Raw genomic sequence first — 72,089 nt, 5'->3', positions numbered from 1 at the left:
CTCTAAACTTACACCCAACTGGCTATTTGAAAACGACGCTTTCGTGTGCATCACCAAATAAAATACATACAGTTCAATGACGAGAAATGGGGTACTAAACAACAAACATGGAAGGAAGGACAAAGGGTCCTAGTTAAAAAAAAAACGACAACAACCAGAACAAGTATAACAAATACTATGTTCCTGGAAGAATAAAAGAGATGGAAGAAATGTGGTCATCATGGAAGATGTTCGCATGTGGAGCATGGACAGATTGATGCCACAAGAGAAGGTTAAGGGTAACCAAAGCATTGTCAACACCAAAGAGGCTTGTACCACCTCTGATGTCAAACTCCGCAGAATGAAAACTATGGTGCCCAACTGGCATGGGGATTTAGTGATGAACTAATTTTCTCCTTTTCAGTTTGCTAATAGATAATCATTTTCTCACTTATGTAATATTACCTTTTCAACTTGCTTTTACAGCATTGTTCCTTTGTACCCTACTATGGGGTTCCATATTGTTTCTGTTTTTCCGGTGAGTTGCCCTGCCTTACCTTCTCTTTGCCTTTCTTTCTCTCTCCTGTTCCTATTTCCTTTTTTCTTCTTTCCCCTTTCCATTTCCCCTTTTCCTGTCCTTCTCCCTCTCTTTCCTCTTCCCTCTTCTCTCCTTTTCTTTCCCTTTGTTGAAGGGAGATGTGTTATATCCTTCGTACTCTTCATGTGTTTCTCCCTCTTCTTATCCTTCTCCCTGTCCTCTCTCCTTATGTATATTCCACCGCCGTGGAATTTGGTATCTCTGGAATGTGCAGGGCACTTCGGTTAGAAAGGTGGGTGCGAAGAGTATTGTGGTGTTACTGGCGAACTGGGAAACACTGTACTGAATAAACTTCACTTACCTTCTCCTCCTGGAGTCTGCGTGGATTATTCTCTTCAGATTATTCAAGGGAGAGGTGCTATTCCTATTACACCTTGGTATCTAAGATCTTCATGACTCACTTTTTTTGTGTCACGTTTTATTGGGTGCTGTCTCTATGGAGATGGAGTATTTTCTACTGGTATTTCATGGTGAGGTGACTCAGCATCCCACCCTACATGATTGCAGTATAGTGCAGAAGATAGTGATACCATCCACTCCTGTGTGTATGAATACATTAAAGATTCTGGAACGAGGTCGGAGAATGGAGGTAAAATTACAGTTTCTCCTTTTGGGCATTCCATAACAAACTTAGGTGGCTAATCTGTATCTGTACTCAGGTGGCTATGCTATATCCAAAGGACAGGTTCTTCCAAAAGAGACCTTTAACTTTCCTGGGTCTGTCCCCTTCCATATGGAGTATTATTTAGTATGACTGGTGGGGGGCACTCGCCCTAATATCAGGTGTCTCCAACATGATATCTTCATTCTACACTGCTGTCACCCGAAATTACATCAGTTTTTGGTGGGCTATTGTTACTTCTGCTATGCTGTCTAGCATCGTCAGGGACATTCCACGCTCAGCAGCCTGGGCATTTCTTTATTTAAGGCCAGCTACTTTCTTCTTTTTAAATTGAGTTTTTGATTTTGGTTTATCTTCTTTTTTGATATTATTGTCCGAAGTACGTTGTGTATCTGTGTACTTTGTTCATTCTTCTGATCTGTTTTCAGACCGTCCTTCTCTCTTGTTTTTTTTTTTTATGAACCCTGAAAGGAAATAGAGGAACGTGTATCAGTATCCTTATACCTATCAGGTTTTAAAATATTATCATGATTTCTAAGGTTACACCTCCTTTTGAAGGGCTCCTTTTGAGGAGACCCACCCCTAGATTATGATCTAATCTTTCTATTTTTCTCTTGTATAGTGTCCCATTTCTTTTGAGAAGAATCAGGTGCTTGCTTGGAGTTATCCATTTCAGGACTACCCATTACTAATTTGGCATATGTATCTTCGAGAATTGTAGGTAATTCCTGCTCCTATTAAGCAGGAGTGCGTTCCCTTAGGCATTAGCGTATAGCCTTTCCTGCCTCACCTTTTATGTTTGCTAACTTAATTATTGATTCCTGGGAAAATTGCCTAATCATTTCATCCCCAAGTTTAGAGCAGGTTCTGCTCCATATTCATTTTGCATTTTTCTTAATACTTCTGATATCACAGCTATTGAAGGGATACTATGAGTTCCGGTGTAATTGGCAATGAAAACTGTATCCCAAAAGGTACAATCCTCTATGGGGGGAGCCATCCCCATTGGCAAGCAAACTGTAATTATTCTGTGGTTTTCTTGTGGGCCTGTGTGTGGAACCCTTGCCTCTGATTGTGCAATTTTTGGTGCTATCCAGAATGGCATTTGCTCAAGTTTAGTGGCCATTCTTCCTATAACTACGTTCAGCGTTTGTGAGATGATCTTAGTTGCAGTCCCTTGTAGGTGTCCTGCTGGCGTAACCCTTGTCGGTTGAAGTGTGAGTATTCTCCTAATGAACTGTGTCATGTGTCTTTAAAGTTTTATTATTTCTTTGTGAAGTGGGAGTAAGTCTGCTATTGGCAATGAATTAACGTCAGGATGCGGTGTGTAAGCTGCTAGAGTCGCTCCGACTCTGCTGAGCAGATAGACTCTTACTTTTTCTGTGGTGTGTAGGAGGGTACCTTTAAACCAGATTATATGCTCCTGGTAACTGTGAGTAACTTCAATGTCCTCATACAGACAGTATTCTTCTGGTGTTTCATCCAGAGTGTAAGAATAAAATGTTTTTGTGCGTGCGTCTGCAGGTGGGAATTTGACCCATGAATATAATACCTCATCCTGAATGACTCGTGTGCCTCATTCACAAATGTTACGGTCCCGGCCAATGCTGGGACTCCATAGTCTGATAGTTCTAAAGTAAGTGCATTTCTGACACTTTCTGATATCTTTATTGCACCTTTGTTCTCCATATCTCCCGCTCCATTTGCATGCAATGCTGGTGCAGCGTTCTCTTCGATAGATATTGCTGCAAGAGTTCCAAGGAAAGTGAGATAAAGGTTTATGCAAAATAGGGAACAATAATCCTTCAAGCTTGAATAGACATACAGCCAAAACATAGCATATGCATACTCAGCTGAGGCGGATTTTTCCCTTCCCACTCCAGATGTCTCTGGGTAGATGTGAGTAGGGGTCTCTGGGAAAAGCACAACTAAACTACTAAGATTTGACCATTAAATAAGAACCAAACCCATGTTGGTGGCACCATGTTGTGTATTTGCTATAAATGTTTACAGGATCTGTGCATTTAGACAACATAACCTGTAGGATTGGTTTCCAGACTGATTCCAAACACCCCCCACAGGATTTGTTTGACTGTAGACCAGCTGGCTCTCAGTGACTCTATGAACCCCTCTTACCAAGGAGAAAACAGTTTCTGGCAACTATCGAACATGACAACCCTGACTCATCAGGGATGATGGAAACAGTACTAGGGGTGGGCGTAGTTCGCGAAGTAGCGCTAAGCGAAGTTAAGCGAAGTGCACTTTGCAATATGCGAGATATGCGTAGCACTAAGCGAACTGCGTAGTAGCATGTTCGCACTGTGCAAGATGTCGTTTTCAATGATTGCACAGTGCGGACAAGCATCTGGCACTGTACAATCTTTGAAATCAGCATCTTGCACCGTACTTTTCTTCCGCTCGAGTAGATTTTTACTCGAGCTGCAGCTTTCTCAACGCAGACTGGTAGTTTCTCATCGCGAGCGGTCCGAGCATGCGCGACCACTCGCAATGAGAAACCTGACCTCCCCGCGTTGAAAATCTCTCCGGGAGGTTTATTTTCCATGCTTGCGATCGGCAACTTGATGTTGCTGATCACGAACAAGGAAAAAGTCTCAAGAGGATGTCATTTTGCTTGCTCGCGGTCGCCAGTATGTTCCCACTGTGCTACGTGCAGTTCTCATAGTGCGAAGTTGCGCAAACTTCGCAAACTACACAAGCGTAGCCTAGTGCTTTGCCCAGGGTTAAACAGTACAGTACTTTTCGCTCAGTCACTCGTGCTCATTTTGTCTCAGAGGAATACATAGAATAAACGATGAGGACATTTTCAATAAGCATTTATTGAACCAGCATAATTCTAGTGTAAAATACGTGTGACACAGCAACCATAAGACAGAAACAGATGTATAAGATTATAAGGAGCAACAGAGTAAATAGATGGTAGACAACCAGTTCTGTCCCTTACTCTGGGTGGGAGAATCAGCAGGAAATCCAAGGTTGGAGGAGAGGTGCGCACACCTTTGCCAACCCCAATACCCCTCTGGTGGGGAGGCGAGGTGAAACTTCCAGTCCCTGTCATCTTGAAGATGTGAGTACCCAGCCACCAAAGTGAAGCTTATGCCCCCCACCACTGGAGGGTAGCATAATAGGGGTTATATCCACCCCAAGGAAGAGACCAATTCGTCCCAACCTGTACCTACCTGTAATGCCCCTAAATGTAGTATTTAGAGGCAACCCTGAGCCTTTCCTCCACAGACAAGAAGAAACCAGAAGAAGAGGGACCAAAGAACCATGCTGGAGAAGAAGAGGATGACGCCAACTGACTTGGCCCCAGCCCTACCAACCTGTTCCCATTTCAGACTCCTCCAGTGAAACCTCAGTATGTCCTGCAGCCAGCAGCCCCCAAGCACCTGGAGGACTTACCCTGCCTTCCCTATCCAAAGACTTTGTCTCCTGTGAGCATCAGACTTGCTCAGAACCAGTCAACCCTGACTCCGAATGACTCTGTGAGTCTCCCATCACTCTGCACCCGGCACCATGAGCCTGAAACTGAGTGGCCCAACACCCTGAGGTGGTCCCCCCGGTGATCCTAGCCTGGGATGCGGTGACCCCTGAACCCCCACAAGCTTCTAACCCAAGTCTACAGCCCTTATCTGGAACGTCCCCTCAGACAATGACCTAAGGCGACACCCCAACCGTCTCTCTGACCCAAGCGGTCCAAGGAGCCCAACTGCGACTGCCTAACCGACTCCATCTGCAAGTACTTGCAACAACATGGCTTAAACACCCAAAGACCCCATTTGCCGGCCCGGTCGCGGACCGCCTCCCAGAAATCAGGGACCATATCTACGCTTGGGTCAGGTGTGAAGGTCTCCACTGAGGAACCCAGATGACTGAATCCTACACTAGGTCGCCTCTGTGCCACTGGTGTTGTAGTGCTTGTGCTGACCATTGGGCACTTCAATGCTAATCTTGACACCAGGAGCATTTTGTTGCATCAACCAGGTGGCCTGCTTGTCCGTAGTCCCCAACCAATGAAGTGCTAAGCCCGTTGGTGGTCCCTGCACACTGCACCCATCCTGCCTCTGCACCACTGACGTTGCAAACTGAGTGTCTACCTGACTAAGTCCTACTCATAGACCGTAACCTCATTTTTGTGGTTTCAGAAATAAGAGGGACTCATGAGTAACCCAGCGACACTCTAATTGGATTACAAAACGCTTTAAAATGTTTACCTTCTCATAAGAAATGTACCAGCGTGGTAACTAGGGATATCTCGCTGAGTAAGAAAAGTAAATACAAAGTTATTTTGACTGTTTATTGACAAGGCCTACAAACCTTTAACAAAGACCAAGTAAATGTCAAATGTATATTCATGATACTTTGAGAGTACGATTTTGCCTATGATGTCGTTCTAGTAATAAAATAAAACTACTTAATATTTTTATACAAACAAATTGGTCTGAGTTCAGTATGTGAGTGTATGACACAATTTCTTGCCTGAGTGTGTACACTTAATGCTTAGCACTACCCTCTAATAAAGCCTTACTGCTCTCCCAGAGTACCACAAATAGGGAGTAAGGTATTATTTACTTGTACCTCTGTCTACCTTTGAGTTCTACTGGACTCTATGCACACTATCCCTTACTTTGGTATAGTATATACTGAGCCAGATTCCTACAACGTAATTTTTCATTTGTTATACTATGCATACAACCTCAAGCAATGCAGAATAACCAAAACACACAAAGCCTATATGTTGTTGGCCAAACCACAGAGAAACATTGCTATCCAACACAGTCTAGGAAGACTACAGGGCTAATTTATGAGAGGCTTGTACCAGCAGCTCAAGCCTCTCAATCATATCTCTGAGGCGACGCAAAGCCGTTTTCAGTGGCTTTGGATGGCCTCATAGATATGGAGTAATGCAAAGTAGTGCAAGTCGCTGCGTTGCCCTACTCTTTGTCAAGGAGGTATTCCATCGGCATTGTGGTGGGTTTTCTCCACTTTGCAACCATAGATTTTCACGCTGCCCCAGATGTACTGAATCACATAAACCTAAGGCAGCGCCAAAATATTAAACGTAACAATGAGAAATATATTTATTTCTCCTTGTTTCTTTCCTCTTTTCATGGATGATGCATTCAATACAATGCAATGGTAACAGCCCTGTACGAGATGTTAGGCATAATAGTAATCCACAGCAAACAAAGGGCCTTATTTACAAGGTTTTGGCTCAGGGCAGGGCCACAAGGAATCTTGCTGCGCTGCCCTGTTTCAAAAGAAATGGGCGGGAAGTAATGCACTGTATCTATGAGATGCACCAACACAGGTGCAAGGGTGTCTGCATTGTAGGGGTGATTGTTTTTGTGCATGAAGAGACACCTTTCTGCACAAAAACAATCACAAGAGGTTTTTTCCTCTCTATATGTGTTCTGCACACAAAGAGGAAAAATGAGGAGAATTAAGGATATTTCTCCTTGTTGCGCCTCACCTAATGCCACTCCTGGTGTGGCATTTGAAAGTGATGCATTTCCAGGTTTATGATTCCTCGTAAATCTAGGAATGCTTCAGATTCCTGGGAATGTTTCCGATTCCATGGATGTTAGGTTAGAACTGCCACAGCAACACCCATGGAATGCCTCTTTCATGCAGTGTTCTGCATGAACTGGACACAAATATTTACAAGGCCATGAGAAGCCAAGCAAAGTTGCTTTGTGTGGCCTTGTAAATAGGCTGCAGCACATTCTGCCACTTAAGCGTCAAGAAATTGACACTCCAGCGGCGCTAAAGTGCCTCCAGGGGCCTTGTAAATGTGGCCCTGAGAATGTAGCACAGATAATTCTCGATAGAAGTCTGTGCTTTGCAGTTGATTCTTTGTGGGGGCATCTATATGAAAATCAGGGATTTTCCAACACTTTTCATGTCTACTTCTCAATTTCCAAAATAAGGATGCAGACACCGGCCTGCAAGCAGTGCGCACTGTTCCTTTGAAAACTATTTTCCACTAATTACGCAACAATACTGGAATAATGAACTCTGTAACGTGCTTGTTCATTTATCTCAACAATAGTCCAATCTACCATATAAGTAGAACAATTACATAACCATTACAGCATTGTTACTGTGGATATGGTGCATATCGATATACATGAATCTTTTATCAATGAAATGTATACATTGGTGTGTCTTAACTTTCAGTAATTCATATTTACAATAGTGTCAAAAATCAAAAAATACAACTCATTGGATATCATATACCTTTTGGTTTCAGGAAGTCTGGAGCCCAATGCATTTTGGGAAATAGTTTTCCCTTCGTCAGGGGCAGTTTCCTAGAACATAAAATACATGGATATATATCTGATTCTTATGGGTATTGGTGTTAAAAGACACTCAGAGGGGTGTCCCTAGAGATAATGTGCCTAAAGGTATCAATACCATGCTCTATAATTATCTCATGTTGCTGTTAGAATGGTGTCAATCAAGATTTATAGAATTGTCATCGTGAAATTAACTTGTGCTGAATATACAGTTATGTATAGGAGGTAAAAAGAGACAGTGAGGGTGAAAACCAATAAGTATCTTCATGCCACATGCTAATGTGTATCAATGTGCCTATTCAAACATGCTAAATGAGACCCCTTCCCGTGCGTCAACAGTGTTAGTATCTAGTGAGACTGTCTACCTGTACTCGATGTCCAAAGCAAATCTTCACCTGTGAAGTAGTCGTATAAAAAATAGTGCGTGGAATAACTTTCATCTGATGGAAACAGGCCCGGTTCTAGAGGGTGGGCCGGGTGGGCCGGGCCCACCCAAACTTTGGCCTGGCCCACCCAAACATAACCCTTGGCCCTGGCAGTGACGTCAGCAAGGCCAGCAGAATATGGCCACTGCTTCGAACGTTATCTTTCTTTAGGAGTTGCGTGATTGGGCCTGGGCTCGCACCCCCAATCACGCATCTCCAATTAGGCAGGTGGGCTGTGTCCCCGCCGACTCGTGCAGGTACATTAGGGGCACGGCGAAGGGGACAAAGCCTTTCGTTGGAACTGGATTTGTGGATAATTAATTCTTTTCTGCTGGTAAAGAGGAGTTTGTTTTGCCGTTTCGTTTTCCTGACCTTCCTGACCCCTTGAGCTGTTTGTTTACCCGATCCGGCTGTGACAGAGTTCATAAGGAGCAGGTAAGAGAATGTGTGGCTATTGTGTTTTTTAAATCTGTGAGAAAGACATACTTAGAACGCCGTGTTTATTTAATTTTCATTTACATCGTGTGTTTAAATCGTTGGTATCATTCATGAGTGTTTCTGCAAGGATGCACGACAACTAAATGTCCAAATAACCTTGGGGATTGTTGATCTTGCTGGAGAGCGTTCTTTTTTTTTGGTTTGTAGTATTTAAATGCAATAGAACAGTAGTTAACGTGGATAGCTCAGTGGAACTACTGATATTTTACCACACTTTTACTTCTCTCCTTTTATCATGAGTTAAAAACATTGTGTTCCCCGATAAATTTGCATATTTTATGATACCAGTTTTTAACAACATTTAAAGCTGAATTTGTGTGTTTTATTTATGATGTATACGCTGTTTGCATGGTGGTAAGCCCACCCTTTTATGATTTTTTTTAAATCAAATAAAGTATTATTATCCAGTGGGTTACTGCCTTTGTCACAGAGATCCTTTGATACATAGGACAGTGTGATCAAAGACGTGTATACAAACCAGAATGGTATAATTAGATTTTTTTTTTGTATTGCTAGTTAGTTCAAATTTTCCCAGTATTTCATTATTCTAATGTTGCAATACAGAGTTTGGGCAGATATAATTTCTAATCAGTACAGCCAACCACTGGGGTATGCTTTAAATCCTGTGTTTGTGGTTCCCCAGACCCAACCCTCTTAATACATATTGCCACCAGCAGCATGGATGAGATGTGATTCCTACTCCTGGTAATCTTCATTAGTTTATGTGACATTCCCTATAGGCTGATTTGGATACTTTTATGAATCATTGTGTCTGCATAATGTGTGTGTGATGTACAGTACTGTGATACCCTACACTACGAGTAGCGCTATACAAGAAATAAAATGCATATGAGAGAGGGGCTATGGAGTGATGATGGGCTCTGTTGGAGGGTGGCAATGAGGGAATCGAGGGGGCATCATGAGGGGTGGAGATACGGAGAGATGGAAGGCACTGGTGGAGGTTGTTTCTGAGGGAGTCTGAAGAGGAGGTCATGGGGGAGGGGCTTTGGAGTGATGAGAGGCACTGGTGGAGGGTGGTAAGAAGGGATTCTGAGGAGGAGGTCATAAGGGGGAGTAGCTTTGGAGTGATGAGGGGCACTGGTGGAGGGGTAGAAAAGGAGTCTGAGGAGTATATCATGAGGGGGTGTTCCTTGGAGTGATGATGGGCACTGGTGGAGGGTGGTAGGGAGGGACTCTGAGGAGGCGGTCATGAGGGGGGGTTGCTTTTGAGGGATGGGCACTGGTGGAGGGTGGTAGGGAGGGACTCTGAGGAGGAGGGCATGAGGGGCACTGGTGGAGGGTGGTAGGGAGGGAGTCTGAGAAGGCGGTCATGAGGGGATTGCTTTGGAGTGATGGGCACTGGTGGAGGGTGGTAGGTAGGGAGTCTGAGGAGGAGGTCATGAGGCAGAGGGGCTTTGGAGTGATGAGGGGCACTGGTGAAGGGTGGTAGGGAGGGAGTCTGAGGAGGAGGTAATGGAGAGGGGCTATGGAGCGCTGAGGGGCACTGGTGGAGGGTAGTAGGGAGGGAGTCTGAGGAGGAGGTCATGAGGGGAAGAGGCTACGGAGAGATGAAGGCCAGTGTTGGAGGATGGCAATGAGGGAATCCGAGGAGGGGGAGGTCATGGGGAGGAGCTACAGAGAGATGAGGGGCACTGGTGGAGGGTGGTAGTGGGGGAGTCTGGGAGGAGGTCATGAGGGGCACTGGTGGAGGGTGGTAGTGGGGGAGTCTGAGGAGGCAGTCATGAGGGGAAGAGGCTACGGAGAGATGAAGGCCAGTGTTGGAGGATGGCAATGAGGGAATCCGAGGAGGGGGAGGTCATGGGGAGGAGCTACAGAGAGATGAGGGGCACTGGTGGAGGGTGGTAGTGGGGGAGTCTGGGAGGAGGTCATGAGGGGCACTGGTGGAGGGTGGTAGTGGGGGAGTCTGAGGAGGCAGTCATGAGGGGAAGAGGCTACGGAGAGATGAAGGCCAGTGTTGGAGGATGGCAATGAGGGAATCCGAGGAGGGGGAGGTCATGGGGAGGAGCTACGGAGTGATGAGGGGCACTGGTGGAGGGTGGTAGTGGGGGAGTCTGGGAGGAGGGTGGCAATGAGGGAATCCAATGAGGTCATGGGGGAGGTGCTTTGGAGCGATGAGGGACACTGGTGGAGGGTGGCAGTGAGGGACTCAGGAGGAGGTCAATGGGGGGAGGGGTTATGGAGCGATGAGGGGCACTGGTGGAGGGTATTTGTGTGGGAGTCTGAGGAGGTGGTCATGGGGAGGGGCTTTGGAGTGATGAGGGACACTGGTGGGGGGCAGGTAGGGAGGGAGTCTGATGATGAGGTCATGACTGAAAGGGGCTAAGGAGAGATGAAGTGCACTGTTGGAGGGTGGTAGTAAAGTTGTCTATCGAGTAAGAGGTCAGTGGTGGGACACCAATAAATACTTTTGCACCGGCGCTATAATAGACCCTGTAATGTTTTAGCTTATTTAATTAGCAGTTGGGTCATTAGGGCCACTGTGTAACATAGTTTAAAGTGTGTGCTAATTATATTTACTCTTATATTCAGGGTTTTCAGTTTGAAGGTGATTTTACAAATTTTTTTAGTGGGATTATGGAGAATGAAACCAGGTGGTGCCTGATATGGGGCTGGGGACCAAGGTTAGCTGTGAGTTAAGGTGCACGGTAGAGAGATTGTAGAAAATTGATGATCAGGCCTGGAAGGGAGTGTACTGCAGAGTCTGGGGTCAGATGGAGGTAATAATGAAGAGAGATTCTCTCTGAAGGCTGGCAACGAGGCAGGCTGAGTAGTGTTACTTGCCTGATACTCCCACCTCAGAAACCTCCTCTGCCCATCAAAAGGACCTTACATGGGATCAAAACACTTTTTGAGAGTGTTAACGATTAGAAAGAGATTTGGAAAATAATGGAGGGCCCTGAATCTCCTGTTATCCCCTTCTATCACACGCAGGAGTACAGTTTTTTTATTTGTAGGCTACCTCCAGAAGCGACACATTGAGCCCGCAGTGGCCCACCCAAATGCGCCCTTGGCCCACCCAAACAAAAATTCCTGGAGCCGGGCCTGGATGGAAAACGGATCATATAATAAAGTGGTGCTCTCTACGCTGTTGCATAAGCATAAAACAAGAAACACTGTTACGCTGACATAGAGAAACAACGAAGCTTCCAATATACTGGCATAATAAACAGGCTTCTGTGTGAAGGCATTGCAATAGACAGAGTTTATAACAGGTCATTACAAGCCTTCACCTGTATTTCCTCTCTTCAAACGTGGCAATCTGCTACCATAGCCCTTGCATGTAAAAGCTATAATTTAATCACTGACCTTATGGGTAATGATGAACGAGTATCCGAAAAAACCCGATTATAATCTGCATTACAGTCAAAATGTTATCCCTGCGCAACAACCATCTACAAAGAATATTACATAAAACTGCTGTGATCACTGGTGCGCGTAAACACTAACAAATAATGACCTGAGCATGCTGCTACATACCTGAGTGTGTTAACACTGACAGTCTAGCGTCGGTATCTATGCGTTGTATCACGTTTCAAAACCAATATGATAGCCGTTCCTATGGAAAATAATGATAATAACGTGAAGCTAATATTCATGCTTACAGGCTTACACCTTGCTTATCAAGGTAGAAAAATATATTGCTAAATGTAAACATACCTTGTATTCTGAAAACACGGGCTGCCAAAAATACGGGCACTCGCTGTTGTTTGGTATCCTGTTCAAGTAGCCGCGGAGGGAAACCATACTTGAATAAAAGAGTTTGAGGCCAATGCTCGTTGACGCGATGATGTGAGGCTTATGGGAGATGTAGTTGTTGCAAACTGAACCTGGTGTGATACAATGACTCTCTTCATGCCGCTATCTCTCTTTGTGGGTTGTGCACATGTCATGTAGTGGCATGAATGCCCAATGATAACGTAAATAATACGTATTAGAAATCTCTCCTGTTTCCCTGCTACCTATATAAAATGGTGTTGTTTGCTGGAGGGCGAATGATGCTACCAACTGTTAACTAAACCTTTGGACTGTGTTGCCTGGTATCTAAAAATTGTTTGATTGTGTGCTTGTTAACACCCAGAATGTACGGGCAACGAATATAAATCCTCTGTGGATTCAATAAAAACAAAAGGCAATTGGCTGGGTACACCTTTTAGAAATATGCATAGCATCCATGGTGTATGTGTAAGAAAACATATAACATTCACATAATTCACTCTGACTTTTCGTTAGCACGTAGTTGACTTGAATAACAGTTCAATGGAATATCAATGTATGATAAATACTTACAGGGGATCTTGATGGACTACAGTTCAATGTTCCAATAAATCAGAAAGTGTCAGGTGATAGAAAAACACTGTGTGATTACAAGATGCTGTCTTGCCGTACACTTATCATGGTACATACAAAGGTTCATTTCTTCTGTACAATATACAACCAACCAGTGATGATGTATCGTAGATCAAATATATATACATACATATGATTACCATGTGTATCAAAGTGCACATCCAAACTGGTGAAATATGCATGAACTGTCCATCATTGTGATCACATGTATTGTCATGAACATAATAGAACACTGTCTCTTATGTGACTGTATCAAAATATATGATGAAGCACAAGTAACAACTCAAATCTACCCTATCATTCAGTCCCTGCGGTATCAATGTCTGTAGGTAATCTATCCAGAATACCTCTCTTTGTAGTAACTTAGCACTGTTGTCCTGGCCTTCCACTTTAGGTACAACTTCAACAATTTGCGCTCGCAATTGAGCTATGTGATGATGTGCTTCCAACCAATGATTTGATACTGATGTAGATCTGTTTTGTGTACGTATGGTACTCTTGTGTTTTGATAGTCTTGTTTTGAATTTGTGTTCAGTTTTACCAATGTAGGCGTTGCTGCAAGGGCATTTTAAACAGTAGACTATGTGGGTAGTGTTGCAATCTGCTGTGTGTTTCAACTGAATCCTTTTGCCTGTAATAGGATGTAATAGTATGTTCCCTGTAATAATATTATTGCAGTGTGTGCAGTTGTACTTTGTAGGTATCTTGCTCAGATGGTTTCAAAGATGTTTTGATGATATCCAGCAAATTTCTGCCACTAGTGAAAGCAAATATGGGTTTTTCATCAAATATCCCATTAAACTCATTTTGTAAAAGCTCCCACCTATTGAGGATAATTTTCTTGATATGATTTGAGGATGTGGAAAACTTGGATACAAAAGTAAAAGCAGTGCTTTGTTTTTTGGATGAAGTTGCTAGAAGTGAGGCACGCTCTTTAATTGCCAACCTGCCAATACTCTGTTGGAGGATATCAGTGGGATACCCTCTTTGTTCAAATCTAGTCTGGTGTACATTTAGTTGATGAATCAGAATTTCTTCTTCCGTGCATATCCTTTTGATCTTCAAAAAGTGTGAATATGGTAGATTTGAAATCAGACTCCTGAGGTGAAAACTGGAGAATAATAGTGTACTATTCCTGTCGGTGGGTTTGGTATATAAGTCCATTACAAAGGCATGAAGATACTTTTTGGTTTTCACCCTCACTGTCTCTTTTTGCCTCTTATACATTACTGTATATTCAACACAAGTTAATTTCACGATGACAATTCTATAAATCTTGATTGACTCCATTCTAACGGCAACATGAGATAATTATAGAGCATGGTATTGATAAATGTAGGCACATTATGTCTAGGGACATACCTCTGAGTGTTTTTTAACACCAATACCCATAAGAATCAGATATATATCCATGTATTTTATGTTCTAGGAAACTGCCCCTGACGAAGGGAAAACTATTTCCCGAAATGCATTGGGCTCCGGACTTCCTGAAACCAAAAGTTATATGATATCAAATGAGTTGTATTTTTTGATTTTTGACCCTATTGTAAATATAAATTACTGATTGTTAACATATGCCAATGTATACATTTCATTGATAAAAGATTCATGTATATAGATATGCACCATATCCACAGTAACAATGATGTAATTGTTATGTAATTGTTCTACTTATATGGTAGATTGTACTATTGTTGAGACAAATGAATGTTTAAACAAGCAAGTTACAGAGTTCATTATTGAAGTATTCTTACGTAATTAGTGGAATATAGTTTTCCAAGGAACAGTGCGCACTGCTTGCAGGCCGGTGTCTGCATCCTTATATTGTATTTTGTCTGTGCAGCCAACACAAGTACGTAGTGTAGCACCCTCAACAGATTACATGGTTGAACACCCAAACACAACCTGAACTCACCCAGACACCTAGAGGTTCATTACCTACGCAAACAGCATCTGGAAAAAGCAAATACTCTTAAGTAATACATAACATGGTTTCCCTGTTTACATTTTTAGCTGTCAATTCTCCCAGAAATCGACGTTTTTGCATTTCAAAATAAGGACCTGAATATAGGGCCCTGCAGGGCCGCGTGTCGCAGTTTTAATTACTGCCGGATCTGAGTTCTGGCCGGATCCGCCACACTTAAAGCCCAGATAATCCTCCTGAATGGTACCATAGCACAACATTTAGGGAGCGCCTGCTAGATTTCTGAGGTGCGCAGTGGGGGTGTTCCCACCAAACGGGGCTGAGCTGACAGCAGATTTCCAGGCGCATTGCTGCAGGCTCCGGCAAAGGGAGTTTTCTGGGGTACCCAGCACTTCCTTCACAGGACATTAAGGGAGGCAGGCAGTGCGGAGATGATGCAGGAGAAGAAACTTCAATGATTGACTGAGTCAAGCGGGACCCTGAAGAGTTGCCCTTGGTCTTACAGTATGTGGTTCTCATATAAAGCCCTTGGGCTAGTTCGCACAACATAAAACAGTATACATAAATAGTATGTAGGGGAGCGTGGCGCACAGCTCAGTATGCAAGGGAGTAAGAAATGTGGCGATTAAAACTGGTGTGCGCTCTGCGCTGTACAATTAACATAACGACATGAGCACTTGTAAAGCGGGCGTTACCCTATGGGCAGGGCCACTGAAATGATGTGGCTGTGCGGCCACACCGACCTTCGCATAGTTATAGATTTGCCGCATTTGCCACATAATCCATTATCTGCAGATTTGAACAAAAAAAGGTTCAAATATTACTCTAAATGCAGCAATATGTGTTGCTGCGCATTGGAAGGCCCCTTGAAGCAGGACTGGTCACTTTTTTGTTGCTTATTGCTAAATATGAGTCTTAAATGGGTACTAATGAGATACAACCAATGTCCAGACAGAGCTACTAAGTTGAAAAATGACCAAATAATGAAGTAATACTATTACAAAACGTGCTTCACTATGCTGCATAATTTGGCCCTCTCCTGCTGCATTATTCCCGTGGCTCTGCCTATGGGGCATCCTTCGCTGGGCAAGACATGGCTATTGCTACGCAATGCAAGGTACTGATTTTTTGCGCCGACAGAGGATGAAAGGTTGAGCGAAACACACGGATCTGAACCTGTGGCCGTGGGGTGTAATGTAGATTTCTGCAGGAGATGCACTGTCCCCGAGGCCACCGGATGCAGCATCTTCAACAGAGTGAAGTGTTCGATGAAGTGAGACGCAGCTGAACCAGTGAATCAGCAGTGCGTGCAGCAGCTCCGCTGACATCTTTGTCGGGGAGTCTGATACCGGAAGCATGTGCCGCGAGCTTCCGGTGAGATACAGCACCAGGCCCCTGGCCGGAGCCCACTGCCCCACTTGAGTGGCTGGGCCTACTGCCTCAACCGGAACGGATCAAAGCATTCTCGACGGGGGTTCCACTACGGACAAAGTGTCAGACAGCGAATAATAAAACCAGGCTTCAATATGTTGGTTAAGGCACTGGTGGAAGTACTGACATGGATTCAAAAGGGAATTGTTTGCATCCCCTACGTATGGAACACAAATGAATACATGCAATGGTAAGTCATTGTCAAGCTCTACGTGGGTTTCAAGTTTTTTATTTATTTGCAAAAACACTGCAAAACAATGCAATTAAAGTAACCACTCTCCCTCCGCTCCCCATGCTGAGATGAAGCCAGAGGAAGGCTGGAGAGCCCAGGCTCAGATGCTGTGCTGCATGAACGAGGGACAGGAGCACAACGGCCCAGACTTTAAGCAATCACATCCGGTCTACTACGTGATGTAGCAAGACATGTCTGGCAAAAATGCACACAATTTCACTATTGTACACGCTCATTTGACAAGATTTAAATCAAAACTGGGACATACATCGAATTTAGTGAAAAACGTCAGTGCACCGGAACAGACCTATAAAAAAAACGGCAAATCCGGGACATATGTTCACTCTTTAGTGAAATACATAACTGTGTCAGGCTAAAACTAGTAATGTTGCCCTAGCGCAGCAAATCTGGGACTTGAGAATTATTGGAGATTCCTATCGGGTGGCAGGCCGCGCGCTAGTCCTTTGAGGGTCCCGCGGTTGGGGGGGTCTCCTCGAGCACCCGCAGCGCGAGAATGCTGAAGTGACCCTTGATAACGGTGATTGCGAGATGGTAATCGCCGCGCCTTCTGTTGGGCTGTTAATGGGCGCCAACCCAGGCTGCGAGGAGCAGATACCGCCATCAGGGGGCAGCCTGATTGGGCTTATTCAAAATGCTGCTTTACTTGTAAAGGAGAGGTGCGGTTGGAGGTCTTTGTGAAAGGTCAGGGTGCTGACCGCGATGGACAGGGTCTTTCGGACCTCGACTGACTGACAGGTGATAGGCGCAACCAGGAAAGGGGCAGAGGGAAATAGAGGAAGCGAGAGAGGGGGGCAGTCATAGGAGAGATGGGGCGAGGGAAAGGACCGGGGAGAGAAAAGGAGAAATGACGTGCAATGATGGAGAATGGGAGTGAGGCCTGGGTGGTAACACGCATGCAACTTAGTTATAATAGAAAGAGCGAGGGGAAAAGTAGAAAATAGAGAAACCAAGGGAAATACATGGAGGTGACCAGAGAGAGGAAAATGTGGTGGATAAAGCCAAAGAAAAGGAAAGACGGAGAACATTAATTGTGGTGAGAGAACGAGAGATGAAGATGAAATAGTGAGGAAATCAAATAAATGAAAATGGGGTTGGGGATATGAGTATGGAAGAGGGTAAAAGAACACAAAAATAAAAGCAATAGTGGAGGGAAGAGGAAAGGATGATTGATAAGGAGCAGCGTGGGACAGGCGGGGAGAAGAGATGCGGCGTAAAGGAAAGATAAGAAATACAAAAAAAAGAAAATAGAGAAAAGCAAAGAAAAGAAAAGATAAGACAAGAAACAAGATGGAGGGAAGGCAGAGAAGGGTAGGGGGGAGGAGAAATGCGACACGGTGTGAAGCAGCAGGGGCCTTTGAAGTGAAGCTAAGCTTCACTTCAAAGGTGTGGGAGGAGTGCTGCTACGGCCTGGGGGAAGGTGGCTGGGGAGGGGGAGGAGAAATGCAAGTTTATGGCCCAAAAGCGCGTGCCTGTGGCCACGTGAACTTAATGAAAACCGCAGCAAAAAGCCCATGGTTTCACGAGGATTTTGAGCACTTGAATTTTCGCTCCCTCAATGCGCTTGCGCGCATTGTAGGTCACGAGACCTAAAAAACCAGAAGTAACAAATAGTTTCTTCAATAGCTTTTTAAATGTGGTTCTAAAGTGTACTTCAGGGTCAAGTGCTTATGTTTTTCTAGACCTGAAAACAAACTATTTCAAAAACCCTGATGTGGCTGAGACTGTTCTCTAACCATTGGCCTTAGACACTGATCCAAAAACCAGAAGTAACAAATAGTTTCTTCAATAGCTTTTTAAACGTGGTTCTAAAGTGTACTTCAGGGTCAAGTGCTTATGTTTTCCTAGACCTGAAAACAAACTATTTCAAAAACCCTGATGTGGCTGTTAGCAGACTTTCTAGAACTACACAAATTCAACAAATAAATAAAGTATATAACCTTTTCGAATATTTCAATCTATGAAGTCAATGCAACACTTTTCATTGTGCCACCATTGCGACACTATGGATGCACTGTATTTAAACCCCTTCGAAGCTAATGACGAGCTGGGCTCGTCATGGCGCTTACCTGCCGTGCGCGGATGACAAGGCCAGCTCGTCATGAATTATTGTGATTTTGTTTTTTCAGCGCAGGACGGGAAAAAGCCTAGCAGCCATGTGGTTAAACTACAGTGCTCCATGTCGCAAGGAAAGGACAGATAAGACAGGAATCTGAAGTATCTTGTGGCACAGTACTTACGCATTGCTGGAGTGTGACAGTAAACTGACACAACTCCAGCAATGGGTCATTACACATTGAGCAAGTCCCATTTAAAAGTCCCTGCATCACTCCTTATGCCTGCTTGAAGCAGGCGTAAGCATTGTGACAGAGTCAAGTCGTAGGAGTGGCCCAGTGAAATCTCATAAACTTCAGATCACCACTTCTAAGAGGCCTTTTTACAAGGGAATGCCCATCCTGCATACATTCCACCGGGTATAATGTAGTGGGGGCTTTACAAAGTAAACGTCTTCCTAGATGTATCACTTTGTAAATAGGGTGCAGTGTGGTGCATTGTTTACACCCCTACATCGTCACAAAAAAGTGATACAACGGCGGCGCAAGTTCTCATAAATAAGGGCCACCACATACAACACACACAAAGCAAACCACAATATGAAACACAAATTATACATACCATGGACACAAGCCAGGCATATACCCCACATAAACCACATCAACAACAGCAATGTACAACCAAAATATGGAACATAAACCTAGATAGCAAGGCCATGTCCACGCAAACCTTGAAGCAGTGCATAATACACACTGCCTGCCTGTAGCGTAACCACAAACAACGTGCACAGCACACAACTGATATCCTGCCCATGAAATGCACTCCGTAAAGGGTGACACATGTGACCAAATTACTGTACAATAAATATGTGGTATGCATCAATAAAGGAAAAGTCACTCCATTGCTTATATAAACAGTAAGCTGTCTAACCACTTTCCCAACGTGCACAGCACTAATTGCCAAATTGCACAAGCAATAATGTATATTTACATATTGATGGAGGAAGAAGGACCAGGGGTGAACTAATACATTTACTAAACCTGATTTTTATCATTATTCCCAGTGGGAACTCTAAAAACAAAAGGGCAAGTTGCAACTGTCACCGTTTGTTTGTCAACATGCTGCACTTTTGATCCTCACTCTCTTTCTTGATTGAGCCATAACTACACCATGTATACATATTTTAACTTTATGTTAGGACCAAACAGGGGAAGGGACTGGCCTGTGGCCAGCCCCCTACAGGCATGCACAACAGGGATTGAGTGGTCCTGGGTTAAACCCCTTTAAACACATCTTTTGTCAGTAGCGGTGCTTGGCCACCCGAGGTGGGTTGGCACAGGGTGCTGTTGATAAATAATTAAAAAAAAACATTGAAGTCACTGAAAAAAGCAATTGATAATGTAAATGTAAATTTATAGAATTACTGATAACACCTTAGCATATGATAAAGCAGAACTTAGCAACTCACTTTAAAAATCACAGTTAAATGGCCGTTATGGTTACAAATTATAACTGATAAACATGAAGGGCCTCATTTACAAGAAACTGATGCATCAGCATTGATGGCTCAGTTTCAGCGCACCTGTGTCAAATGTTCTTGCAACACCATGGATGCACAGTTTTTAATATATAGGGCTCCATGGCTTAGGGTTATCGGAACTGTCATGAATTCTGACACATCTGTTGGCGCAAAAACTCCAGCCATGCGTCAGAACACATAGGTGAGTTCCCTCTGCGTCATTCCTTACGCATGATCTCGTCCAATGAGTCAGTTTGTAGATATCATGCTGTGCGGCACACAGAATGCATGGTAGCTGTGTCAAAAAAAAGTTACGCATTGGTGGCCCAATGTGCTTGTAAATGAGGCCTCAAACTTCTAAGCTATGGTTAGCACTGCAATCCATAAGTCACACAAACTCAGACTTGCATCCCAAATGAAATGCTTATATGGAATCCAATCCAGCACCACTCACTAAAAGCAACCATTAAGGGAGAAAAAGAAATGTGAACTGACAGTAAGGACTACAAAAATGCCACCCTGAGATAGTTGTACTCACTGAAGCAACCAATCAGGAAGAAACAAAAAAGATCGTACCTAGAAGAGCTCATCACAGGTCGAAACTATCTAGAGCTGGTCCAAAGTCTGCAGTTCTAAACAGAAGCACCACCATTCAGGAAGCAGCAGGAAATCCCACACATCCGAAGTCCCACTCATGTAAAGTACTGTAGAGTGCCAAACAGACACAACTGACTTAAAGCAATTAATAATGGAGCAACAGATTATGGGTGTAGGAGAGTAGGGTCTGCTATCCTATGGTCACCCCACATTTTTGCTTTATTCACTGGTTTATGACTTAATGTGGCTGTGGGCCTGCTAATCAGACCCACAGCCTGCTGTTCTCTCTCTAAATTAATGCCAATGCACTCTAGGTGCATTACGTATTGGAACTGGTTCACCTTATAGGCCCCTGTAATAGTGTACTCCAGGTACCCAGGGCATAGGTGTATCCAAGGCCTACCAGGGGCTGCAGCATGTATTGTGCCACCCCTGGCCTGGCCTCCATATTTGACACAACTGGCTGATCACTCAGCTGGGGTAAGTTGGTGTAATCACCTCTTACTTAGATATAGTATCCCTATATCTAACCCTAACGGGACACATGGTAACCTATAAGCCACTCCTATGGAAGGCCTCAGCAATCCTGGAGGCAGAGTGCTTGGTTACATGTGAGATGGTGTTCTAGCATGAGCTGAGCCTGTCTGCAGCTGTCGGGAACAACTTTTTTAGCTGTTCCGAGATATTGCCATACCATATACTCTTAAGTGCATTATAATCCTCGCGGTTATATGCTAACTTTGGTTTGGCTTTATCAAAACATGTCGAGTAAGGTGTCATACGATTTGGAATACTATCCCCTCGACAGTCCTGTCGACGGGGATAGCATTCCACCCTTCTAGAGGGACACGACATGTACATAACCTGAACCCCGGTTAAAGTTAAACTCGAGCCTCAGCATCACAAAATGGATGCTGCCACCACAAACACAAGTCTGACCTCCTGCTGCTGGGAGTCCTTCCAGCAAGGGAGGCTTGGACAAAGGGCTTCCTGCCTTGGGGGGTGCGAGCACCACCCCAGACAGGATTTTGTGTATTGGGTAGGTCAGGGCTGAATAGATTGAGACATGCCAGGGGCACACAAGGTGTCCCCGTGCATAAGCCAGTCCAAACCGGTGCTGGGGATTTCCAGCCCCAGTCCAGGCGCAGAGCTGGACAAAGGAAAGGGGTGTAACCGCCACCCTTCCTGGTCCCACCAAGAGGAGGGACATAGCAGGTTGGGAATAAGAGTGGGAGCAGTGCCATAGCACCTCAGATCATCCTGAAATCGATTTGAAACTAAAAGGGGCCTGGAATGAAATGCATCTCCCTTGTGGCCAAGGAGTGGCCACCCTGTGAACACAGGCACCATCCAGCAACTCGATGTCTGCTTTGCCGCCGCCTCCTGCCTGAGCCCCAGCCCAGAGCCCAACAAGACCCAGACTCCCAGACATCTCAGAGCCCGATCCACAGTCCCTGCAAAGAAGAGACCCGTGGAGGCACCGAGAGACGTGGGACCGGACATCTCGAAAGACCCCTGAGAAGCTGACTGCGCAGCACCCGAGGCACCCTATATGCTGTGCTTTGGGGTTTGAGAAGCCCCACTACAAAGCAGCATTTGCACCGAAGATCAGCCCCCCAGCCTCTCCACGATCTGCGTGGGGCCCATTTGCACTTTGCCACTTGAAGCGCCATACTGGCCACTTGCCACGTGGCTAGTGGCCATCTTGGAAACGAAACCTACAATCAACACTGCGGGTCTGGTTGCTCTAGACTTGCCCCTGAAAAGGAGCACCCGCTCTGACCTTGCTGTTCCGAGTGATAAGCTTTCTTTACTTCCTGCGTGGCTTGCATTAGCCAAGGCCTGTTTGCTTCAATCGAGTTGCCGTCACTGCCATCAGCTAGAGCATTTGTGGGACAGCTCGTGATCCACTCCTGGACATCCTCGACCTTTTCGTGTCCACGTGGCTGTGGAGACAAGCTACACCTCATCGCCTGGTTGCACCCGACATCGCCTGGTTCCATCCTGGTTCCACGGTAGTCACTGGCTAGTGACTTTGAACATTGTCCCCTCTGCTTTCAGGTCTTCACCACTTCAGATCCACCCTTGGATCCACCGGAACTCTCCTCGACGACCCGCCTGCAGCATCTTCATCTTCAGGCACCATCGACCTGCGTGACGATACCCGACACTACTTTGCACCTGTGCACCCGCTTCCTGTGGGTGAGGTAACTCAGCAACGCCGGTGTTCCTACACTTGTACACACCTCTAGTGTCTAGGTCTAAAGTTTTGTCCTTCTAGGTCACTCAGAAGGTTCCTTAATCAGTAACTTTATAACTTTTACGCACCATTGACATTGCATTGGTGCATGCGTGTGCTTTAAGCGCTGCTCCAGAGTCCCGCTGGCCTTTCCCGACTTCTTCACTGTTAGTCCCGAACAGCTCCAGCGATTCCCAAGGCCCTAGGCCTACTTCCTTTCCAATAGGTGGTTCTTATACCACTATTTTAGTATATGGTTTAGGTGGCCCCTAGGGCTCATCATATTGTGCAACTTTTGTATATTTAAACTGTGTTTTGTTTTAACGCATTTGCTTCTGTGCTCATAAAGAGTATAGGGGATATTTGTAGTAAATAAATATATATATATATATTTTCAATATATATCTGTGTGGTGTCCTTTTATTTGGTATTCAAGGGGATTGTGTATGGTAAAACAGCTTGCTTCACATGCCGACACAGAGTTTAGCCTAAGACTGCTTTGTCCACGCTACTAGGATAGCTGGTCTATAAGGTTGACTTACAACCAATCATCATAAGGGTTGCTTGACATGGTACAAGGTGATCACTAGAACTAGTGAGCATCATATACCAGGCCAACTTCTCACATTGGTGAGCAGCGGTTGGGATTTGAGCTTGCTGTTGTTTTACCATTACAATCTTTGAGAGTATCATTTGAAAGATCATACAGGTACCTGATAGGTACATATAAAACAAGACTAGTATACTTAAGTTCCACTGAACTTAGTTGTAGAGGATAGGGAGTAGCACACCCTGACTACAACTACTAGATAGGTTTAGTAGGTAAACACCAGTGTAGGTAGATTGCAACATATCCCCCCATACTAGAGCAATGTCTGGAGCAGAGGGGTCCACTGGACTTACTCCTATTGAGAGTGACCCTCCAAGGGCACCATCCAAATTTGCCATGCTTAACTTTAAGGAATTGAGTCAGCTTTGTGCCTCAAGAGGTCTCAAGACGGATCCAACCTCTACTACAGACTACCTTAGAGAGTGTTTAGACCAGTCTGAAGCTCTAAAGACCTCTAAACCAGACCCCACAGGGAATGGTGAAGGAGGCTCTCCCACTGAAGATGATAATACTGACACCCCTGTCCTTGTAGTCCAGATAGATGAGGATGACCAAGTCACTGGAGATACTCAGCCTGAGGCAGAGGAGGAGGAAGAAGAGACAGAAGGGGAGAGCAGTGATTCTGATGATGGCAGACTTAGTCAGGTGCCAGCCAACAGGCTTAGCCAGGCTAACTTAAGTGTACTTGGGACTGAGCTAAGGGTGACCATACCCAGACCCCCAAGTGGACTTAACCAGGAGCAAAGGAGGAGAAGGAATCACTCAGGTGAATCCAACACCTCCCAAGCTTCTAGAGGTTCTCATGGTCACTCCAGAAGGGAGATGACTAGCCCTCAGAGAAGGGAACATGAGGCCAACATGAGAGAGGCTGAGCTTAGGATCCAGAAGAGGGAACTAGAGGTTGCCCTGGCCCAAGAGCAACTTGCTAGAGCAAGACAGCCTAGAGAGAGTGGGTTAGTAACCACTGGTGGCAGCATTATCCACAAATGGATGACTGCACTTGAGAGAGCCTGCAGAGTACAGCAGATCCCTCAGGAGCAGTGAGCAGCAATCTTGTGGCTCTCCTTTGAAGGTAGAGGCCGAGACAGACTCCTCACAGTTAGTGATGGGGATTCTAGAAACTACCTGGTCCTGAAGAGTGCTCTGATTGATGGGTTAGGCTTAACCACTGAACAGTACAGGTTAATGTTCAGAGATACCCAGAAGACACAGACTCAGGACTGGTCTGAATTTGTTTAAAGTGCTACTAAGGCTCTAGAGGGATGGTTGCTGGGAAGTAAGGTTACAGACTATACAGGATTCTATAATGTAATTATGGGAGAACAAATCTTAAATAATTGTCAGAACCAGCAGTTGTATCAACTCCTGATTGACTCATATCTGACCTCTCCCCAAAAATTGGGAAAGAAGGCAGACAAATGGGTTAGAACCAGGGTTAAGCAAAAGAACCAGAACCAAGGTGGTGACCAGAAGAAAACAGACCAGAAGGGTGGGGAGCAGAAAGCTAAAGACCAGAAGTCTTTAACAGGGCCCCAAACTAATACTGAGGGTGGGTCCCAAGCTTCCAAGAAGAAGAAGTAGAAAGAAGGTCAAAGAAAACCCTGGTGTAGTACCTGTAAAAACACCTCTCACTGGACAAGTGAGTGTAAAAAGGGTGGAGACCCCAACACTGCAGCCCCTAAGGCACCTGCACCCACTAGTACAGATGGCAGTGTTGGTCCACAAACTAAGGGGGTAGTGGGTATCACCTTGGGAACTGAGGGAGATTCTGGCCTAGTCAGAACCCCTACACAGGCTGTTCTGATTTGTGATGAGGACATAGATTTGACCCCTACTATAAGTCCCAGTAATCTGGGCAAGTACAGACAGACACCTTTGATTAATGCAAAAGTGGCTAAAGCATACAGGGACACATGTACCAGTGTCACTATGGTGACACCTAGCTTTGTGGGCCCTGGACAATACATACCAGGTGACAATTACCTGGTGACGAATGCCAGCAATGTCACTACTACACATAGTGTGGCAATTGTTAATTTCTCCTGGGGAGGGGTAACTGGCCTAAAAAGAGTTGTGGTTAGTGCTGATCTCCCAGTTGAATGTTTGTTGGGCAATGACCTGGAGAGCTCTCTATGGTCAGAAGTTGAGTACAGGACTCATGCAGAGATGTTAGGGATATCATCACATGTCCTTGCTGTGACCAGGTCACAGGCCAAAAAGTGCTTCTCTGAACCTCAGGTCTTGGATCCTGAAACAATGGACCAAGCACCTTCCAAGAAGAAGAACAGGAGGGTAAAGGCTGTGCCTTCCCAACTGCCTACAAGTGAGGATCAGCCTTCACAGGAAGATGATCTTGAGACCCCTGAAGGAACTGTCCCTGAAGAACTTGAACCTGATCAGGTTGAGTTTCTGGGGACAGGGGGACCTTCTAGGGCAGACTTGGGGCAGGCTCAGTTAACCTGTCCTTCTATTGAACCCCTCAGACAGCAGGCTGCTGCTGAGGCTGCTGGGAATGCTCAAGGTACCCATAAAGTATATTGGGAGGATGGGCTCCTTTATTCAGAAGGTAGAGACCCCAAGCCTGGTACAACCAGGAGGTTGGTTATACCTCTGCAATTTAGGGGCTTCCTTCTTACCTTGGCCCATGATATTCCCTTAGCAGGACACCTAGGCCAGAATAATACTTGGGACAGGCTTGTCCCTCACTTTCACTGGCCTCACATGTCTGAAGACACCAAGGAGTTTTGTCGCTCCTGTGTAACCTGCCAAGCCAGTGGTAAAGCAGGTGGCACAACAAAGGCCTCCCTGATACCACTACCTGTGGTGGGGGTTCCCTTTGAAAGAGTGAGGATTGATATTGTAGGTCCAATTGATCCCCCTACAGCATCTGGGCACAGATTCATACTGGTGGTGGTGGACCATGCCACCAGGTACCCAGAGGTAATTCTCCTTAGGACCACAACAGCTCCTGTTGTGGCCAGGGCCCTACTTGGAGTTTTCTCCAGAGTGGGGTTGCCTAAGGAGGTAGTATCTGATAGAGGTGCCAACTTCATGTCAGGATACTTAACAGCTATGTGGAAGGAATGTGGTGTCAACTACAAGTTCACCACTACTTATCATCCACAGTGTAATGGGCTTGTTGAAAGATTTAACAAGACCCTAAAGGGTATGAGCAAAGGATTACCAGAAAAGCTCAGACGGAGATGGGACATCCTTCTACCCTGCCTTCTGTTTGCTTACAGTGAGGTCCCACAAAAGGGGGTTGGCTTCAGCCCCTTTGAATTGTTGTTTGGGCACCCTGTAAGAGGACCCCTATGTCTGGTGAAGGAAGGATTGGAGCTACCTCTCAAAAAGCCTAAACAAGACATAGTGGACTATGTACTTGGTCTCAGCTCCAGGATGGCTGAGTATATGGAGAAGGCATCCAAAAACCTTGAGGCTAGCCAAGAATTACATGAAGCTTGGCATGACCAAAAGGCTGTCTTGACTGAGTATCAGCCTGGACAGAAGGTATGGGTGTTGGAGCCAGTGGCCCCAGCAGCACTCCAAGACAAATTGTCTGGACCCCATACAATTGTTGAGAAAAAGGGAGAGGTTACCTACTTGGTGGACCTAGGAACTCCCAGGAGCCCCCACAGGGTGCTCCATGTCAACAGTCTGAAGGCATATGTTGACAGGGCAGACATGGGCTTGCTCATGGCTACAGATGAGGGGCAGGAGGAAGAGAGTGACCCTCTTCCAGACCTGTTACCTCAGAACCCTGAAGATGGCTCAGGTAATGGTTTGGCCTTAGATGGCAGCCTCACTGAACATCAGCAACATGACTGTAGACAAGTTTTGCAGTCATACAGACATATGTTCTCATTGACACCCAGTCAGACTAACTGGTGTACCCATGTGGTGGACACTGGTGACAGTCTTCCTGTGAAAAGCAAGATTTACAGGCAACCTGACCATGTCAGGGACTGTATAAAGACTGAGGTGCAAAAGATGCAGGAATTAGGTGTTATTGAGCCTTCAGAGAGACCCTGGGCTAGCCCAGTGGTTCTAGTCCCCAAACCTCACACCAAAGATGGCAAGAGAGAGATGAGGTTCTGTGTGGATTACAGAGGACTCAATGCTGTCACTAGGACAGATGCACACCCTATTCCAAGGGCAGATGAGCTCATTGACAAGTTGGCTTCTGCCAAATATTTGAGCACATTTGATTTGACAGCTGGCTATTGGCAAATCAGATTTTCTGAGGACTCCAGAGCCAAGACAGCATTTTCTACCCCAGGAGGACATTACCAATTTGTGGTGATGCCCTTTGGTTTGAAAAATGCACCTGCCACCTTCCAAAGATTGGTGAATCAAGTCCTTACTGGGTTGGATGACTTTTGCGCAGCATATCTGGATAGTATTGCTGTCTTCAGCTCCACCTGGGAGGATCACCTGGTCCACCTGAAGGAAGTGCTTGAGGCTCTGCAAAAGGCAGGCCTCACTATCAAGGCCACAAAGTGCCAGATAGGGCAGAGTAAGGTTGTGTACTTGGTCCACCTTGTAGGTGGAGGCCAAGTTCAACCACTGGAGAGTAAGATCCAGACCATAAAGGACTGGTCCCCTCCAACTACCCAGGCTCAGGTCAGAGCTTTCTTGGGCCTGACTGGGTACTACAGCAAGTTTGTTAAGAACTATGGGTCCATTTTGACTCCTCTTGATCTGACATCCAAGAAGATGCCCAAAAAGGTTCAGTGGACAGTAAACTGTCAAAAGGCATTTGATGACCTGAAGAAGGCCATGTGCTCTGCACCTATCCTGAAGAGTCCTGACTACTCAAGAGAGTTCATTGTCCAAACAGATGCTTCTGAGTTGGGGGTGGGAGCTGTGCTTTCACAACTTAATGTAGATGATCAAGACCAGCCCATTGCTTTTATTAGCAGAAGGCTGACCCCCAGGGAGAAACGTTGGTCAGCTATTGAGAGGGAGGCCTTTGCTTTGGTGTGGGCCCTGAAGAAGTTGAGACCATTCTTGTTTGGCACTGACTTCAAGATTCAGACCGACCATAAGCCCCTCTTATGGCTTAATCAGATGAAGGGTGAAAACCCCAAACTACTCAGGTGGTCCATTTCCCTACAGGGGATGGACTTTACAGTGGAGCACCGCCCAGGGACTGACCATGGCAACACAGATGGTCTCTACAGGTACTTCCACTTAGAACATGAAAACACAACTGGTCAAGGTTAGTCTAATGTCCCTGCGTTTGGGGGGGGGGTTGTGTAGGAGAGTAGGGTCTGCTATCCTATGGTCACCCCAAATTTTTGCTTTATTCGCTGGTTTATGACTTAATGTGGCTGTGGGCCTGCTAATCAGACCCACAGCCTGCTGTTCTCTCTCTAAATTAATGCCAATGCACTCTAGGTGCATTATGAATTGGAACTGGTTCACCTTATAGGCCCCTGCAACAGTGTACTCTAGGTACCCAGGGCATAGGTGTATCCAAGGCCTACCAGGGGCTGCAGCATGTATTGTGCCACCCCTGGCCTGGCCTCCATATTTGACACAACTGGCTGATTACTCAGCTGGGGTAAGTTGGTGTAATCACCTCTTACTTAGATATAGTATCCCTATATCTAACCCTAACGGGACACATGGTAACCTATAAGCCACTCCTATGGAAGGCCTCAGCAATCCTGGAGGCAGAGTGCTTGGTTTCATGTGAGATGGTGCTCTAGCATGAGCTGAGTCTGTCTGTAGCTGTCGGGAACAACTCCCTCAGCTGTTCCGGGATATTGCCATACCATATACTCTTAAGTGCATCATAATCCTCGCGGTTATATTCTAACTTTGGTTTGGCTTTATCAAAACATGTCGAGTAAGGTGTCATACGATTTGGAATACTATCCCCTCGACAGTCCTGTCGACGGGGATAGCATTCCACCCTTCTAAAGGGACATGACATGTACATAACCTGAACCCCGGTTAAAGTTAAACTCGAGCCTCAGCATCACAAAATGGATGCTGCCACTGCAGACACAAGTCTGACCTCCTTCTGCTGGGAGTCCTTCCAGCAGGGGAGGCTTGGACAAAGGGTTTCCTGCCTTGGGACAGGACAGGATTTTGCGTATTGGGTAGGACAGGGCTGAATAGATTGAGACATGCCTGGGGCACACAAGGTGTCCCCGTGCATAAGCCAGTCCAAACCGGTGCTGGGGCTTTCCAGCCCCAGTCCTGGCGCGGAGCTGGACATAGGAAAGGGGGTATAACCGCCCCCCTTCCTGGTCCCACCCAGAGGAGGGACCTAGCAGGTGATCCGCCCCTCAGATTGGGAATAAGAGTGGGAGCAGTGCCATAGCACCTCAGATCATCCTGAAATCGACTGGAAACTAAGAGGACGCCTGGACTTCAACATTCTGCTGCACAGAAGACTGAAGAGCATCTCCCTTGTGGCCAAGGAGTGGCCACCCTGTGAACACAGGCACCATCCAGTAACTCGACGTCTGCTTTGCCACCGCCTCCTGCCGGAGCCCGAGCCCAGAGGCCAACAAGACCCAGACTCCTAAACATCTCAGAGCTCGATCCACAGTCCCTGCAAAGAAGAGACCCGTGGAGGCACCGAGAGATGTGGGACCGGACATCTTGAAAGACCCCAGAGAAGCTGACTGCGCAGCACCCAAGGCACTCTCGATGCTGTGCTTTGGGGTTTGAGAAGCCCCACTGCCGAGCAGCATTTGCACCGAAGATCAGCCCCCAGCATCTCCACGATCTGCGTGGAGCCCTTTTGCACTTTGCCACTCGAAGCGCCATCCAGGCCATTTGCCACATGGCTAGCGGCCATCTTGGCGATGAAACCTATAATCAACACTGCGGGTCTGGTTGCTCCAGACTTGCCCTCACTCCCCTGAAAAGGAGCACCCGCTCTGACCTTACTGGTCGGAGTGATAAGCTTTCTTCACTTCCTGCGTGGCTTGCATTAGCCAAGGTCTGTTTGCTCCAAGCAAGTTGCCGACACCGCCATCAGCTAGAGCCTTTGTGAGACAGCTTGTGATCGATTCCTGGACGTCCTCGACCTCGTCGTGTCCACGTGGCTGTGGAGACAAGCTACACCTCATCGCCTGGTTGCACCCGACATCGCCTGGTTCCATCCTGGTTCCACGGTGGTCACTGGCTAGTGACTTTGAACATTGTCCCCTCTGCTTTCAGGTCTTCAACACTTCAGATCCACCCTTGGATCCACTGGAACTCTCCTCAACGACCCGCCAGAAGCATCTTCATCTTCAGGCACCATCGACCTGCGTGACGAAACCCGACACTACTTTGCACCTGTGCACCCGCTTCCTGTGGGTGAGGTAACTCAGCAACGCTGGTGTTCTTACACTGGTACACACCTCTAGTGTCTAGGTCTAAAGTTTTGTCCTTCTAGGTCACTCGGAAGGTTCCTTAAACAGTAACTTTATAACTTTTACGCACCATTGACATTGCATTGGTGCATGCGTGTGCTTTCAGCGCTGCACCCGAGTCCCGCGGGCCTTTCCTGACTTCTTCACTGTTAGTCCCGAATAGCTCCAGCGATTCCCAAGGCCCTAGGCCTACTTCCTTTCCGATAGGTGGTTCTTATACCACTATTTTAGTATATGGTTTAGGTGGCCCCTAGGGCTCATCCATTTTGTGCAACTTTTGTATATTTAAACTGTGGGCCCGATTCACAGAATGAACTTAAGACTCAATCCTAAACTTACTACTATTTTGGTATTCACAGAATGCACTTACTACTTTTGGCATTCACAGAATGAACTTACTACTTTTGGTATTCACAGAAGTTAGGATTTTGTCTTAAGTCTGTCTTAAGTCTGTCCTATGTCTGTCTTAAGTTTGGCTTAAGACAAACTTAAGACAACATCCTAACTTCTGTGAATACCAAAAGTAGTAAGTTCATTCTGTGAATGCCAAAAGTAGTAAGTGCATTCTGTGAATACCAAAATAGTAGTAAGTTTAGGATTGAGTCTTAAGTTCATTCTGTGAATCGGGCCCTGTGTTTTGTTTTAACGCATTTGCTTCTGTGCTCATAAAGAGTATAGGGGATATTTATAGTAAATAAATATATATATATTTTCAATATATATCTGTGTGGTGTCCTTTCATTTGGTATTCAAGGGGATTGTGTATGGTAAAGCAGCTTGCTTCACATGCCTATACAGAGTTTAGCCTAAGACTGCTTTGTCCACGCTACTAGGATAGCTGGTCTATAAGGTTGACTTACAACCAATCATCATAATGGTTGCTTGGCATGGTGCAAGGTGATCACTAGAACTAGTAAGCATCATATACCAGGCCAACTTCTCACAATGGGGCACTTGCATCAACCTAATTACAGGTTGCAATCGACCCTTTGTGACCATTAATTAGCCTTTTGGGATGCATCAAGCCCAAAGCCATTTGGAATATAGGTAATCGCCAAATTTGCGATTACCTATTTTTCAAATGCAGTTAGGGAATCGCAATTTGCGATTCCTCAAATGCAATGCAAGAAGTATTCTCAGAATGCGAATTTGCATTAAGGAATTGCAAATCATCATCAACTTCAAGTTGATGGTAATTTGCAATTCCTTGAGAAAAATGCAAAAAATTGCATTTTTCTTAGTGCCATGTGGTGCACACACATGCCGTGTGCCACATGTGCACACATGCCAATTGAACCAATGAACCAATCAGGAAACAATAGGAGTTTTATTCATCATATATTTCACCCACTGAATGTTCCTCTTATGGTAAATTTAAAGGCAGCACCACTTCTTGTAAGTAGCAAACAAGAACAACAGGGACATGAAGTTCCATCTGGAGTACTCCCCACAGACAGTAAGTACCACCATACCATGCATTCTCGTCCAATCCTAACCCAACATCCGTTCACTAGAAGAAAGCTTGCAGGAAGAGACTGGAAGTCCCCCGAAGGAATTCTCACACTTTAGAGGGATTATAAAGAGCCAATCCTAAAATATTGTGAGCCACTTGAAGCAACCTATCAAGAATTTAGACCCAAAGAAGAGCTGTCTACAAGAATGCCTACAAAGAGCCAATCTCAAGTCACTACCATTCCCTACATACAACCAAGCAGGAAGCAATGTGAACTCCCTACAGCAGGAAAGATTATATAGAACCAATTCCAAAACTCAATTCAATTCAAAAGACTTTATTTCGATCTCTGCGGATCATAAAAGTACACCATAAAAAGACAATGACAAACACACAAGACAATAAAATAGGTCACCCTAAGTAAGCAATAGCAATCTGTCTACAGTTCTAATATTATTAATTGATTAAAGTGTGCTAATATTTGTGAAAAACAGAGGTAGATCCGCATAGTAGCAACATAATTATACCATTTACATTATTAATCAAAAAAACAGACATCATAAATGTTTCTTAATACAGAAACACCAATTGCATATGTTACAGCTTCTTTTAAAAAGGAATTAAAAATGTAAAAAAGTTTAAAAGTATGTGTTACATCATAGGTACCATTGCATTGTATCTTTCAAAAGAAGAATACTTGGCACACATTATACATAGGGCCATTAGGAACTTTGCTACACAAAAAACAATCATGCGCTTCGTGTTAGACATCATTATTCTAAATGACTCCTTATATCTCCTTACTCCAAAATTTCTACAAAGGGGGGCTATCCATTTATGTCGAGATCTGGAGTAGAGGGGGCAAAAAAATAAGACATGGTCAGGAGTCTCAGCAGTTCCTAGACAGCAGGGGCAACACTCATCGACACCACGCTCCCCTTCTCTACTCTAATTTCTTCTAAAGTGATTTAGAGGAAAACAACCATATCTAAACTGTAAATACAGTTTCCTTGCTAGCGGGAGCTCAATTTCATCCAATGTGGGTTAACAATGAACAGATTGTTCATTTTGATCCAATTTCAAAACATCATTACTCATAAGAGGAAATTATTATTTTATTAATTTCATTTTACGTCCTTTTAAAACATGCTGAAATGCAGAGGACATCGACGTGCTGTACAGCATAATAAGCAGAGATGCCTGGTATCAATTACAGGGAGTAAGAACATGCAGATAGATGGAATGTGTCCAAGTCATACAAACACATGAGGCTAAACAGCAGTCCATTTGAAAGGACTCCCCCGGGAGGTTGGAAAAAAAAGGAAAAGATACTTTAAAGGGTGATCAATAAAGGGTAGACACGGAAACAGGAGAGGGGAAAATGTGAGAGCCAGGTTGTAACAAAAAAGGAAAACTTAGCAAGAGGAAGGGGTGGAAGACAGGAAACAGTGAGAGAGAGTGATGTAGGAGCTGTGAGGGGGGGGAATGTCTTTGGCTACTAGAGTTACAGCTTGATTTTAATCTTTTTAGGTTCCTAAATTCTTTGGGCCTTATTTATGAGCCCTTGCGTCACTTTTGCACCGCCGGTGCATCACTTTTTATGACGCACCAGCGGTGTAAAATATGCACCTTGTTGCACCATATTTACAAAGTGGAGCATCTAGGTAGATGCTTCACTTTGTATACTCCTGCGCCAGATAATACCTGGGCCAGGTATAATGTACACACGGTGAGCATTTTGACGCAAGTAAGGGTCGTAGAAGTGATGCAGTGAAATTATGTGATTTCACTGTGTCACTTCTAGGATGCAAATGCATCACTATCTTACGCCTGCCTCACAGCAGGCGTAAGACTGATGCATGCACATTTGAAACGGGACTTTCCCATGTGAAATGACCCATTGATGGACCTGCATCACTTTCGTGACATACTCCAGCAAAGCGTCATTTCTGCACCTACAGATACGTCCAGGTAGGTCGCTCCCCCTCCGCACAGCACCGCCTGAGCCCGTTCTCTCCCTCGCTGCCCCCTTGTCTCTCTGCCTGATTTTTCTTTCTGCTTCCCTTGCGGCCCCAGTGTCTCTCTGCCCGTTTTGCCTTCTGTTTCTTAGCTGCCCCTACATTTCTGTGACCTTTCTGCCCTTTCTTGGGACCTTTCTGCCTCTGTGCCACTCGTTTCCCCCCGATTTTTTGTGACCTTTCTGCTCTTTCTTGTGAGCTTTCTGCCTCTGTGCCACTCGTTTCCCCCTGTTTTTTGTGACCTTTCCGCCCTTTCTTGGGACCTTTCTGCCTCCTGTGCCACTCATTTCCCCCGTCTTTTGTGACCTTTCTGCCCTTTCCTGTGACTTTTCTGCCTCTGGGCCACTCGTTTACCCCCGCTTTTTGTGACCTTTCTGCCCTTTCTTGTGACCTTATTGCCTCTGTGCCACTCGTTTCCCCCATTTTTTGTGACCTTTTCTGCCCTTTCTTGTGACCTTTGTGCCTCTGTGCCACTCATATCCCCCGTTTTTTGTGACCTTTCTGCACTTTTTTGTAACCTTTGACCCTGCTCGCAGGCAGATCGCCCCCAAGGCTGCTCGCCACCTGACTTCCTGGTTCCTGCCTCCCTGCTGCCTCCTTGTTTCCTTGGTTTTTCCCTCCCCTCTGCCCTGTGCGCCAGTTCCCCCTGCCCCCGCCGCTACCGATCTGCCCCTTTCTCGACACTGCTTCCCTGCAGCCCCGCCCCCCCTGCACACCCATTCGCCTCCCAGCTGCTCCTCCCTCTCAAGCCACCTCAAATGCAGGCCAAGAAGCGGCCGCACAGCGGATGTGCACAGCGGGCGCACCTAAGGCAAGCCCGTCTGCGCCCTTCCGTGCCTGGACCGCACCCAGCGCCAGAACCCCTGGATCCCATGAACGCCACGACACCAGAATCCACTACGATGCCAGCACCCTCCATGCACTCAATGCCAGCCGAAACCACACCTGCTTCCAGGCCGCCCCGAAACTGACCCACGAACCCTTCTCCTGCCACACCTGCAGCTTCACCTGCGACAGAACCACCAAACCTCCAAGGACTGTACCCAACCACCTCGGCTACATTCTCCTCAACACCCGCTCTGCACGCAAACATGCCATTGAGCTCTGGGATCTGCTCGACACCTCCGCCCCAGAAGTGGTCTTCCTGACGGAGACCTGGTGGAACAACTCCTCGGCGCCCGACATCGCCATAGCCATCCCAGACGGCTAAAAGACCACCCACAGGGATCGCGCCAACGGAATCGGAGGAGGAATAGCCATCTGAAGTGTTCTCTCAATTCATGAGGCAGGAAACGAGGAAGATGATTAAAGGAGATTTATTTGGAGAAGAAGAAATCACATCCATCAAGCCCGGGCCAACCGATACATCTGGAACCATAGGAACACTCTTCACTCCGAGTGTTCCGAGTTCCAGATCGGAACGGAGTACACCACACATCTCCCTTCTTAAAAGAAATAATAAAAAGAAAAACAAAAAAAAACGTATTCTAACAAAAAGATAAAAGAGAGAACAAACAAAATATAAATGTTACACCAAAAAGAATACACGGTTACAATGCATTCAAAAATAAATGATTTGTGCATTACATAGTCTTTACACCAAACAGGAGATTGCCTTGACTTAAAACTTGCTCTTGGTTGACTTGAAATCGAACTTTGTTGATAACTCAACCTAGTCGTGTCTACCTGAGGAGAGAAAACACCTTGACACACTTTTCCATGGGAAGACCTACCATGACACACCCTATGACGAGAACTTACAGAATCACGAAATCTGGGAACCTTCACCACCTTAGACAGACTCCAAACATTACCATCTGACAATTCCACAACTTGTTTCCCAACCCTTACAACCTGCATAGGATCTGAAAAGTGAGATTCCCCAGATCTGATGAAACCAGATTTTCTAACCCGCACCCAATCACCAACAGCACATGGAAAATTAACAGAGGGACAAAGTATACCAGATACTGTCCCTTTGGATTTATCACAAACCAGATCCCTCATCCACTCTTGACTCATATTACACAGACTCTTTCTACCCCGCATTTTTTCAAAAGGGGATAAATCACCATCACTCCTGGGAGTGTTCCTGTAATTCCACAAAAGTTTTTTCACAGCATCATAACAATTTTGACCATTACACAAACCAAGCTGCAATCCTTCTTTTAACACTCTAATCCACCTTTCTACAATACCATTGCCTTGAGGATAATAGACAGAGGAACGTTTATGAATTATCCCGTGATTATTACAGAACAATTTCATTTCATTCGATGTAAACTGTACACCATTGTCAAATAAAATCGAAACAGGAAAACCTTCCTTTTCAAAAATAAAATTGAGAAAATCAATAACAACGTTTGATGTTACCTGAGGAACAAACTTCACTTCTGGCCATTGGGAAAACAGATCAATTAAAACTATGGCATAAACAGGACTGTGACCAAAACTCATAGGCCCTGCAACGTCAATGGAAACACACTCCCATGGTCTTGTGGGCCTAGAAACACAATCATGATGATACTTCACAACCTTTTGATATTTGTCAATGTTAGTGCATTCCACACACAACCTAACCTTTCTTTCAATAGATCTATCAACACTGGGCCACCAAAACTCACATCTGATTCTTCTTTTCATACCAGTCATTCCAGGGTGTCCCTCGTGAGCCATCTCAAGCACAACATCTCTGAAATCACGAGGAACCACTAATTGTAAACCTCTTAGCAAAATGTCGTTTACCACAGACAGCTCCTGGGCAATCTGAAAATATGGCAAGACATCCTGAGACAAACTAGATTTGTTAGGCCAGCCATTCTTAATAAAAGACATGACACATGTGTAATCCTCATCGTTACTGCCCGCAACCCTCCAATCTTCTTCTTTTATGCAACCATTAGAGACCTCACAAATAGAAACAACTCTATTGGGATCCTCATCACAAGCAACCATGTTATCATCAGCAATGGGCAATCTTGAAAGACAATCAGCGAAGACATTTTTCGCTCCTGGAATATATTCCACGTGAAAATGAAATTCTTGTTATTTATATTGCCATCTGGCAATCCTGGCAGTAGCTTTTTTACAACCCTTAGTTGTGAAGAGATCAATGAGTGGACGATGATCTGTCCTCACAACAAATCTAGACCCATAAACATACCTGCGAAAATACTCAATACCCCACCAACAAGCAAGGGCTTCTTTTTCTAGAGTGGAGTATTTGTCTTCTGCTCCACGCAATGGTCTAGACGCAAAAGCTTTAGTAACAAGACCTTATTTTTGCTTTTGCATAAGTACTGCACCTATGCCAACATTGCTTGCGTCAGAAACAATAACAGATTGACAGGAAGTATCAAATGGAGCTAGGGAAGGAGCAGAAGTAATACATTTCTTAAGATAAGAAAACTGTTCCTTACAATTAGAATCCCAAATAAACAATTGTTGATTTTTCATCAAATTCCTCAAATATTTTGTTTTATCGGCAAAAGTAGGAATGAATTTGGCATAGTATTCAGCTAGCCCTAAAAAAGATCTAAGTTGATCTTTATTAGTGGGTTCCGGGGCATCCTCAATAGCTTTTACTAAGCTATGCTTAGGCGATATACCCTTTTTGCTAATGGAGTGGCCTAAGTAATCAACAGACTCCATGTTAAACTTACATTTTTCTCTAGTTAACGTTAAACCACTATCTTGCAAGATAGATAAAACTTGGTAAAAGACTTCTGAATGTTCTTTTTCATTTTTTCCGAAGACCAATATGTCATCTTGAAAGTAAAGCACGTTAGCCACATTTTTAAACAATTTGTGCATGACACGTTGGAAAACCGATGAAGCCTGATACTAGCCCGAAGGGCATTCTTTTGTATCTATAAGCTCCTTCGGTAGTAATGAAAGATGTTAGGTTTTTACTCTCTTCATGGAGAGCTATCTGATGATAAGCATTAGATAAATCTAACGTTGCAAACACAGAAGCATCTTTAAGTTTAGAAAACATCTCGCCAATGTTGGGAAGAGGATGTCTGTTGACCCACACCTTGGAATTCAGGTCTCTCATGTCAACACATAATCTTATTTTGCCATTAGGCTTATGTGCGACGACAACAGGCGAAAGCCATTCAGAAGATTCAATTTCTTCTATAACGTCAAGTTCACAAAGACGTTCTTATTCTTTCTTGACAGACTCCCTTAAAGATAAAGGAATGCTCCTAACCTTATGAACTTTAGGAATGGCATCATGTTTTAAAATTATTTTGCGAACAAATTTCTCCAATAATCCTAGTTTAGGTGAGAAGAAATGTGACCAATCATATCAGAGTAACCCAAAACCTGTTGAGGATGATTAGGATCTAATTTGATCATTAAATCACGTTGTTGTGGCCATCCTAATAAACATGAACCTTCTTTAGCAACATACACTCTAGATTTAATAGTTTTGCCTTTGAAGGCAATGTCTGTAATAAAATAACCTAAAACATCTATAGGTTTCTTTGCATAACCAACTAATCTGATGTCTGATGGAAATAAAGACACATTTGGAAATTCCTTAAGCCATTCATCCCCAATTAACATGTGTTAGCACCAGAGTCAGCCATAACTCTTATAACTTTAGAGCCAACTTGTAACATACAGAATGGTGCATCCTTTTTTTCTTCATCAATTTCATACACAGTTAATAAATCATCATAATCATCAGTATCGGTAACAACCTCATGAACACTGTCACGTCTGGAATTTCTGACATCTGCATTATCATATCTGAATTTATTTCTACTCTTACACATTCTGGCGAAATGTCCTTTGGATTTGCAGTAATTGCAAATTTGACCTACGGCAGGAAATCTTTTATCAGTAGCAACATGACCAGGAAAACCACATTTGAAACAAGTTACATCTTTTCTTAAATTTTGATTAACTGGAGAAGAAAACTTGTTGTAGTTGTTTTCAGTAGATCTCTTTTGATCCACTTGAACTTCGGAGGTCACAGCTTTTTTTTCAGAATACTCATTTGATTTTCTTTCAGATAACTCTTTCATACCCAATTTCATGTCTTCAAAACGATGAGCTATGTCAAAAGCTTTGGTAAGAGATAAGTCCTTTGTATCCAGCAATTTTTCTTGTAACTTTACGTCAGCAACATTATGTACCATTTGATCTCTTACCATCTGATCATGTAATTCAAGGTAATTGCATTTGGCAGCCAAAATCCTTAGATATTTAACAAAAGAGTCAATTGATTCATTAGCCAACTGGGATCTGCTAAAAAATTTGTGGCGCGCAACTACTTCATTCACCTTCTTGATGTACTGTTTATCAAGTTGCATAATGGCGTTTTCATAAACATCACCTTCATCACTAGAATTGTCCATAGCAAGAGGTGGTAGATGACTAAGGACTTGTCTGCCTTCTGCACCCAAAGAGTGCTTCAAAATTACGTTTATCAGTGAAATTATCACCACCAATTGCTTCCAGATAAGCTTCGAAACCTTCTCTCCATTGCTTCCATTCTAAAGATGGTTCACCAGGAGTAGGTAAAAATGGAGGAGGAGCACTGAAACTTTCCATGTTGAATATAGTGTTTAAAAAAACAGTATAAAATACACTATATGATGCAGAACAAAGACAAGTAGGGTTTTTACTGGTGGATTAGATGAGCTATTGTGAGATAATAGTTCAGAAAAATCGATGAAAGAAAACCCAATTATGAGTCAGAGGCATTGTTCTGTCATCATGGAGAAATGTAGAGTTAGCAAGCAAGGTACGTCACAAAGGCTGAGATGCCTGGTTACAGAAAACACACTGCAGAGATTGGAATCTTAGAAGCTTCAACGCGATCTGCGCGATGTCCTCTGCGCATGTGTTAGAAAGTGTGCTCTTTGGTGCTTCAGCGCGATCAGCACGATGTCCTCTGCGCATGTGCTAAAGAGCGAGGGAGAATGTCAAGTGCGCGAGGCTACAGAGACAATGCGCGCCAAACAGTCAAAAATAGATTGAAGTCTCACCGCTGGCACAAAGGAAACTGGAATTTCACGATGGTAAATTGCTTCATTTGCGCTTGCATGCGACAGTAGTTGTTGACAGAATAAACACTAGAAGAGTGTAACTGATATCGTGGTCTGCGATAAGCAGTGCTCTGGGATTGAAAACATTGTCGATCCGTCAACCCGATCGTCGCCAGTGAAGTGTTCTCTCAATTCATGAGGCAGGAAACGAGGAAGACGATTAAAGGAGAATATTTGGAGAAGAAGAAATCACATCCATCAAGCCCGGGACAATCAATACATCTGGAACCATAGGAACACTCTTCACTCCGAGTGTTCCGAGTTCCAGATCGGAACGGAGGGCACCACACCATCATCCATAAGTCCACCCTTAAGGTTGCCACCCACACAGACAACACCCTCAACAACGCCGGACACCTGCACTTCCGGATCCACACCGACCCCAACACAACCCTCAGAGGAACACTCATCTACAGACCCCCGGACCCCGGGCTCAGTTCAGCGACTCCATCGCCGACATCGCCAGCACCCACCCACTCGCCTCCACAGACTACATCCCCCTCGGGGACCTGAACTTCCACCTCGAGAACAACAACAATGCCAATTCGGCCACACTGATTAACAACCTTGCCAACTTCGGCCTCAGACAACTCGTCACCGCACTCATCCACGCTGCCGGCCACACGCTGGATCCTGTCTTCTCCACAGGCTCCCACGTCGCCTTTCGACCACACCACGAACTCCACTGGACCGACCACCGATGCATCCATTTCGCCTTCAAGAAACCGACCATGCACCACCGCACCCAACAGCTGCCTCGCCGCTGCTGGAGCAAAGTCACCGAAGACCAGCTGATCACCTCCCTCGCCAAGAACCCACCCACCAACCCCACAACCCAGACGCTGCAGCCCGAAACCTCAGACAGTGGAGAGACGACTACGCCAACACCCTTGGCCCGCTCGAGAAACCCTTCAACAGCCACACCAACAAGAGAGCCACCTGGTTCACCATCAAGCTCCAGAACTCTAAACGTGCATGCCGGAAACTGGAGAAGACATGGCTCCATGAACGCACACCAGACAACCCCGCAGGCCACAAGGATGCCACCCGCAGACACCACCACCTGATCAGATTAGCCAAGAGATCCTCCTTCAAAGACTGCTTGGATACCAACGCACATGACAACAAAGAGCTATTCAGCATCGTAAAGGAACTCTCCAACCCCATCGCCAACGCCAACGACATCCCGCCCTCACAAGAACTGTGCGACTCACTAGCCATCTTCTTCCACTGCAAGATCACTGACATCCACGACAGCTTCAACACCACGACTGCCCGAACTACGCCAGACTCAACCTCCCCTGTGAACAGCACCTGCGCCAACCACCTGACCTCCTGGTCCCCAACATCAACAATGATGAGACATGCAAGGTCATGAACTCCATCCACTCAGGATCTCCGCCTGACCCGTGCTCACACCACGTATTCAACAAAGCAGACGCAGTCATCGCACCTCAACTTTGGAAGGTAATCAACATCTCCTTCAAAACAGCGAAATTCCCGGAAAGCTGGGAGCACGCCGAAATCAACGCCCTCCTCAAAAAGCCCAAAGTGGGACCCCAAGGACCTCAAGATCTTCTGGCCCATCTCCCTGCTCCTGTTCCCAGCAAAGGTCATCGAGAAAATTGTCAACATGCAACTGGCCCGCCACCTGGAAGACAACAACATCTTGGACCCGTCCCAGTCCGGATTCAGACGAAACCACAGCACCGAGACAGCTCTCATCGCCGCCACTGACGACATCAGGCGCCAACTAGACAACAGCAAAACATCAGCTCCCATCCTCCTGGACCTGTCAGCCGCTTTTAAAACAGTCTGCCACCGCACTCTAAAGACACGCCTCCTAGAAGCTGGAATCCAAGAGAAGGCCCTTGACTGGACCACGTGCTTCCTCTCCGGCAGAACCCAGAGCGTCCGCCTCCCACCCTTCCGATCCGAAGCCACCGACATCATCTGCGGCATCCTCCAGGGCTCATCCCTCAGCCCAATACTGTTCAATGTCTACATGGCTCCCCTCACACAAGTGGCCCACCATCACGACCTCAACATCATCTCCTACGCTGACGGCACCCAGCTCATCCTCTCCCTCACCAAGGACCCACACACTGCCAAAACCAACCACCACGAGGGAATGAAGGCCGTCGCCGACTGGATATGGAGCAGCCGTTTGAAGCTGAACTCAGACAAGACGGAGGTCCTCATCCTCGGACCCACCCCCTCATCCTGGGACGACTCCTGGTGGCCGACTATACTGGGAACAGCACCAACACCCACCGACCATGCACGCAATATAGGATTCATCTCGACTCCTCCCTCTCCATGTCTAAGCAGGTCAATGCCATCTCCTCCTCCTGCTACAACACCCTCCGCATGCTCCCCAGCATCTACAAGTGGATCCAAACCGAAGCAAGAAGAACGGTGACACAGGCCCTCGTCAGCAGTAGACTGGACTATAGCAACGCACTCTATGCAGGAATCCCAGCCAAACACCTTCAACGACTACAAAGCATCCAAAATGCCTCCGTCCGACTGATCATCAATGTCCCCTGCCATAGCCACATCACCCCCCACCTGAGAGACCTACACTGGCTCCCCGTCGACAAGAGGATCACCTTCAAGCTCCTCACCCACGCACACAAAACACTCCACAACGCCGGACCAGCCTACCTGAACAGTTGACTCAGCTTCCACACCCCCACCCGCTAGCTCTGCTCTGCCAGCCTCGCCCTCTCCGCTGTCCCCCACATCAAACGAACGACCACCGGCGGCAGATCCTTCTTCTACCTCACCGCCGAGACCTGGAACACCCTCCCTACCCATATATGGCAGACCCAAGACCCACTTACCTTCAGAAGACTCCTTAAGATCTGGCTCTTCGAGCAGTAGCAGCACCCCCTCTCCCCTCAGCACCTTGGGACCCTCAAGGGTTAGTAGCGCGCTTTACAAGTACTCTGATTGATTGATTGATTGACATATCTATAATTCCTAGCGATATGATGCGTCATACTGTAAATATGACGCACCCAGCATGTTGCAAGGAGGGCACAATGAAAAGTGACGCATCGCTGTTTTCACGCAGCGACGCATCATTTTTCATAAATGAGGCTCTTTATTTCAAGAGTTCTGGGATTTCTGTTTGTCCCCGATAACCTGAGAAAGGCATGACTGTCACTGCATATCTAGTGCTTTCTAGATGATACATGCTACTTTGCACGCTAACTTTAATCCTGCCTTCAAGATAGAGACAGTGCAGTTTAATGAACACGGGAGAGATGTGGTTATCTTTTCGTGCACATGAATCAAGCCGTGAATTAGTGTGGAGCTCATCTTGGATAGCGAGATAGTGAGAAAGCTAGCTAGCGAATGCGATAATGCAATATTTCCATAGTCAATTCTGGATACAATCCCTATCTGAACAGAAAGGTAAAAATAATTCGGAAGAAGAAATGGTTTGAATTTCTGAACAGAGTGAAACATGATATTGACTTTGGGTGCTACATGCTCCAACCAGCAATCTGGAGCCAATTAGAAAGCAACATGAAGTTAAGATGATAGAAATGTTTACCCACAGGAACAACTATAAAGGGGAGTACCCAGAAAGCAACACTCACTAAAAGCCGTCCATTACGTAGCAGCAGAAAGACTTCCCATAGGTAGATCCTGGAAATGCAGAGAAGACCTCCCCAGGCCTTCAGGACCCTGTCCCAGGCAGTTTGCGACAAGGGGTCAGAGAAAGGAGGCCAGTGCTGGGGTCTTCCTCCCCCAGGCCAGTTGCAACTCTGACCTGGGGCTCGGTCAGAGTTCCTTAGCTTGAGCAAGCAGGGCTGGCATCCCCTGGCCTGTGGGTCCCCATCCCAGGCACTTTGCCACATGGTGCATGGATACCAGGGGGCTTATTTATAGGCCCTTGTGTCAGTTTTGCGCCACTGGTGCTTGACTTTTTGTGACGCACCAATGGTGTAAAAAATGCGCCAACTTTGCACCATATTTACAAAGTGACGCATCTAGGTAGATGTGTCACTTAGTAAAACACTGCGTCACATTATACCTGCACCAGGTATAATGTATGCAGGGGGGCGTTCCGGAACAAGAAAGGGTAGTAGAAGTGACGCAGTGAAATCTATTAGATTTCACTGCGTCAATATCTTACGCCTGACACATTGCCCATGCCCATGCCTATGTGTAAATGACCCATTGCTGGAGTTGCATTACTTTTGTGACACACTCCAGCAATACATCATTGTTGTGCCTGCAGGTATGTCAGAAATACTGAAGTATCAGTAACTCCTTGCGACATGATGCGTCATACTGTAAATATGACGCATCCAGCATATCGCAAGGGGGGTGCAATTAAAAGTGACGGATCGCTGTTTTCACACAGTGATGCATCACTTTTCATAAATGAGGCCCCAGGTCTCCTAGATCATCACTCCGGGTCTGCCAGCACACAACCCATTATCGTAATCGGTGCACACCAAGTGACAGAGCGGGGCATTCAAAAGAATGTATCCGGCCTCCTGGTGCCCTAAATGGGCATCAAGCTTCATATGTGCCCTCATTAGGACTTCCAGGGCATCTTCGAATTATTTACACAGAGTCACGTGAATGAAATAACTTGTTTTGCTCATGTATTTTAAATACAAAATGGCTCCAGTGGCATTGGCATGACACATTTTGCACCACTCATGTAGGCGTGGGAAAGGACAGCTTGATTGAATTACACCCAGGCCTAGTGTCTACATCAGCATCATTGCTGAATCACAAATTAGTCTCATCAATACCAAGCCACATCTCCACAGAAAATGACACTACACTAACACCTGCATCTGCTACGAACCCTGCAACAACATCTACACTTTTACCTACATCTGAAATTGCCCCGATCCAGCACTTGCACTAAAAACCCACTGGCACAAGCACCTGAATATGGGCCAGCACCCATATCAAAAGACCTTTACTAGTGTGCCAATAGGACAGTATCAGTGTTATAAATACAATGTCAATGAATGTCATAATCTATGCCTGCACAACAGCGATGGTACTATCTGTAGAAATGTCAATGTATGCCATAATCCATGTACAGACAACGATGTTGTTACCAGTAAAAGTGATATCAGTGTATGTCATAATCTAGGAATGCAAAAACATGCCAATATCCATAAAGACAATGCCAATGTACGCTATGACAACTGTACACAAGCTATTGATAATTCTGATAAAAATGGCACCAGTCAATGCCATATTAGCTTTAGGAGTTCCCGTGAACTCATGTCATTGCTGTCGGATTTACTCAAGGTGACCTTCCCATCAACCCCGAGTCAGAGATATGTGGTCAGACTGGCCCTACAACCCACACCCTCACCTATCACATAACAGGCCTCAGATGAGGTCTCTCTTACCCAAAGATAAACGCACACCCAGAGAATACCTTTATCGATTCCACAGATAAATAGTTACACCACAAACAGGTCCACAGCAAGTGGCCCAATAAAACATTTTTTGGCAAGGTTCGCGTTCCCCCAAAATACCACTAAGCTAGATGTCACATGTAGCTAGAAACACTCGGCTAATCAGGACACGACATACACACCACACTTAGTGATCATGCGTCCCTCATGCCGCACATTTGGACACATACACACTGGCCCACACTAGCTCTCCCCAAGGTCGAGAGCCATCTGTATCCTTTTCAAGATGCCCCACCTCGTTAATTTATGGCTGTAATGCTTTTTAAGAATGCAGCAAGCAGTTTATGGTACTTGCAAGAAATACATAAAACCAGCCAAAACTTCGTACACAGAAAAACTTTCCTCAGACGCATTTTGTTGTGACTCTCCCAGCTGCAGCGTTTAGTTAAACCAACTTGTTCCTATTTTGGCAAATGCCTGTAGTCTTTTTATTTCTTTAAGGTAAACTCAAATCCGAGCAACACTAGGCTCTAAACCTGTACCATCTTCTGCATGAACAATCACAAGAAATTTCAGACAAACACACAGAGAGACACAAACACTGCAGAATATAGACATAGGAAAAAGAGTTAAAGGACACTGAGGGGCCTTTCATTACATTCTCAAGCAGTGCATAGTAGCAAGTCATCTTACTGCAATGCATGACAGAGAAAGTGTAGGAATGCACCTTTCTTACAGCAATATGGTGCATTCCTAACTTTTCCCCTACGCTGGCACCCTTATGATAGCCTAGCACCAACGTAGACACTCTTGCACCATGGTAGAAGGGTGCCTGTGTTGCATGCAGGACAGCTTTTGTGCAGGAAGAGACAACTTCCTGCACAAAAACAATCCTGAGAGGCATATTCCTCCTCCACTGTGTGATGCAGAATGCATCATGCATATAAAAAGGAAGTAATGAGGGGAAATAAAGATATTTCTCCTCGCTATGTTTCACCTGGGAATGTGTATCCCTTTGGCATATTCCCAGGTTTGCCAGTTTTTGGTCAATCTGGGAATGAGTCCAAAACATGGGAGTTGTGTGGAAACACACACGCAACGCCCATGGAACTCCTTCCCAGGGCAGAGTAAGGCAACACAGCAATTTGCACCGTGGTGTCTTACTCCAGATTTATGGAGCCACTCAGGGACACGCACACTGGTCTTGTGTGGCTTCATAAATCATATGTAAGGTGTAAGTCACTCTTGCATCACATTGAGAGGTGTAAGAGCCATGCAACCAACTCATAAAGAAGCCCCTAAATTCAACATGCAACACAGAAAATACAGGAACAGTAAGACACGTATACTTGGACACACAGATGCTCTGAAATTGTACAATCGTCCAGACACTAGAAATGGTAACAGTATGCTCGAGGCAGATGTCATTCTGCAGGAAACAACTGCAAGGATGAGGAGCACCCTGCTACTAATGAGAAGTTCACCTAGGCAGGGAAATAAGTACTGTGAAATTCCTAGGGCAACTTCAAAAAATGTTTAACCTCATCCGTGCGGTGCCGATTTAACCCCAGTGCTGGGACCTAATATAAATGGGTGTGGTCATGACGGAACGGTTCCGTCATGAGCACAGCGCGACCGATGCTCATGACGGAACCGTTCCGTCATGATCATCGAAGGGGTTAAATAGACATGTTATAAACAATATACTATAGAGAGAACAAGGTGACACTCTGGATTAGAAACATACAAACATATTTCTATTAAATCTTTTTATTGGACATAGATCAATATATACATTTCCTAACAGAGAAGTGAGCATAATAAATCATCGCATACATGTCATGAATCACTTATATACTACATGCATCATTCTATTCATACATACATATCATACATGGGATTGATTAGTTCACACTATTTGCTTATTTATCTGAAACATGGTGAGTTCAAATATGAGAGAACATTCCACATAATGAACAACTGGTAGAATTTGTGACATGATTCTCGGAACAATGATAAGACAAACATGCAAACAAATATACCATTATTTTCTCTATGGATTATCAGGTGGTTTTGTTATCATTTCTATTTCTGCAGGAAACCCCACATATCCATGTGGGGATTGCATGGCTCCAAATTTCTCCTGCCTCCAAAACCCCACAAAACAATGAGGCAAAACCAATGCCACAAGTCGACAGTACACATTCCAAGTGAGAAAGCTTAACCTCTTGCATGAGTTCAACTATAAAATATGCAAAAGTGATGACGGATTAACATGCATTCTGTGTTGTATTTCTAATGTCATGCTTGACATTCTCTCCTGAGGCATTCTTTTCTGTGATGGATTAGCACCAAAATACCTACTTGAGTGATGTGGCCCCTCAATGGCTTTGTCATCAAGGACATTTTGCTGTGATATTATTTGATTCTTTTCATGGAGTGCCATTGTATTGGTGCAGTGTTGCATCATCCCGTGGTACTGACAAAATGCATGCACTCATACCAATGGCTTATCAGATATCGATTATTTATAGAGCAGGGATGAGTAGAGAATTGTCTGATATATTTTTCCTGGTTTTAAATTTTTTTTTGAAGTGTCGATATCTTGCTACATTTAATCCCTGTTTACTATAGGAATCGTTGTAGTGAAATAAATCCACAGTATGAAGACTCTAGTGTCACCAACAAAACAGGCTCCACTATTCAAAAGAAGCTCTCAATATCTAAAAATTGTCTTGAGCAGCAACTCAATGTATTCTCTCTAATACACTTGAGTTAAGCAGGATTAAATATGGACACTCTGTTTTGGACTTTATTTGCTTTTTAACTTCTCATACCACAGACAATGTTAAATAAAAATACTGCCAAAGCATCAGAACAGAAAGACTAAAAATACTTACTTTTGAATTTGTCTTTCTCTGAAAACTCAGAGATTTCCTGCTCTGACCTCTAGACGTAAGATTATAATAATCTGGCTCATCACTATCCATTGGGCTCAAACTTTGATGCAGCTTTCATCTTTAATCAATTAAGAGAATGTATATTTAACCGAAGAAAAAAAACTCCTTCCTCAAGGACACATCTAGCGTCCTTAACCCTCTGGAAAACTGCACGGACATGGCTTCTGTGCATCTGATAGCCACTCTAGAAGTAGGGGCCCTTTTACACAAACATACCCCAGGATGCTACCCTAGAAGTAATAGAGACCATCCTTATGGCAGAAGAGTGGACTAACCCCACCCCAATGAGCTTCATGATGGATTGGGCCACTACTGTCATCCTACTGTGCCTCTCTGTTCATGTTGGGCCCAGGCTGGTATTTTTCCACTGTGGGCATGGTTGGGGGCTTCATGAGAGGAATTATTATCCACTGTAGGCTATTGGGGGGCCAGTCCCTCGCCAGACATTTTAGGGTGCAGGTCATGATGGACTCCGCTGCAGAGTATTGCTAATAAACTAACTGTCTGTATTCTCTACTGTTTGACCAACTCTTCATTCTTGGGAAGGCATAGCAGTTGGTTGTAGGTAACCTGCGTGGCTCCAAGGGCCACGTCACGTCCTTCATACCCTTAATGATTTTTAACCAACAGGCCAAATCACCACTTCTCAAATGCCTGGATTGACACGAGGGGACCAGTAGTTTCCCCCTCTAGGTATTTTTTTTCTGACTGTGGTAATATGCTCCATGAATCCCTATTATGCACATGACATTCTATGTGGCCAGGGGTGAGATCTACCATTGGGTTGAGTAGCATCTTGTCTATGACGTATTCAAATGGCACGTGCATATGTTGTAATTACCTCTTTCAACTCCGCAAAACCACACTATGTCTGTCTATATTATGAACCATTTAGCTTTTTGACCAGAGTATTTAAAGCTAGGCTAATAACTACAATAGGAACAGTGAGTTACTGTATTTGTCCTTAAAACCTGTGAAGCAATCCACGTTGATTTGTGTTTCGCTGTCTGTTTGTCTGTCATGTCTATCCTTTGGTTGTCCTGCAACAATCTGACACCATGTACTTCAGCAATGGAATTGGGAAACGCCTCAGGGTATTCTCTGAGCCAGTTTTAATATTCTTTTTAACATTCTTCCTTTCTACCCTCAGGGGTATCCTGAAGGTATCTTGTTTGTAATTTGTACTGGGCTGCACAGCACTTAACAACCACAAATACTATCCGTCCCTGTTAGAATAGATGAGGATCCCTTGGTCCTGGAGAAATGCTGAGATCCCTTGGACATTAAAGAGGCATGAAACATGATGACCCAATTCACTATAATGTCTTCCTCTCCAGCCATGACTTTTTATTCCTTGTTTTAATATAGCATAGAAACACAGTGAATAAAGGATTCCTTGTGGGTTTCCTATAGCTATTTTTATTTCACTCTTGCAATTTCCTGTCTCTCCTCACACCAGTTTTTTTGCCCCCACACCCAACAGACTTCACATCCCCAAAAAGAGAAGAGCTCTGGCAAAGAGCTCCCTGCAGGGCCTCTTGTGCATTGCAGCTCCGGCCCAAAAAGGAGCTTCTAATGATGAAGCATGACATCTTTCGGAGTGTGTGAAGGCCCTTGCTCCTAAAAGGAGCGACCCCAAGCCTTTCTTTCTACTGCCTGGCACCTGGTATATAACCCTCCCTCTCAATGCCTTAATTGGGTACCACATACTCCTTTCTCTTGCCATCAAAAAGCATTTTAATATGATGAGATTATAACAACCTCTCTGAATTTGTTCATACTAGTGTGTGGGACTATTGTATACATTCCTGTTGTGTAATTATGTGAAATTTCAGCAATATTGAACAATGTTATGAAATTAAAATCTGTCTTTTAGTGGTATATTTTAGTGTGAAACGGGATGCATTTCATTGCTATAGAAATGACACAAAAATCTCAAGTGTCACAAACAGCAGCCACTTGCAAAACTGCCATTTGCCTTGTTTACATGATCCTGTGACAGGATTTTTTGCATGAACGGCTTTAATTATGCAACTAGGCATAATGGAGAAATTTCAGAAGTTTTGTGGAAAAACATAAGACAAAGTGCTGAAAATTACGTTGGGTTGTGTCTGTATAACAAAACTTCATATGGGCCTAATATGTAATCGCAACATATCTCTTTAAGCCATAACCAGTACGATATGTGAAAAAGAAATCAGAGCCAGTTTATGGTCAAATGAAGAACTGGATCATACTTGCACTATATATTTGTGCCACATGCATTATTTCCTCTTACCCTGATTTGAGACATGAGGAGTAGAATGAGTTGGCGTAATGTGGTGCAACACACTGCATGCTAATGTGTTCCATATTCACTTGCACAGTAGATGTTGCCCTGTAGTCAAAGATCACAAAAAACTGTACATACACAACCGGCGAGTGTCCTAACAATTTCAGTTGCACCTGCAGATTCTGGACCAGATTTAACAAGGTTTTGCATCACCATAGCCCCACGCAAGAGAACGCAAGAGTGATGCAAAACCTACTTGAGATTTTATCAAGCCACCAAGACCACCTTCTGTGGCCCAGTATAATTTGATAATCTAGAGCAGGTGTCTCCAACTAGACCATCTTCAGAGTACATCCCAGCCTTGAGTTCATCTTAAACTAAGAATTGGAATAAATAAGTATTGCCTTTGTCTCTTAAAGTTAAGAAAAGACCATCCTTATTTTAAATTATTGTCCTTTATGTTCATTTTACATTATTATCAGGCTGCAGACAGCAGATCCGGATAATGAGCAGTGCTCAGTCCAATTTATGACTCATGTCAGTCACAGAGGTTCTGGACTGAAGCACTGAGGTATTTAACTCTCAAATAGAAGTTGTTTTCAACTCAATATTGGAGCGTGAGAACAAAATGACATTTCTGAATGCTTTTGAATGGGGGAAAACTAAAATAAAGTGTTAACTTAATGATAAAGTTAACTCTTCGTTTAATTTTCTCCCTTTTCAAAATGTCATATTTAGAAACAGCAAGGATCTTGATCCCAGTGGCTGGTATACACAGTGCCTACCAGCCACTACAGTAAACTTCAAGCACAGAAAATGTTCCATCAAGTGGAGAAAAATGTTCCTTGTTATGAACATTTCTGCCGAACAATTTTCTGCGCTTTAAATTTCTACCATTTGAAAAAAATTGTTGTATGTTTGAGTTGTACATATAATGGTGCACACATCGTGAAAGGTATGTCCTGTGCCATAAATACAACACAAGCTCTCAGTCACCCACACACATATATCCCATTCATTCACACACGTTTCTACATCCCCAGATGAATTCGTACAAATACAGAGGGTTTCAGCTCAATCACAACCTTAACTTTAATCAACAGCTCGACCAAGGCAAAATGAAAGCAAAACAACTCCTCTACGCCTTTAAAATTCAAGAGAGGAAGTTGAAAGGCTTTTCAACTGGTTATCTGCTGAAGGTAATTGCTGCAAAATTCACACTAACTATATTGTATGGGCCAGAAATTATGAACACAAAAGATGCAGCTTCCTTAAACCAAGCCCAGTTAGTCTCTTCAAGAGTCTGTTTTCAATCCCCGTGCACTTCCCTCAGTCACAAATCAGACTGGAATATAGGCTCAAAAACCAGAAACCAGCCAGACAAGAGACAGTGGTCAAATATTACTGGTGGATGGGGCAAGTAGAAGAAAATACTTTAGGCCATTCTTGCTGGGAGAAAATTGAAAAGCAAGCTAAGGTAAAATAATTCCATCTTCACAATTGTAAAGGAATCACGTGCAGACCTACACCTCGAAGAGGCCTGGCATATAATTACCTCCTACTCCATGTTTAAAAACGCGGGGAATACTGCAACCAAACGATTCTCATTGTTAATGGATAAAATTGCTTTCACCAAGAAAAATCATGCATGGGCCGTGATTCAATCGTATCAGATGCTGAAACCACAACAGTATTTGTCAGAACACTTCTCACATCATAAAAAGCACTATCTGACGATGTTACGATTGGGATCTAACCCCAAAATGGAAGTGTACTTGGCCAACGAAAGAATGTAGATTGTACGGACAAGGAGAAGAGACACAATTACACCTCCTACGCATCTGCTCCTCGCTTCTAGAAACTCAAAAAATTGTTCTTCACAAGATCTTCAGGAAAAAACAACTAAGGACATGCAGAGCTGCAGTCATTCAATGCCTTGGAGGCTTGTCATTCCAACTGTCCTGTAAAGCCATCATGTTCTAGAAAATGGCAGCCAAAAAACTAGATAATAATTATGAACCAACTTGAGCGGCTTTGACAAGAATGCCTGGACTCTCCTCATCTGTACTTGATCTACTTTCTGATTTTTCCTCACTAAATCGCCTTGCATCTTTTAATTTGCACTGATTACAAACTTAATATCTCTTATTTTAAATATTGATGAGGATTGAGTAATGACGGCACAGTGTTTTTATCCCTTGCATCTTTCAAACCCCCATTTTTAAACCACTTTGTATTATGGACTTTTTTCATTCTTTTATGATTTTTAACTAAATCAAATAAAAGTACTATTGATATCCCCACAGACCATGCACTCACTGACACATATGACAGCCCTATCATAGAACCCCTAGTCACAGTATTTTGTTCAAACCATAGTATCGAGCTCCATGGATGTTAGGTTTAAAGTTAATGAAGCTGGGTGAGGAGGTGACAGGCAACAGTGTGTGAGTTACATTGCCTTCAGTAGCTCACAATGCATTTTACTGATCAGAAGTAACTCTCACTACAGAAAAGGTTGGAGACCTCTGATCTAGAGTAACGCAAGGCAGTGCAAATTGCTGCCTTGTGTTACTCTGTCCATAAAGTTGTCCCTTCTTGCACAAATACAATCCTACCTACAATGCAGGTATCTTGCAACATGATGCAAGGGTGCCTGCATTGGCGCTACCCAAAAGTGCGCCAGTGCTAGCAAAAGACAGGAATGCACAGTCTAATGATAACTACGGCACTTTTATGCACTTTCCCTTTTGTGCAGCATAGTAAGGTGGCTTGCTGCATTGTGCTGTATGTAAGATTGATAAATCTGTCCCATAGTTCTTATTTTTAATGCTAATCCTACCTTATAGACATCATTTGTATGTTAGATCGATGCTGTTGCTTTTAGACATGGCATGTGGGGAGGTATAGCAGCAAGGAAGTTGGTATTTTTACACAAGCAGGGTGGGCAAGCTCAGTGAGAAAGTACTAGAAGTTCAACTATACCACTGTTTCCCACTAATTTTAAAATCACGACTTAGGGCTTCATTTACAATATTTGACGTAGGGCAGTACCGAAAACCTTCCTGCTGAGCTGCCCTATGTCAAAAGAAAAGGGCAGGAATGTGTTGTGTCTTTCAGATATGGCTCATTCCTGTCCTTTCCCGCTGTGTTGGCGCACAAATGGCTGCCATGTGCCAACACAGACTCCCTTGCACCATGGATTAAGGGTGTGTGCATTTTGGTTCACTGATGGAATATCGACCCCCAAACTATCTCCACACACAAATATTGAGTTATAAATATCGATGTCCAAAAAATAGACATCCTAATGGTAAGTACAAAAACATTAAAAAAATATTGATATTAAAAATATCGCTGTACACAATATCGATTTAAATATATGTATCAATGTATTTTTAAATATATTAAATAATAACATTACCTTAAATTCTTTTATTAGATTTAATATACATGTTAACAAAATTAACAAATAAATTGTATTTAAATTATTTAAACATACATATATAAAATGTAATATATATATATATATGCTTTAAAAAAAAGTTAATAAACTATTAGTTTTAATGTATTTTATAATTGAATATATGAAAATGTACAAATAAATATATACATATGCATACACCAATATCATAAAATCTAATAAAAAACATGATATTATAAAGGAAAACATTAAACTATTTAAAAGTCTTTAAACTTACATTTTCGACTTCAGTGAGTGTAACAGTAGGTAAAGTGTTGGATACAGGTGTGGTACAAATTACTATTCCCACTTCAGTGAGGGCAACAGTAGGGAAAGTGTTGGACAGCGGAGGGGTACAAATTACTATTCCCACTCCAGTGAGTGCAACAGTTGGGAAAGTGTTGGATAGCGGAGGAATAAAAATAACTATTTCCACTCCAGTGACTGCAACAGTAGGGAAAGTGTTGAATAGGGGAGGGATAAAAATGACTATTCCCACTCCAGTGACTGCAACAGTAGGGAAAGTGTTGGACAGCAGAGGGGTAAAAATTACTATTCCCACTCTAGTGAATGCAACAGTAGGGAAAGTGTTGAATAGTGGAGGGGTACAAATTATTCTTCTCACTCGAATGAGTGCAACAATACGGAAAGTGTTGGATAGTGGAGGGGTAAAAAAAACTATAAACACTCCAATGAGTGGAACAGTAGGGAAAGTGTTGGATAGCGGAGGGGTAAAAATTTATATTCCCACTCCAGTCAGTTCAAAATAAAAAACAAGCAAAATGTCACCAGCACAACATATTTTGTAAAACGCTGCAAAATATGTAAAAATATAAAACAAATCTAAAAAACAAAAACATATTATAATGGTCAATACACATGACAAATACCTACAAATATTATATTAAATAAATGTAAAAATAATTTACAAACAAATAACTATTTTTAATTAGAAATTATTTATAAACTAAAACATTAATTATTGCATGCACCTCTAAATTTAAAAAAAATCTACCTCCATAAATAACATAATTAACTATCAATTAAAGAAATATTATTAATTAAAAAACAAATTAAGACAGATAAACGTGTATTTACTTCCCAAATGTTACTCGTATAAAATTAAAACTCACACACAAAAGGGAAACAGATACCCTAATGAATTATCAACTGATAAATTAATATTAATGATCAACTTATTATTAATGAATGAAACATAAATTACTTTCACCCTCTACCCGATTAACCCCACAACCCACACCTAAAATTCATTACAGAATTTCCATAATTAATTTATAAAATAAGAAATTAGTATCAATTAACAACTACTTAATAATTAAAAATAAAATATTTCCCACCCTTTACCACTATATGCCCCACAACTCACATCTAAAATTAATTACACAATTGCCATATTTAAATTATAATTAAATATTTAGCATTAATGAACACATAATTAATACATTTTTTAAAATAAAGTCCCACCCCTTAGCCTATAATCCCCACAACAAATATTAATACATTAAAAAAATTACTAATTTATGATAATTAAAATACTTCCCACCCTTTTCCACTATAAACCCCAGAAACCAGCACCTAAACAAATAAATCAATTACCATAATTAATTATCAAGTAATTAATTAAATAACATTAATTGACAACCAATTAATAATTAATGAAACTAAATTACTTCCTACAATTAACACTATAACATCTAAATTAAATAAATATTAGTAAATAAAAGATAATCATTAATTTATTATAATTAAATTACTTCCCACCCTATTCCCATACAGAACCCAAAAAAAAAGCAAAAGTTAATTAACATTAAATTGCTAACTAAAATGTAACACATGTATTAAAAAACAAAAACAATACTCATAGAAAAAATAGATCACATACATTTAATATGCATACTAAAATACATGACACTAGTTATCACGGTATTAGCAATGAAAAAGATGTATTCAGTAAATCTCTATAACACATTCATAATATTATATGCCGCTGGTTTAGCACTTGCACTTTAGCTAATAACCAAAGAGATCCCATCAATGTTGCCTGGTTTTAATTGTGTATGTAAAGACATATTTTTATTATTTTGGACATTTGTAAAGATTTTAATTAATCATATACAATAAACTATGAGATTCCTTGAGACACTAATCAAAATATCGATATTTTAAACAAGTAAATTTTTGCAAACGATATTAATGACTTCAATATTTTTTAAAACAATATTTCTTACCTTAAAGTCAATATTCTTGATCATGATATTCTTGTTGTCGATATTTCTGTGTCACGGTATTTCCACTCTATATTTGTGCAAGTCGACATTTCCAACACAATATTCTTTCTATATACCTTGCATTTTAGAGGTGATTGCTTTTGTGCAGGAAGGGACATCTTCCTGCACCAGGTGATTTCCTCTTTGTATGTGTGCTGCAGAAAGAGGAAAAAAAGGAGAAATAATGTTATTTCTCCTTGCTGAACATCCCCTATGCAAATCCTGGGAAGCATTCCTGGGTTAACAAAATCTCGTAAATCTTGTAATATCTGAACTGCCATGGGTGTTACGTGGGACCACCCACCGTAATGCCAACAGTAATGCAGCTCCCCTCCTAGGTGGTCTTGAGGACACCTACTCTCCAGGGCCGGCTCCAGCAATATCCCAGGATGCCAAAATGCTTTTGCTTGCTGAAAGCGGTGTATGTGTCTGTTTCGGTGCCCACCGTCAAGTGAGCAAGGAAACAGACCAATTGCTTTGAGATCCTGGAAGCTACATGTTCAGCAGCTCCCTGAGTCTCAAAGCAATGACTGCTCCAGCAGGAGGCGGGGAATGACAGGGACCCTGGGGGCCTTCAGGCTACCCCGGGATCCCCAACAAATGTAAGTGGGTGCTCTGGTTAGGACCAGGACACCCAAACTACAGCTGGGCCCCGGGGATGGGATCCTCAGGGCCAAAAATGGTCTAGGAGGGGGTCCGCTTGGTCCCCATCCTCTTAAATTCTATATATATAATAAAAAAACATCTTTGGGGGCATCCTGGCACAGTACTAATTGGGGGTCAAGTCCACTTAACTCTTGAGGGACCCTGGGGGCCAAGAGCCCTCCTAATACCTCCTATACGTCCTACACAGCAGGATTAATGAGAGCTGGCTGGAGGCCCTGTCCCTTTCTCTACCACTTTGCAATATGACTACTACTAAAATATAGAAATTCACTGAAAAACAAAGGTTATAGTGACATTATAGTTAGGAATTAGCATTTAACAAACCTTAGAAATTAGATGCTCATTACAATGCCGGACGGAAGCCCATCTGTAGTGTTGGCGGTGGCAGAAAACGTCCTTTTTCCGCCTGTGATGCGTATATTGGGACCACCATATTACAATGGGCCAACAGAGGCCATTGTCCATCGAACACGGTTTTTCCTGCTCCGCACATTTTCTTGAGACACAAAGGTGGCGGACGGAGCCTTTAGAGCAAGACCCGTTGTGCGTAAACGCATTCCTTCCACCAACCAGATTATGGTGTAACAAACAGCCATTCCAACCGCGGCGTAAAAACTACCACATGGCGAATGGCAGAAGCACAACTACGGAAAGCATAAGCTGACCCAGAATCCAGCGCTACAGGCTTTTCCGCTGCACTACCTGGTGCACCTCCGGCAGATAAGAATCCGCCACGGGTTACAGCAGAGGTACATCCAAAACACCTCCACACATGCAATCCCTGTAAACTACAACTCCTAGCAAGCATTCAGGCCGGGCCAGCCCCACAATGTATGTGGAAAACTGACAACTGCAATGTGCGAGGTTCACCCAAATTCACATAAGTGACACCCTTAGGGCTCCTGAAGGCAAGTGGGGCCAATGCCGGGCCCGCAGATGCAGAGTGCGCACCCCGTGACATTCAAAACTGTAATCCACTGGAGGCTCCCATTGGCCAAGATGTTGCTTTCGCATAGGTGGTGTCACAGCGTGTCGGCCAGGAAGCGCCGTCCGCACTCCTGCACCACTCAATTGAGGCCAATGCGTGTTTTGGCTGTGGATGCCAGCTACCACGCCTGTAAACACATCAGGCATTTGCATTGTTGCCATGCGAATTACATCGCACACCCCAAAATATCAGCCTAAAGTGATGTGTTTACTCAGTGAAAGCATCATAGAGTCTGACCTTTGATTCAAGTCTGCACACACAGCGATTGTCCAAACAAAAGAGAGTGAAATTACATTCTTTGTCATGCCTCGTGGCCAGCATGGCCTTAAATGAGTCAAGGAGTCAAAAAGACCAAGGGCCTCTCGCACTGTACCAATGTTGTGTAATGAAACTAACAACCTGTTAACACTGCCTGTATATCTCTTGCTATGTGCTTAGTGAATCCGTGGCAATGGGCAGTCTTCTGAAGAGCCAGTAATGTAGGCTGACAATTCGAGGTGTCCATTCTCTGCAACTCAGACGCACTGGTAATCCCTAGCACTTCCAACACACGTACTGGTGTGGCATGCAGTGGGCCGACTGCCATTGCCTGTAAATGTCTCACACACGTCATAGGAGTGCATATGTGTAGCAAAAAATCATCTCCTGGACGACATCATCTGATATTCACAGCCATCTTTGCATGTATACACAATCCATGTGTTTATTTTCCTCATGAAGGTGAACATGGCAATGTCTGCCACGTGAAATCACCACACAGTCATAATGTACTGACCCCATAATGTTCACATTTGTATGCCCACCGTGCTAAATATATACATGTTTCATTGTCCAGGTGACACTCACTGCCCTCAGTCCGTAATGTAGTCATGTATTGTGGGACTGAAGTCTGAGGTCGTGCAGTGACAGCAGCTACATGCAAATCGGCATAGGTGCTGCGAAACTGAAGTGCTGTGGCATCTAACTACAGGTGAGGTCAACCTTGATGTAGCAGTATACCATATGCCATACATATCGAGCTATTAAGGATGTTAAAGTAGTGAATATGTTGAGTGAGTGAATAAAAGCAACGTCCTAATCTGTGTCGACTAGTGCATGCACGTGTCTAAGAGTCAAGGCAATGTTGAGCTTGTGTGAGTCTACGCTTAAGCTGAGCACCTCATCTCTTATCTTTGGCTCTTCCCATGCATGTGTACTCTGACAGGATATGTAGGAGGAGACTACCTATCTTTTGATCTGTCCCACACCTGGCGATGATTGAGGATATCGACATCATAAGGGCATTTTGTTTGGATCGCCTCACACTGCGAGAGCTATGTGCTCATTTGGAGCACCATTTGAAACCAAAACGAACATTTCCTGATGCATTGTCTGCTACCGTGAAAGTGATGGCTCCACTACATTTCTTCACCACTGGGTCTTTCCAGTACACTTTGTCCAGCACTGGTGGGATGTCACAGACCATGTTCAGCATGGTCTTGCGTGACGTTCTGTTAGCACTGATGCTCTACAAGGATAGCTATGTCCATCTTCCAAGGTGGGATGAATTGCCAGCTGTGAAGGGAGATTTCTTTGATCTGGGAGGCATCCCAAATGTTATGGGAGCTAGTGACAGACCCACATTGGCCTTGTTCCGCCACAGGCATGTAAACACATTTTTGCAACCAAAAACACCACCACTCCATTAACGTACAAGTGGCATGCCAGGTGGATCAGATACTCTCACATTTCTGTGCAAAGTTCCCTGGTTCTGTACATGACTCCTACATCTTGCGGAACAGAAGCATTCCACAATTGATAGCTAATCTGCACCCCAAGCGGGCCTGGCTTGTTGGTTAGTATGCTGTTTCAATGACTGTGATGTATGTGTGACATGCTGCTCTCCTCACATATTCTGATTGCAATGTGTGCCTGTGTTCCTCAGCACTAGGTGATTCAAGGTATCCAAATCTTCTGTGGTTGATGACCCCACTGAGGAATCCAACCACGCCCGGGGATTTCCACTACAATGATGCCCATGGGAGGACACGTTGTGTGGTGGAGCACACTTTTGTATTGCTCGAGTCTAGATTTAGGTGTCTAGACGAGAGTGTGGGTGCACTACTCAACCCCCCACAGAAGGTGTGCCAGATAGTGGTCACCTGCTGCATGCTACACAACCTGGCCTTGTGCAAGAAGACCCCCCTGATTCTGGACGATGATGAGCTGCAGCAGCCCCCTGCTCCAAACCCACACATGCCCAGTGACGATGACAGTGGTGAGGAAGAAGGCATTGACGTCCGTCAACATCTCATTGCCAACTACTTCCGTTGAGTGTAAGTGAACAATGAGCGACTATGGCTGTGTCTGTGTGCTGTGCTATTGCCTACCAAACTTTGATGATTGTTGCAGGATCTCTGTCCACACACAGAACTGTGCGCAGGATTAGAGGACTTGGGCAGGCAGGGGCAAAGTCATCCTACCACATGAACACCCTGAAGCACTGTACCCAACAGCTATAGTGCCTCACTAGCTCAAGCACTTACTGTCAGTGATACAAGCGCACAGACACCCCAGGACACAACACTCTCAGATCTATCAGGAATAGCGTTCGCAAGACACACCCTGTCGCCTTGACTCTTATACTTGTCCACAATGGGTTCATTGGAAGACAAGAAATGGTTCAGCAGTTTAATTTTAACTACCTTATAAGAACATGCATAAAAGAAATGCATTTTGCACAAAAACATTTAGCAGAGTAACATGTTCTCATATCATTAAGTAATATGGCATATCAATCAGCCCTCTGGATGAAACCCTACGAACCCATCCCCCCTCCCCCAGCTGGAAGAATCTGTATCAAATGTCATTAAACTGTGGGCTTTGTGATCAGAATCCACTCCTCAGCCCATAGATGGTGAAATGTACATCACATGTGCTGGGTCGCTCTTCTCTCTGGATAGACCCCTCCCCAAGTGTGATGCACCTAGCCAGATGCACCATAACATCTAAGAGGCACCCATGGTCACTGGCAGCTGCCAGACTGTTGAGTCGTGGTGATAGGGCCTAACCTGAACAGAATGACAAGGGACATTGTTCTCTGACCACGGAGAGAATGTGCAGACAGTACTCCAGGAGTGCGGAGATATCAAGCTCTGCAGACAGTTCCCATGTGACAGACAAAGCTACCTGCAAGACTTCAAAGTCAGGGATTTTGGTGTGCGTCAGCTGCATGATGGAATCCGGGCTCATACTATGGGACAATTACCCCAACATACATATGACAGCCCCCCCTTCCTCAGTTCTGTGGGACCAAGCGAAAAAAAGACCGCAGAGGTCAGCAAAGTCAAAGCTAATGCAGACAGGGCCAAAGTCAGAGGTGACTGACAATATTTGTCAGAAGGAGGCAAGAAATGTTGAGACAATATTGAATTAGTTGCCACCAGTTCCAGATGCTGGTAAGTAGTTACGAATCCAAGAAGGCACATGCAGTTTCAAAGGCAAGCAGTTTCAAAAGCCAATCCAAATCAGCTTCAGCAAAAAGGGCCACCATCCAATCCAGTAGCATTAAGGATAAGTTACTTACCTGTAATCCTAGTTCTCTTCCAGGGGTATCCTCATCGAAGTCATAAGCACTGAATATTCCCACCCATGTGCAGAGACCCTGGAAATAATATAAAAATTATACATGGAAACCATATATGTACAGCTCTACAAATATATATATATTCACTGAAAAAACCATAGGTTTCAGCCACGTTATAGTTAGGAATTAGCATTTAAAAAACCTTTGAAATTCACTGAAAAAACCATAGGTTTCAGCCACGTTATAGTTAGGAATTAGCATTTAAAAAACCTTGCAAATTCACTGAAAAAACCATAGGTTTCACACATGTTATAGTTAGCTGGACATTTCACTCATACAAAACCATTGAAATTCTGACGTTATAGTTAGTTCACCTAACCATAACTCGCGTGCCCGTAATGCACTGCTGATGACGTCACATATTACATCACTCATGACATGGTCAGTGACATCACTCATTACATCATTGCTTTTCCTCTTGTGGAATAAGCTTTAGGAGCGGACAAAAGAGGTTTCTCAGCTAACTGGTAAGCCAATTTAATGCATGAGACTATCCATCTGGAGAGGGACCGTTTTGTTGCTGGGAAACCTGTTCTGACTGAACCATAATAATGAAAAGGTGTTCAGACTTTCTCAATGGCTTCGTGTAAGGTGTTGCAAGGTTGCTTTGTGGATAGGCTCAAAGGGTGGACCCATCAATTTTGACAGTGCCAAGTTCAGCTCCCAAGGAGGTGAAGGAGGCCAGGCCGGAGGATAGACCTTCTTAAGACTCTGCAGGAAATCCTTCACCACTTGTAACTGAGAGAATGAGGGTTGAGAAGGAGAACGCCTGTACGCCGTAATGGCAGCCAGATGCACCTTAATGGACAGGAATTTTAAACCTGCTCTGGCTAGGTGAAGCAGATAAGGCAAGATTACATCCTCCTGCCCCTTGGTGGGATGACAATTATTTTGCACACGCCGTATATAAAAACGCTTGCATCTGCAAGCATAAGAGTGCCTTGTCGAAGGTCTCTTTGCTTCTTTCAATATGGACATGCAGTCTTGAGGTAGACCTAGATGTCCATACTGGAGGACCTCAGGAGCCATGCTGCAAAGTTCAGTGATGGAAGTTTGGGGTGATGAATCCTCCCGTTCATTTTGGACAGCAAGTTCGGTCTGCATGGCAGCCTCTTGTGTGGCTTCACTGACATATGTAGAAGGTCTGGGTACTACCACTGCCTCGCCCATGCAGGAGCAGTCAGTATCATCGTGGTGTTCGAGTGTGACAGTTTGGTCACCACCTTCAGGATGAGAGGCAAGGGTGGAAAGGCATACACAAATACCCCTGACCAGCTGATCAAAAAGGGCATTCCCCCTTGATCCTGGCCGGTAGTACCTTGAGGTGAAGTCTCAGCATTGTATTTTCTTTGTCTGCGACCAGATCTATGCTTAGACGGCCCCAAGCCTGGAAGATGTCGTCGACCACTTCGTCGTTGAGAACCCAGTCATGCTGTTCCTCGAAGTGGCAACTGAGGGCATCCGCTTTATAATTCTGCTCTACCGGCAGGTGAACTTCTATAATGGAAAGCTTCCTCGCCAGTAGCCAGTGCCAAAGGAACTGTGCTTACAATGACAGAGTCCTCGATCAAATTCCCCCCTGCTTGTTCAGGTGGTATATTGTGGGGTTATTGTCCGTCTGTACTAGCATGGAATTCGCCTGAATCGAAGGGAGGAAAGCCTTGAGAGCTAGATGAACCGCCCTGAGCTCCAGCATGTTTATATGGTACAATTGTTGTATTGATGACCATAGGCCTTGCGTCTGGAGAGAACCCATGTGGACTCCCCTCCTTGTAGTGATGCTTCTGTGATCAGAGTCTAAGGTGGAGGAGTTTGATGGAACAGAACTCCTACTTCCAGATTGCTCCTCTTCATCCACCACGGAATGGATGCTTTGGCTGCATGTGATAGACAGATCTTGTCTTCCCAGCGAGAAAACCGTTGATCTAATTTGTCCTCCAGATCTTGCTGTAGAGGACGCATTTTGAATCTGGCATTGGGTACCAGAGATTAATGGCAGGATGCCATTAATCCGAGCAAAGAGTCAATCTGACATACCGACGACAGGTTGCTCCTTAACATTTTTCTGCCTTTCTGAATGAGGGATAATTGTCTCTCCTCCGAAGAAAACACTTTTCCTTGCTCGGAGTCTATCTGAGCCCCCAGATAGTGGATTGTTTGAGGGGGTAGCTGTGTCGACTTCTGGTAGTTCATGTGTAGGCCCAGTTTTTAACAGAGCCGGAGACACTGCTGGAAATGGTTCCTAACATTCTGGGGAGAGGGGGCCTTCAGCAACCAATCGTCCAGATAAGGATAGATGAAGATGCCTCTGCACCAAAGAGCAGCTGCCACCACTGCCATGCACTTCGCGAAATACGCAGGGAGCTGCTTTCAGTCGGAAGGGTGGATCTTTGAATTGGTATTGGGATGTTCTGACTATGAATCGTAGATATTGCCGGTGATGCTGATTTATCGGTATATGAAAATAGGCATCTTGCAGATCCAGCGAACACATCCATTCCCCTTTGAGGAGGTGAGGATATATTTGGTGCAGAGCCAGCATGCAACATTTTTCTCGTTTGATTGACTTGTTGAGTGCTTGCAGATCAATAATGGGTCTGTATTGCAACTTCTGACCTTACTTCTTTACCAGGAAGTATCTGGAATACACTCCCCGACCTCTTTGCGACCGTGGGACCTTCTCTATGGCTGACTTTTGAAGAAGGATGCCCACTTCCCTCTGTAGCATGTTAGCTCGATGATGTTACTGGAGGGAATGAATTAAGACAACCTCGGAAATGTAGAAAGTACCTATTTTGTAGCGTAGCCAGCACCCACTGATCTTTTGTGATGGCTTGCCACTCTTGCAGATGATTTGCAACACTTCCTACTGGAGCGGTGCACAGTACTGGAGGAAGCAGAAACTCAATGCTTGGCTGGAGGTTTCGTCGAGGTAGAGGACAGACGGTTCCCTCCTCTTCCCCTGTTGGATCAACGGTTTTGGTACTGCGATTTCTGTTGACCCTGCTGGTTTTGGTTCTTTTGCTAATGAGGGGTTGGAACCCTCTGTTGGAAAGATCGGCGATCAGTATTGCGGTAGCGGTAACAAAACTCTTTCCTTTTCTCCAGTCCTACCGCCTTCAGGGTATCTAGCTCGGTCTTCATTCGTGCCATCTCTTCATCGGTGTGCGAGTGTAGCTCCATCCGCTGCAGCACTAATTACTTGTTTCGCCACTAATCTGCCTCCTGGAAGACTTCTTCGAAGTCCTTGCGGTCTTCCTTGGGTATCTTATCTGAAAAACGCAACAGCGAGTACCACAACGCTCTATCGTAATCCCCCAATAAAGCTGAAGCACTGGAGACTTTTAGCATGGATTCAGATGTGCCACATACTTTTCTCCCCCATGAGTCTTGTGTTTTACTCTCCTTATCTGGTGGTAATGTAGACGAGGAGGCCACTGAGTGGGTCTTTTTGGCGGAAGCCACAATTACAGAGTCCAGTTTTGGATCTGACTTAAAAAAAGGAGGGATCCTCCTGCGACAGACAATATTTTTTTTAGAATTCTCGCCGGCACAGTCTTGAGAGTGGCTGGCATAAGAAAAATGTCCATAACTGGCTTAAACATACCCTGCACCAAAGGCAGTAACGGGCGTGAGGACATATTCTCGTTCAAAGTCTCAAAAATGACCGAAAAAGTACTCTGCTGAACAGGCATGGGAAGGCTCAGCTTGAAAGCCCCCCTGGCAAGCACATCCTGGAATGTTCTTACATCGTCCACCAGAGATCCTCAATGGTGGACTATCAGTAAAGTTGGGCAAATAGTCCCTTTTTGAGGAATATGTTGAGGAGGTGGAAAGTGTTGGAGACCTGTGCCTTCTCCTTCTGCTGAGTGATCTTGATCTCCTCTTAGATGTTGGTGCAGGAGAGCTAGTACGAGCTCTTCCCCTTGGAGGAGAAAAATAAGCACCTTGTACTAGGCGAGCTAGCGGGGACATGTGAGTTAGGCTGGTCCCTGTTCTAACACCTGCTATTTGTGCATGATCAGCCCATAAATGTAACAGCTGCATCCATCTGGGAGAGAGGTGAATGGATGGAGACCCCTCTGTTCTACCATGAGAACAATGTGGAGATTTTCTTCCTTCCTGCTGAGCCTTTTCTACTGAATGATGAGTAACAGAGGGAGAGCCATGACTACTTAAAGATGATATAACCACCTCCGGAGAACCAGACCTGATGATGGAATGGTGGGAGCCTGCTCTCGACGTCGATGAAGGAGACGGAGAGAAGCTTACTGGAACTGACACAGATGGAGACCTCTTTCTGGACGTCGCTTGTGATGGAGATCTTTGTCTTGATGTCGATCTTGAAGGCATGCGTCTCGACGTTGACTTCCTCAACGGAGACCCGTGTCTTGACATCGATCTGGATCTTCTGATCTTCGACGGAGGGCTGTGCCTCGATGGCGAGTGCCACACCAATTGAGATTCCTGTCTCGAGGTTGAGTGTTGCGTCGATGGAGACTCCTGCCTCTATGTCGAACGTGCTCGCTTTGACGGAGCACTGTGCCTTGACGTCGAGTGGCGCCTTGATGGAGATCCCTGTCTTGACGTTGATAGTCTTCACTTCGACAGAGGGCTGTGCCTCAACTTCGATTGTCTTTGCTTTGACAGAGGACTGTGCCTCGACATCGAGTGCCTTTCCATCGACAGAGGACTGTGCCTCGACTTTGGCTGTGAAAGCAACGGAGACTGATGCCTCGATGTCGAGTGTCTTGCTGATGTCGACGAAGGCCCCTACCTCGACATCGACAATAGGAAATCTGAAGATCTCTGCTTCAACAGCGATCTCCGCTGAGACTTCGATGTGGACTTCGGTCACAACGTCGAAGATGATGACTTACGTCTCGGCGTCGATGATCTGTGTCTTGACGTCGATCGGTGCTGAAGAGTCGATGATGGAGGATCTTCTCTCGATGCCGAATGCTGTTCTAACGCCGATAAAGACTTAGCTTTAGAAGTTTAAGAGCGGCACTCCTGTGGCAGATCCCTCAATGACGATCCTGCCACCATACCCTTTGACGTTGAGTCCAACGCCAAAGGGGAGCATATTGGGACCGGGATCTTGGACGTCGATCGCGCCCTTTTCTTGGTCTTTACAGGAGATCTACCTCTTTTTGAGAGACCATAAAGACGGATTTTCTCGCTGTCCTTGATGGTCCTTTTAGACAACTTCCTGCAGTGTTGACAGGAGGCAGGAGAGTGTGATTCAGGAAGGCATAGAATGCACACATCATGTATGTCTGTCTTGGCCTTCTTTTTGCTACAGGCAGGGCAGGGATCGAACAAAGAAGGCATTTTTGACAGAAAAATGATCTTTCTGTCACAAAAAATGGTTTAACTCTCACTCAAATATCAAAAGACCTTGAGTGAAGTCACGAAAACCACATTAAAACAAGATAATTTTGACAGAAAAGTAAAAAAAGTAGAGAGCTGTGAATCCAGGGTCCTGACAGAAGGAGCCGGAAAGAACAACTGACCTAACTGTCACCCCTGAGGCATGATGGGAAGCTAGGGGTCATGGCTGCCTTAAAGGCACAGTGCCAGTTCTTGTTGAAAATGCTTTCATTTTCTTTGCTATTGGTTTACAATGTAGCCTGTAGGCTAACAATGTCTACTTTATTTGCAGTTTTTACGCAACAGCTGATTTTTCGGTTGTTGTTAATTGGGTCCGTTTGTTTTTACTCATTTGCCTGCAGGTTGATGGGCTTGCTATTCTATTCAGTGCTTATAACTATTGATTACTATCCCCTGCAAGAGAAGGATAAGTTACTTACCTGTAATCCTAGTTCTCTTCCAGGGGTATCCTCATCAAAGTCATAAGCAACCCACCCACCTCCCCAGCTGAATGAGATTGTTTCTGAAGTGTTAAAGGATATCTTTGTGCCCTGACCTTAAGGGTTATGCAAAGAACAACTGACCTAACTTTCACCCCTGAGGCATGATGGGAAGCAAGGGGTTATGGCTGCCTTAAAGGCACAGTGCCAGTTTTTGTTGAAAATGCTTTACATTTTCTATGCTATTGGTTTACAATGCAGCCTGTAGGCTAACACTGTCTACTTTATTTGCAGTTTTTACTCTTTATGAGTGTTTAACTCATTAAAAAACAGAGTTCAAGTGCTACTTGCCCTCTTGTGTTTTTGTGTATTGGCACATACAGACTTTATATGTGTAATTACATTGTTTAGCCTCCATTTGGGAGCTGCAATGCTATGAGAAAAAAAAAAAAATATATATATATATTCACTGAAAAAACCATAGGTTTTAGCCCATATATAGTTAGGGATTAGCATTTACAAAACCTTAATTTACTCGCACAAAACCATAGAAATTCGCATATATAGTTAGATGCAATAACTATATATCGCGCACCCGCAACCCACTGCTGATGATGTCACATATTATATCATTCTTGACATGGTCAGTGACATCACTGATGACATCACTGATGACATCTCAAATGACATCACTGATAACATCTCAAATGACAACATCCAGTGACTGTATGTTTCTGTAAAGTTAAAATATGTCTTACATATTGAAGAATGAGTGGATGTATAAATGTTTGGATGAAGGATTTAGTAGGTGCATGACTGACTGTATGTGAGAATGATTAAATGTGTCTCACTGAGTGCATGGGTTAGTGACTTAACTGTCTTAATTTGTGCATCATTATTACTGTAGTTCTGTAAACTGCTGCATTTGTTGATCAGTAGCTATATGAGTAACTATATGGGTTAATCATTGGTTGCCCAGATATTTGTATGGGAGACTGAGTGTGTGTGTGGGGGTGGCTGAGAGGTGTGTGACTCTGTGCATAGATGTGTGAGCAGTTGATTCACTAGATGTATGGGTTCAAAAGTGCATGTGAAAACAGCTGTATGGGCGGTTGACTGTGTGCATGAGTGTATTGGTGAGTGAATGGATATCTCAGTGCTACATGTCAAAGTAACTACATATGTAAAACACAGTACATGTAAGAGTTGACATATATAAATAACTGTGCATAAGAGCCAGTGAATGTGTGAGTGGCTGTATGGATCATTGTGAACTTGTATCAGGGATTGTATAAGAGAGTAAATATGTGTTAGTATATGTTTGATTAAGTAAGGTGTGTATAACTGTATAGTTGAGGAAATGGAGGTGTGATTGATTCTTTGCATGACTGACTAGGTGTGTGAGTAACTCCATGGATGAGTGACAGTCTGTGAGAGTCTGTTTACACTGATTGTCTGAAGAGGTTGATCGTATTATCACATGAATGATATCATCAGTGATGTGATCAGTAATGACAAATGAGATGTTATCAGTGATTTTACAAGTGATGTCATTTGAAATATTATCAGTGATGTCATCAGTGATGTCACTGACCATGTCATGAATGATGTCATTTGAGATGTCATCAGTGATGTCATCAGTGATGTCACTGACCATGTCATGAATGATGTAATATGTGACATCATCAGCAGTGGGTTGCGGGTGCGCGATATATAGTTATTGCATCTAACTATATATGCGAATTTCTATGGTTTTGTGCGAGTAAATTAAAGTTTTGTAAATGCTAATCCCTAATAATATTTGGGCTAAAACCTATGGTTTTTTCAGTGAATTTCAATGGTTTTTTAATAGCAAATATCAAAAGCTGTCAAATGTCAAGTACGTGATAGGTAAAAACTTTTTCGTGTTTATGCACGCTGATGTGCTTTGAACGCTGCCCCCCCCTCTTTTCTCTTAGTAGTACTCTCTCTTTGCAGATAGTGAAGGGTAGTTAACGCAGGCCTTTACCCCCTTTGTAATCCGCCGTGCCTGCTTGTCTCTCCATTTGATTGATTGTTATCCAAGCATTTACTGTTTTACAATTGATTCTCTTTGGTTCATTCTCTATTTACAAACAAGCACAAAGTTGCAATACTCTGTTTAGTCTTTGCAGATAGTGAAAAATTGTGTAAAAAAATAAAAGTAATCGAGCAAAATCAGTAGGCCACTAATGGGATCTCTTTTTGACCCCGCTAAAATAGAAACATTAGGAACAACCCTTCTTGAGAAATACGAAAATAGTGAGATGAACTGAGCTCCACACCATGAGGGCTGCAAGACAGCTCGGCTCCGCCACCCACCCCGCCTAAAATAACGATAAACTCTATGCAAATATTATAAATATATATAACACACCAGCAAAGTAACAGGGTAAAACATTTTATTAAATAACTATTTACATAACTATTTTATACTTTTTGTTGCCTGATCCGGCTAGCTCAATCGATCGAGTATGAAACTCATAAACTCTGATAGCAAGCGTTGCTGCTGATGCTATGCAGACAAAAACTGGTTTTCAGTTTGTACATTCATCAAGATTTTTCCATCCAAGGCTGGTTGAGAGTTTGTAGAACGATAGCTTCAGATTTTCAACATATGGTGTGGTGGCGCGGACTGGGAGGGGGCGCTTGGCTCCTGCCCCCTCCCCAAGTCGTGTTGCCCTGGTGTGGCCTAAGATCGCCCCCGACATAGGCGGCCGGCTCCCGGGGTCCGGCGGAACTTTTTGCCTTTTGATGACTCTTCCATTCTGGACCTTGTCCCACAATCCGTTTGACCTGAAGACACGCTGTAGTGGGGCGCCCCTTTACCGTTTCAGTTGCCATTCCGCCCGCTTTTGCTACACTGTGCCTCTTCCGCCATTCAGCTGTTTACCGCCCGCTCTTGCGACTACAGCGTCTCGCTCACCATGTAGTTGAGTTGCTCCCGCTCTTGTGATGCAGCGATAGGCGGCTGCCACAAGACTCTCAAAATGGCGGCCGGCTCTTCAGATTTGGGCGTGATCCACTAAAATGGCCCTGGGACACCTTGGAACTCGGACGCTTGTCTGCTAGGGCTTGGGCCCCATTCTCGAAAGCGTCCCCTGAGCCTTGAAGATTCTACAAAAGTCTTGGGGGCCCCCGACTCCCGCAGGCTTCTGGTGGGGAGCGGCTGCCATGATTGCTCGTGGAATGGCCACGACTGAGCTACGAGATGGTGGTGCTCTCATGCTGACGCCAGCTTCAGTCTGAAACATCCAGAAACACTGTAGACTACCAATTCGATCAGTTCCGGTAGCGCACCAACGTGACCCGGTAGGGAAGAACTTGCCCTCCCCTCTTTGACTGATGGTTCTTGTTGCCTGTCCCTTCTGTTGTCATTTAACAGAACTTTTTAGACTACTGAAAGGGGTTGTGTTCCGACCGCTGGTTGGTGGAGACATTTTGACTATATTCTGGACCTACGTTGTCGCGTAATGCGTTATATGACACGCCGCGTTAGCGCACCCGGAAGTGCTCCGGTGCGCGAAGCGCAGCTTCCCGGAAGCGATCCGGGGCGCGGCGCGTAACGTAAGCATAACAGGTCATGTGACTTGTTTATAAAACTTTTCATTGGTTCATTTTACTTTTGTTATTCTAATGATGAAAGGCTTGATCATATGACCTAAAAATTACGCTTTTTATTGCTTTCGAACATTATTTTTTCTTAAACATATATGTTATAATGTTCCAGGCTAATGTACTTTCCCGGAAAATTTACAACTGTCCTGCAAGTAAAATATATTCCTTTTTTAGCAAAAGGGCGTTTCTTCGTCCCATGACGGAGCCGTTGAGCAAAAGATGCTCGGCCTGCTGTCTTAGTCGCCGATACGCCTGAATATCAGATTCTTATCGATCACTTTATGTTGCAGGAGTAAAAAACACAACAGCCCTTGACCATTTATCTTAACTGCGTTCCTGCGTATTATACCTTTTATCCGTCATATAATTGGACTGCTTTATTTCACTTGCCTTTTACTAACTCGAAAACAGTGACTAAAATTAAAAACTTTACCAATGTAAATACTACTACCATGTTTTGTTTTAAAAACCTTTATTGTGAAAATGTCAGTATACAAATACGGGCCTATAACCACGTGGGCCGGCCACGGAGCAAACTGGAATCGTATATGATGAGGAAAGATTTACACTGTAGAGGAACGTAACGAGCGGGCCATTAGGTTGCAAGAACTAAGGTGTCTAACAGT

Source organism: Lissotriton vulgaris, chromosome 1_1, assembly GCF_964263255.1.
Source record: "Lissotriton vulgaris chromosome 1_1, aLisVul1.2, whole genome shotgun sequence".
Lineage (NCBI taxonomy): Eukaryota > Metazoa > Chordata > Amphibia > Caudata > Salamandridae > Lissotriton > Lissotriton vulgaris.
The sequence above is the reverse complement of the archived record's forward strand: the minus strand, read 5'-3'. Positions refer to the sequence as shown.